Here is a 72,089-nt window from a genome sequence, read left to right as displayed (position 1 = left end):
CGTGCATCTTCGCTTGCTCGTCATCAACTGGCTCGTGAACAACACCGACCATTTCTATCCTGTAACATTACTGGTGACGAGAAATGGTGTCTCTATGCTAACTTAAGTTAAAGAAACGAGTGGTTGAGCCTAAAATAAGCAGAAACTCCACGTACAGAGACCTGCACGCGTGCACGAAAGATAATGTTATGCATCAGGTGGAAGGGAGTCGGTGTTCTGTACTAAGAATTATTTCCCAGAGGTGTAATCATTACTGCTGACATTAATTGTCAACAACTCAGACGCAGTCCAAGAACAACGAGCAGGACTGCTGTTCCGTGATAACGCCCGCCTGCAGTGTGCTAAACTGACAAGAAATACCATGTAGGAGTTATGTTGGGAAGTCATTCCGCACCCACCTTATTCACCTGATCTTGCGCCATTCACATTTTCCGCTCTCTATCGAACAGTCTTCAAGGAACTTCCTTTCCGGATGAAAATGTACTCCGAACATGGCTCGACGATTTCTTCGCCTCACAACCAAATGATTTCATAGCCGCAGAATCAAAAAGTTACCCCAGCGTTGGCGGACAATTGCAACCAGTGAATGAGACTATATTACTGATGACTAAGTTTCTGTTATGTGTATCTGTCGTGTTTGTTAAACATATAGAGAAACGCTACGAACTTACATACTAACCTAATACAACGGAAAAGGCACCGTAGGCAAGGAGACCCGGAAAATTTGGAAATTTGTGGTAAGGTCTTATGGCACCACACTGCTGAGGTCATCTGGCCCTAAGCTTACGCACAATTTATTCTAACTTACTTACGCTAAGGATGACACACACACCCATGCCTGAGGGAGGACTCGAACCTCCGACGGGGGGAGCCGCACGGACCGTGACAAGACGCCTCAGACCGCGTGGCTACCCCGCGCAGCAAGCAGACCAGGCAACAGTGTAGAGATAGGGGTAACAGGTGTCCGTTTTGGTGTGCTCCATAAGACGCCACAAACTTGTGCTAAAATGTGCAGATATTGCTGGCAGAATTCGTTTATTGTTGCTTCAGAGTCAAGAAATCATCTCTGGTAACTAGTAACCGTGGTTGTAAGACTTACCAGGCTAAATTATGTTTATACGACGATTTCATCAGCTTCCAGCTGGAGGGACATACGAAATCTTTGGCCTCTCATTTTATTCAGAGACGTGAAGAATTTGCAGAAGTGGTTTTTGACACAACGCCCGCAACTGCACTGCATCTGCAAGCTACAGATTGTTTGTCATTCGTTTAAAAGGAGAGCCGGATGTAATTCGACATACACTGTGAACAAGTGCGTTTTTTCGGTGAGTGTAGTGGCATTTAATCGTATATCTAAAGTTTGCTACCGTCTGATTTCCAGAACATATTTCATTTTACTTAGTTCCTGTCTTAAAATTGGTCATTGCTGTGTAACAGCAACAACGATAATTGAAATGTCATGTTCAGCTTAATGCGAAATTTTTGATGGGTCGCTTTGAAAAGAGCAGGAGGATTTGAGTAAAATTTGTTTTTGCATTAAACGTATTTTTATAAAATCATTTGCTAAGATCTTCAAGAGTAAAGTAACTTCATTCAGATACCAACTATTAACTTTAAAGGTTCATTGAAAGGTCTTAAAATAACGATAGGAATTCGATAAATACCTTGCCAGTTCCATTCTGGTTCTAAAAAGCAAGTTTCAGTTTCATTAAAAGGTAGTTTGAAAATTCTCATAAAAGTGGTGACCGAATAGCAAAAAGGAGAAATGTCACAAGCTGATTTTCTGTACTACTGATGCATGAAGTCACAATGTGTAGTGAAGAACAAAATTATCAAAGCTACAGTTCAAGGTAAAGACTAAAGTGTAATGAATACTTTGTTGCTACATGTAACGGCTCAATAGTTTGTCTACTAAATGCTTCGCAAGAAGTTCGATACCCAAATTAAAATTTAGTCTAGTAAACACGAGGTCATCTGTTAGTCAAAGAGTACAGGATAAATTTGCATAGTGTTCAAAGTATTAAGGTTGTTGCTTCGGTTCACGAAGTCCAGAATTAGGTCCTACGGAAACAACGAATTCGTATAAAGGTCACGATGCATCAGAGACGCAATCAGACTCTCGTGATTATGGAAGTAAAGACAAAACTATATTTGAGAATAGTAAAGAGAATGATAAGGCCGTTCTAAAGTGACTTCTATATGTATGGACCAGGGTGTGTCTCAATAACTTGTGCGCTTCTTTTGCTTTTCTACAGTGCGATAGGTCTTTGAGATGAGATGCCTCGCAGCTGCAACCCAATGAAAATCAGGAGGTGAAGTGTAATGGTGCACCATCTGCCTCCGATACGAATGAAATCACGAGACACAGTAGAATGAAGACGTCGGGCACGTCGTTGGGACACTGTAAGGTAGGATATACAGGGTGAGTCACTAACTATTGCCACCAAGAATAGCTCCGAAAGTATGATAGTAGCTGAGAAGTTTGTGGGACAAAATTTATATGGGACAACGGGGACCATATTATAACGTTGGTTTTTTGTTGCTAGGTGGGATCGCTTTAGAGCTATGAAGGTCAACTTCGTTTTTTTAAGTGGGATGCTATAGTTTGGTATTTATTTTCTAATAGCAGCTGTCTAGACGAATCCAATAATGTTTAACAGTAAGGTCTTTGAAGGTCAACGAAGGCCACAAAGGTGGCATGAACGTCAATTTACAGAAGGTGTTCGAAGTGATGACCATTGGGTATCAATGCAGTGCTGCAATCTTCTTATCATGGATTTAGTGGTATTCCTTATCATATCGACAGTTATCGAAGGACATGCTCTGACAATTCTCTCTCACGTATCTTCAGGTGTAGTTTGGAACGTCTTTATAAACAATGTCTTTAACGAATCCCCACAAGAAAAAATCCAGAGGCGTCAAGTTTGGCGAACGAGCTGGCCACGACGTATCTCCTCCGCGTCCAATCCAATGATTTGGGAATTGTCTATGCAACTCATTTCTAGCCATCAGCGAAAAACGTGTTGGACACCCATCATTTTCATATCACATTCCGTTCATTGTCCCTAAAGGTATTTCTTCCAATAACAGACCTAACGTTTTTTGCAGGAATGTAATGTGCTTCCTACCATTAAGATTTCCTTCGATGAAATAGGGGCCTATAATTCTGTCCTCCACACCAAACATTCACCGACCACTGCTTTTGGTGTGCGACTTGCCGCAGCCAACATGGATTTTCAGCTACCCAATAATGCATGTTATGCAAATTAACATTTCTATGGTTCGTGAATGTAGCTTCGTCAGTACATGAAATCAAATTAATAAATGTGTCATCCCTCTGACTCTGAAGTTGAGCCCATGGGCAGAATTCAAAGCGACGCATACGAACCGTACCAGTCAATTCTTGGTGGAGTCTGACATGGTAAGAATGATATTTATAGCGATGTAGAGGAGGAACGACACTACTCTGGCTCATTCCAGATTCCCTTGCGATTTCACCCGAACTAACACAAGGATCTCGAACCACAGTGGCAAGAGTACCAATTTCCGTTTCCTCCTTAGTAAGTTTCCTTTGCTAGATATGTTTCCGATGCGTTAAAGAGCCAGTTGTTCGCAATTTATCATACAGGTATTTAAATGTACGACGTTTAGGGTGAGTACATTGAGGATACCTTTCACGGTATAAGTTTCTAGCTCTCACTGTATTTCGTTGGCATTCTCCATTAAGGAGAAGCATATCGACTTGTTGTTCGGAGGAATACATCATTCACATTCGCTTGATTCGACGATACTAGTCTTACCGTTCCTATTAGTGTTGTATTGGGAAACCGTCGAATGGTGTTTACATGTCAGTGGCATGTTAGAGGGATACGCCGTATTCAGCGAATATTTACTATTTGCACCATATACGAGAGAGAATTGTCAGAGCATGTGCCTTGATAAGTGCCGAAGTGATATACCACTCAATCCACGACAAGAAAATTGTAGCACTGCATTGATACCAATGGTTATCACTTCGAACACCTTCTGTAAATGGACGTTCATGCCACCTTTGTGACCTTCATTGACCTTCAAAGACCTTACTGTTACACGTCACTGGATTCGTCCTGGTAGCTACTATCACAAAATAAGTACCCAACTATAGCATACCATTAAAAAAAAGTTGATCTTCATATCCCTGAAGTGACTCCACCTAGAAACAAAAAACCAACGTTACATTATGATCCCCGTTGTCCCATGCAACATTTGTTCCATAAACTTTTCAGCTCCTATCATGCTTTCGGAGTTATTCTAGGTGGCAATAGTTAGTGACTCACTCTGTATTACTCCAGATACTCATGGCCACCTATAGTGTACGTATTTAATTATGAGTCACAATCCTAGGAACCACAATACGGGCAAAGATTGTTGTGATTCTGTGGTCCACAGTACACAGTCTGCAAGTCTGACAGTGGGAAGAAGGCCGTACAACAAAGGAAGGAAGGAAGTTTAGCGTCTAACGGTCCGACGAGGCTATTAGTGATGGAGCACAGACTGGAATAGCAGAGTAGCTCAAAGAAACCATCTCGGGATTTTTTTCGTCCAGTTAGGGAACACTACAGAGAACATTTTGTAAAATTTTTGGGAAAACGGCTGTCTTGAAATCTATAGAAAATCAGCGAAAAATAGTTTTGATCACTATGGTTATTTTATTAAAATGACCGGTTTCGGCCTAGACTTGGGGCATTTTCAGTCAGCACCAACAGCTTCAGTTGACGATGTGTGGAACAGTCAGTTGACCTCAATCACTGAAACTGCTAACCATCGCAATCAAGACTGTTTTTATCACTAATTTTATTTAAACTACAAAGAACCCAAATCTGTTAGGCCAGATGTAAGTTTCAACTATAAAACTGCACTTTTGATTTTCTTCGTTTTATTTAAAACAAAAGGACCAAATGCTGGAGCTAGGGATAACAATAGACTCTTAAAAGACGTAGAAAAGGACGATAATGTCCAACAAAAAGGAGCAATGCGCTTCCTCTAAAAATCTGAAGGACTTGCAATGCGGAGAAAAAAGTTTAGAAGTTTTGGAGACAGAGGTAACTCTGCGTGCTAGGATATAAATTTAGAAGCCGTTGGATGGCATGTGTGGAAATGATGGTGGGTAATGGGAAGACGGAAAGACAGGAGGAGGAAAAAGGAAGGGAAAAGATGGTTAAAAAAATGCTTCAAATGGCTCTGAGCACTATGGGACTTAACATCTATGGTCATCAGTCCCATAGAACTTAGAACTACTTAAACCTAACCAACCTGAGGACATCACACAACACCCAGTCATCACGAGGCAGAGAAAAGGAAAAGATGGAGAGGGAATAACAGGCGCGGAGGAACCCTGACGTCGAGTAGCATAGTTGGGGAGGAATTATTGTGCTGTAGCTGACGAGATGGATCTGGATGGGTTTCATCGTCTGGGAGGAGGAGTCGATTAAGGGGCATAGCGACAGGGCATGGAGAATTTGCAGGTGGAAGGATGGGGGCATGTATTGGTAACGGCCGGTAGGATACCAGAATTTGTGATCAGTGGGGAACTATGGGATTATCTGAATCGAGTTTGTGGATAGTTTAAGATATGCGGAGGTGTGCACTACGGTTGAGAAGAAGTGAGAAATTAACGAGACGCAAGAGGATCCACGTGGGAGAAAATTAATGGATGTGGAAATCAAAACTAAGTGCACGGAGATCAAGAGCTTGGAGCGCGTGAGAGAACCTGGATGGAGTGTGTATCCAGGTCATACGACAGGACAGGGTCGCACCAGATTCGAGAAGAAAATGATCTGAAATACGATATGAGTTGAATTCAATTTGATCTGATCATTTTCAGTTTTCCTATTCATAGATACAATGCAATACGGGAAGATTCAATTTGTAATGAGAACGATTCGACGAGAACATGCTCCCCATGGTACGTACTTGCATTGAGGAGCGTTTGCTCATTTTTCTTTTGTGCTATTATGGGCGGGTCTGTGCCATCTAACGTAAGTCTGTTGGTTGGTATTCACTTCACGCTTTATCAGCGGAACAAATCGTATTTGCTGCCGAAAGACTGGCAGTGACAGGTGTTCCCCTGTTACTTGGATACTCTGTAGTTCTTTTATATTGTATTCACCAAACATTCGCACATCAAATGTTAGTATGTGATAGAAAGACAGTAGTATCCTACCAGCGAAAGTAGTTGCTGTTACTGAGATAGCTTGCTTCCACGCAGCAGTTAAACAGTCTCGTCACAAACAGGCTTCGGCAGACAACGGCAAAATGATGGCAACAGAGATTAGCCACAATTTATGACAATTTATTAAAAGAAACAAACACTAACACAGAAAACGGCGCACCAAAAAGGAATTAGCCGAATGGGAAGGAAATCGATAGATGTGATATACGTGTTCAGAGAAACAAACGATCGCAATTTCAGAAGAAAATGAATGATTTATTGAAGATTTAAAACTAAAAAGTAAACTCCTCCAGAACAGGCCATGAAGGTGAAGCAAAGCAAGCGCTGTATCATGTATAAGATACAGAGGCGAGCGAGTGCACGGGACTTACCCTAGTTCACTGCTAGTATCGTCACGTCATCGTAACGCGCCTGCATATAGTATTGCACCACATTTAACATAAAAGTAAAAATTAAGATTTGTGTGTAAAACTTTGTTAAAGTATAGTTCTATGTAATAATGTTTCAGGTAACAAATCTTAATGTTATAAAATTAGTAGTTTACGTAAAATTCACGTTTTGAAAGAAAAATAGGAGGCGCTAAATAATGACGCTAGGAAGCCAAAATTTGGTGAGAAGGTGCAGTAAGAAGTCATTAATGAGTGGTGCTGGTTTCCAAAACCATAAAACTAAAATTGACTCCAGAATCCGCGTTTTTCGGAAAAATCAGAGGCGCGAAATAATAGAGCTACAATATTGAAAATTGGTAGGATGCTTCAGTTCACCCTAATAATAATAATGGAAATACCACAATCAGTTACCTCTTCTAGTTTTTTAGTAATTTAGTAAAAACTACTTTTGTGAGTAAAATGTACATAAGCATTATAGATTAAGTACTTTAAATTTTAATGATAAAACAAATTCTTTAAGACCAATGATCAGATAGGACAATTAACAAAGCTACACCAAGTTTTAGTCTTGTAGCATAATTAACAGCTGATACAAGTCTTGATAAAGCTATGGTTCAGAGGTAACAATCTACCGTTAGTTCCATTATAAAAATTCTAGAGAGTAAAGTTTTAATTTTAGCGGGCTGAGATTTTCTACGTGCTTCTGTACTGCTCAGATGTATGTATACAAAAATTGAGAAGTTTGTAAAGCTATTATTAAATGTGATATTTAAGATTATGTGCCTGAGATAGCGATCATTTGGAGGCTGCAGGCATCTGCATAGGAACGGAAAGAACAGATGCTCTCTTGGCGGTACGCGCCGGAGCTATATAAAAAGAGCGGCAGAGGCAGTAGGAAGCTCACTCCGCATTAGACCAACGCCTAGTCCACGCGAGCTTAACGTCCGATCGCGCCTCGCCTCGGGTGACGTCATAGCGGGCTGTGACATGCGCGTACTTAGCAATGTAAACGGACATTGAAAATCGCGAGGACTGTACACCGTCCTGGATCGTTTAGACTTCGGTAACAAACTGTTATTGTGCCGTCCGTGTGAAGTATAATTCCGCGTGGCAAGTGGTGACTAACTCCACTTTTAAGGCGAGCATTAATCTTTTTTTTTAACATTATTGCGAACTATTAATAGAGCACCGTTAGTTAGAGTAATGAACTATTCGGGAGGAACTTGCTGTAGAAGTCGCCTCTGAACTATTAAACGATTGGCTGAATTAACAATATTTAATGTCTTTAGCATTTTCAGAAGTTTCGAGTAATTTGTGTGAGCCTTTAAGATAATAAAATCTTGTTTGGAACTTTAAATTTTATTGAAGCAGCCCTAATCCCGTGAAGAACTATGGATATTTTTCGTTTAGCTGGGCTGTACAGGAATGTGGCCGTGCAGACTGGGAACTAAGGTCAGTAAGTTTCCCTTCGCTTTCTGACTGGCCACCAAATTAGTTGCCAGGCTCGCGTGATTTAAGGTGGCAATGTTCAACTTTCATTCAACATTAAACAACGACTTCTTCGCCGTCCCACATATGTTGCATCGGCAATAGTCTGTTACGTGAAATGAACATTCAAACAACTCATTCGACGACTTCTTCGCCGCCCCACATATGGTGCTTATCGGCCGGGAAAACTGAATTAAAAGCAAATAAAAGTGCTCGATGTGTGAAAGCGATTGGTATAAATTAACGAACTCGGTAGGCAATAACAGGACACTGAATTGAACTAGTGTGGGAACAGTGTTACCAGTAAAGGCGGGTGTAGTGTATAAACAATAAGTGTCTACCGCTGTACGTTGGTTAGTGACGATGGTGAGGAAGGCGACGATGCTGGATCGCGGCTGCCGACGGCGCTGAGACTAAAGGAAGACGGTGCGTCATCGCGGAGCTGCGCTGATCTGCGAGACAGCTGCCGGCTGCGCCGAGCGGTCAACGGTGCCTTGCTGCCCCCCCCCCCCCCCCCCCCCTGGAGCTATTGCAGTAGGCGATTCCTGTGGCGGTACTCGACGCTACAGCTGCTGCTGCTGCCTTCAATACGTCGCGACGCGTCGCATCACGATTGCTGGTACACCGCGACGACATCATTCGTCGAAATCAAGCATTTAAGTTAAGTCAAAGACTTTTAAAATATTTATTAACTGCTGCTAACAAACTAAAAGATATGGAAAGTAGTGTACATTTCAGAAGGGAACCGGTCTCTGACCAAGAATCCTCAGGATCAGGAATTGAGTTTAATGAGGATGGTTCCATTAATCCCTCAAATATTGAACTAGAATGTAATTTGTCACCAGTAAATTATGACTTTAATTTAAATGAGAGTGCAGGGATGCAATCAATAAGTGAAATAGAAGTCAAAAGGGAGCCAGTAGAGTTGCTAACTTTGTCAGGTAGTGAAACTGAGCTCAATATATCTCCAGCTCAGTCAAGTCAAGAGATACAAAGTATCAAGGTAGAAGCTCCGGATTGGATGCAAATACTGTTTGCCAAACTCGAATCAAACCAAAATAAAATTGAGGCTAAAATTGAAAATAGTAATAAAGAGTTGGAGAATAAAATTGAGGTTAGTAATAAAGGGTTGGAAAATAAAATTGAGGCTAAAATTGAGGATAGTAATAAAGAACTAAAAGAAGAACTGCAATCAAAATGGAATAGTTTGAATTATAAGATAGATGCTATTCATCATGACGTTCAAGTAAAAGTAGGGCAACAGTTAACTAAAATGCATAGTACTTTCAAATGTGAAATAGATCAAATTCAAAAAAATTATCAAGAGGCAGATGAACTTTTGGAAGTGAGGTTGTCCGAAAGATTGAGCAACGAGTCCAAACTTTGCTCTGACAAAGTTAAAGAGGTACAAATTAAAGTAGATACTTGTCAGAAAAACATTGAGAAAGTAAAAGAAACCTGTACCGAAATTCGTGGTGCAGTGGAACAAAGATGTTCTGCCAGGATAGAAGCAGTAGAGTCACAAGTAGAGGAATTAAATACTAACATTGCTAACCTAGAAAATAGAGTAACCTCTGTTAATTCTAGTCATTCTACTGTACAGCATGTGACTTCAGTTGACGCCGCTTTTATAGGGTGTCGACAGTTTTTGCGCTTTGATCCTGATAAGTACATTCACCCTCTTGAATTTTGGAATGACTTTGAGGATGTTCTTCCCAACACTTGGTCAGAAAGAGAAAAAATTTCATTTATAAGAAGTCATTTGTCAGGTGATGCTTTGCGATGGTCAGCGGATGTAATGATCAAATGTAAAACTTTATCTGAATTTAAGTCTGCATTTCTCAACGAATACTGGTCACATAACAAACAAAATGATGTGTTAAGGGAATTCTGGAGTGGTAAGAAGTTTTTCCCAGGGCGTGAATCAGTAAAGGATTTCGCTAGGAAGTGGGTTTCAAGACTGTCACATTTGACAGAAAAGATGAAGCCAGATATGATCATTATGGGTTTAGAAGGTAAGCTGCCGTGGTACTGGCAGAAGAGGATCATTTCCGCCCCTAGAGATAATATAGACAAATTTATTGAATATCTGGAAAGAGTGGAAAGAGCAGCTGCTGCTGAGGAGCAGGTGCAGCAGAATAACAAATCTTCTAACAATCACGTACAAAATAATGGAAACGTGAACGTTAGAAATATGGAAGTTAGGCACACCAAAACAAACTATCGAAACCAAAGCCGTGGCAGAGGAAGAGGGGGTAGATACTCACCACGCTTTCGTAACAACTACTATGACGAAAGTGGAGAAGTAAATACTATGCCATTAAGACAGGAAGGGAGTCATGATGCTACTATATCTAGTGGTGTCACAGATGAACACAACAGGCCGCGTGTGGGAAACTAAATCCCGTCTATGAGGAAACTGGCGCTCACCAGGCGGTAACAGTAACACAGCCAGTAACGGAAACACAGACAATCAGCCAACATACACAGACAGACAACATGGATGACGAAATAAATACAGATAATACCAGTGATGTGTTAAGCCACTCTCACAAAATAGTGGATAGTATTTTGGATACACTAGAAAAATGGGTCAAGGAAGAACAGGAACTCAAGGTAGATAATGGGGAAGAAATAGAAAATGGGTTTGAGTCTGATGGGAATAGTGATGAAGTAAAAGCTTACATCTTCGATGAAAATGGCAATCTAAAAGCTGAAGTAGAAGTAGCAGAAGTAGAATCAGTACTACAAAACTTTAGAGAGGAGGAAATGATGAATGAAGGGGGTAGAAATAGTAACGAGGTGAAAGAATCTAGTAGCTGTGTAAACGTGCCACAAATGGTTGAAGGTGACGACATTCTTATGAACAGCAATATTGCGCAGGGACGCAGTTGCTCAGAGGTAGAGGATAGTTTGGCTGATGTGCAGCAAACAAAAGTAGAAAAAGTCGTCAGATGCTTCGATTTAAAGTTAGTGGACAGATTAGAGAAAGCAGCTAAGATTATAGAGCATGATGAGCCCCAGGATGTAAATGTAAATGTAATTGCAACTGATCAGAATTACTTTAGCTGGAAGAACATAGAACGAGATTTATTAGACGAGGTGTGTGAGCAACCTGTTCAATGTAAAATAACTCACCCTGTTATCAAAGTAAACATATCAGGAGTCACTGTGCGTTGTCTGCTTGACAGTGGCAGTGAAGCAAGTGCTTTATCACAAACATTTTTTGACACCATACCCAATAAAGAGAAGTTAACAGTTATGAAAGTAAGTGGCTTGAAGATTATAGGTGCTACTGGAAAAGTCTCTAGACCAGTTCAACACGAAGCTTTGATACCCATTGGTAATTAATTACTGTAGGGAGTCTGCCACTCTTTGGCGGATCACGGTTTGGCGTACCGTGCAGTCCCAGCTGGGTGAAACTTTATTTCCTTTTCAAGTTTCATTCCCTTCTTCTGGTCTATCATAACAGGTAAGAATCACATATGTCTTCATGTTGTATATATGCTATTAGGTTTTAAGTATTCTTAGTAAGGATCTACCTAGTGAATGGCAAAACAAAAGTCTGAGTACCAATAAGAGGCAAACATGGCTAAAATAAATAAATTAAAATATTTCATGTAATTGTAAAGGGTTAGAAACTACAACTAAGAGAGACACTTTGCAGTATACGAAGTACGGTATGAATATGAATAATCCATGAGATTATTCAGAAGGTAGTATGTTGCTAGAAATAAGGTTGTCTGAAGGAAAACAGCGTAAGAAGGTAATGCTCATAGAGGCAAGCAATGGCGTTTTAGAATTAAATAAATGGAGATGTGTGGAAGTGGTGTGAGGATCGCACCAAATATATAGAAACAGGACGTCAATAGGCTGACAAAAGGAAAAGGGAGAAAGAAGTGGAGAAATGAAGTATTTTGAATCTGGAAGAAAAGGGAGAAAATGAATGAGGTGAAGAAGTGAAGTAAGTAAATTGAAGTAAATGATGTAGGATTAAAGAATAATTCCCTCACGTCTCGTGAAATGGTGAAAAACGCTAAATCTTGCTTGAGGCAAATAAATAGTTAAACAGACAACAGAAACACACAAATATTGGAAAATGCAGAAATTTGGAATCGGTATACTGAAAATAACTAATTTCTTTAGTAATTCATACAATAAAGCAAAGTGCTGGTCAGCAAATGACTTCTTTGATGAACTAATCCATACGATAATTAAGCCAGAGTACATTAAAACTAAAAGGTTACTCAATTTTCTAAGTTGAAGCAAGATCTTAATATATTAATTTGCTAAAAGAATTTTCACTATTTAGGAACCTAAAAGATTATTTATGAAAGAAGAAAGTAGGAGCTATTGTATCAGATACGACTTAGTGCTAAATGTCTTTCTGACAACTTCACAATTAGTAAAATAGTGCCAGAATATAAACTATAAAATGTACTTTGTCCTACCTTAGATATAAGTTGAAAACAGAAACTTAGACTGTATTGTCTGTTTCTCAGGGACATGCAGGCTGCATGAATGACTGACAACAAGCGGTAGGGAGATTGGAAGTAGAGACGCAAACCACAGTGAATACAATTTCCTCCCACAATTTTGTCAATCAGTGAAATTAAATGAGTGTTACAATAGGACACCCACCACAGTGCCGAGTATTATAGTAAAAGAAAAATGTGAGTGCGTTGCAGTGATAAAAGTCGTGTGTATTTTCTTTTTCAGGAAGAGACTGATTTTAAAGAAAAAAAAATAACTATTTTGTAACCATTGAAAAATTTATATTTCCATGTAAATGTATGTAAATAATTTGTGAATGTCTTCTGTACTAGGTTTTCTATGTGTATATGAGTATGGTTATTTTGTGTATGTAGTAATAAGGAATTTCCTAAGAAGAAGCAACTTAAGTTGAAAGAGGTATACTAAAGTAATCCATCGCTTGTTTGTTCTTTTAGAAATTTAATTTTGTTCAAAAATAGATTTTCACGAAAATTAAAAAGGGGGTGATGAAGCAAAGCAAGCGCTGTATCATGTATAAGATACAGAGGCGAGCGAGTGCACGGGACTTACCCTAGTTCACTGCTAGTAGCGTCACGTCATCGTAACGCGCCTGCATATAGTATTGCACCACATTTAACATAAAAGTAAAAATTAAGATTTGTGTGTAAAACTTTGTTAAAGTATAGTTCTATGTAATAATGTTTCAGGTAACAAATCTTAATGTTATAAAATTAGTAGTTTACGTAAAATTCACGTTTTGAAAGAAAAATAGGAGGCGCTAAATAATGACGCTAGGAAGCCAAAATTTGGTGAGAAGGTGCAGTAAGAAGTCATTAATGAGTGGTGCTGGTTTCCAAAACCATAAAACTAAAATTGACTCCAGAATCCGCGTTTTTCGGAAAAATCAGAGGCGCGAAATAATAGAGCTACAATATTGAAAATTGGTAGGATGCTTCAGTTCACCCTAATAATAATAATGGAAATACCACAATCAGTTACCTCTTCTAGTTTTTTAGTAATTTAGTAAAAACTACTTTTGTGAGTAAAATGTACATAAGCATTATAGATTAAGTACTTTAAATTTTAATGATAAAACAAATTCTTTAAGACCAATGATCAGATAGGACAATTAACAAAGCTACACCAAGTTTTAGTCTTGTAGCATAATTAACAGCTGATACAAGTCTTGATAAAGCTATGGTTCAGAGGTAACAATCTACCGTTAGTTCCATTATAAAAATTCTAGAGAGTAAAGTTTTAATTTTAGCGGGCTGAGATTTTCTACGTGCTTCTGTACTGCTCAGATGTATGTATACAAAAATTGAGAAGTTTGTAAAGCTATTATTAAATGTGATATTTAAGATTATGTGCCTGAGATAGCGATCATTTGGAGGCTGCAGGCATCTGCATAGGAACGGAAAGAACAGATGCTCTCTTGGCGGTACGCGCCGGAGCTATATAAAAAGAGCGGCAGAGGCAGTAGGAAGCTCACTCCGCATTAGACCAACGCCTAGTCCACGCGAGCTTAACGTCCGATCGCGCCTCGCCTCGGGTGACGTCATAGCGGGCTGTGACATGCGCGTACTTAGCAATGTAAACGGACATTGAAAATCGCGAGGACTGTACACCGTCCTGGATCGTTTAGACTTCGGTAACAAACTGTTATTGTGCCGTCCGTGTGAAGTATAATTCCGCGTGGCAAGTGGTGACTAACTCCACTTTTAAGGCGAGCATTAATCTTTTTTTTTAACATTATTGCGAACTATTAATAGAGCACCGTTAGTTAGAGTAATGAACTATTCGGGAGGAACTTGCTGTAGAAGTCGCCTCTGAACTATTAAACGATTGGCTGAATTAACAATATTTAATGTCTTTAGCATTTTCAGAAGTTTCGAGTAATTTGTGTGAGCCTTTAAGATAATAAAATCTTGTTTGGAACTTTAAATTTTATTGAAGCAGCCCTAATCCCGTGAAGAACTATGGATATTTTTCGTTTAGCTGGGCTGTACAGGAATGTGGCCGTGCAGACTGGGAACTAAGGTCAGTAAGTTTCCCTTCGCTTTCTGACTGGCCACCAAATTAGTTGCCAGGCTCGCGTGATTTAAGGTGGCAATGTTCAACTTTCATTCAACATTAAACAACGACTTCTTCGCCGTCCCACATATGTTGCATCGGCAATAGTCTGTTACGTGAAATGAACATTCAAACAACTCATTCGACAACTTCTTCGCCGCCCCACAAAGGCCCAACGGTACCGACAGGCCGCCGTGTCAGCCCATAGCTGTCAATGGATGCTGATATGGAGGGGCATGCGGTCAGCACACTGCTCTCCCGGCCGTTTATCAATTTCCTATACCGGAGATTTATTCAAGAGATCTTCAATAGTTAAACAGGTCAATACCACTTTAATGCCAAGCACTTAAATGTGAATTGCAGAGTAGTCATGTAGATGTAGATGTAGATGCACCTCTGGCTCTTAAGCAAGTAATTATTCGGCTTCGAACTGATTGACAGATCTGTTGGATGTCCTCCTAACGGATATCGTGCCAAATTCTGTCCAACTGGCGCATTAAGTCGTCAAAATCCCGATCTGGTTGAAGGACCTAGCCCATAATGCTCTAAACGTTCTCAAGCGGGAGGGTTCCTGCGTCCTTCTGGCCAAGGTACAGTATGGCAACAACGAAGAAAAGTAGTAAAATCTCTCACCGTGCGCCTGGGATGTACATGTGCAGACGAAGAAATGATAACAATTCCGGAAAAACAATTATTTATTAGAGAGGAAGATCTTCAAGAGTTGAGTTTCTCAATAACGCGTTGCTCCGCTTTTGGGCTCTATACAAGCAACTGTTCGGTTGAACATTGAGTGATAGATTTGTTACATGATCTTCTGAGGTATATAGTGCCAAATTCTGCCCAATTGACGCGTCACATCATCAAAATCCCAAGCTGGTTGGAGAGCCTGGCCTATAATGCTTTAAAAGTTCTCAGTTGGGGAGATATCTGGCAGCCTTGCTAGCCAAGATAGGATTAGGCAAGCACGAAGACAAGCGAGTGGCCATTACCTTGCTTAAATGTACGGGAGGTTATCTTCCCATGAAGGGCAACAAAACGGAGTGCAGAATATCGTTGATGTACCACTGTGCTGTAAGGGTCCCGCGGATGACAACTAAACGGATCCTTCTATGAAATAAATACCATCCCAGACGATCACTCCTGGTTATCAGGCCGCCTGGTGGCCGACAGTCATGTTGGGATCCACTGCTGTCTGACGCCTCTCCAAACACGCCTCCGTCCTAGAATCTCATTAACTGGATTAGAATTATTTCCAGTGACGATCCTCGCTTCGAACTGAGCTCCGATGAGCAGCCAAGACGTGTCTGGAAACGTCCTGAACAGCAGTGGGGTACCAATCTGACTTTCGTCCCCCATGCGGCCCGACAGCCAGGAGTTGGGATGCCATTTAATTTCATAGCAGGACCCCTTTGGTAGTCACCCGCAGCACCCTTACAGCACAGGGGTAGGTCGATCATATTCTGCACTCGATTTTGTTGCCCTTCATGGCAAGCCATCCTCCCTTACATTTAAGCAAGGTAATGCCCACCCACTTGCCTTCATGCTTGCCAAATCCTATCTTGGTCAGCAAGGCTGCCAGATATCTCCCCAACTGAGAACGTTTAAAGCATTATAGCCCAGGCTCTCCAACCAGCTTGGGATTTTGACGATGTAACGCTTCAATTGGGCAGAATTTGGCACGATATATCTAAGGAGATCACGTAACAAATCTACCAATCAATGTTCAGCCGAACAGTTGCTTGCATACAGCCAAGAAGTGGACTAAAGAGTTATTGACAAACTCAACTATTGAAGATCTTTCTCTCTAATAAAATATTAAATTTCTCTGCAATTGTTATCTTTTCTTCTTCTGAACATGTACATCACATTTGCCGATTTCAGTACCATTCGGATTATTCCTTTGTAGTGTGTTTTTTTTTTTTCTTATCTTGGAGTGCATCGCAATAGATGACTTTAGTATGAAGCTGGAACTTGGCATTAGTTCCGAGTTCATTTACACTGAAATTTCTTGAACTCCTATCTACTCATCCTTCCGGTCAGCGGTGACTACGGTTACTTGTAGAATGTCCAGTTTGACGCTTCTTGTCGGCGACCGTAGACACAGTTCTGATGCCGTCCAAGGCATTGTTGAAACACCGGATACTGACAGTGATACTTTCATTACACTCTGTGTCCAAGAACCGCCATGCGTCGATTTATATACGTGCTTTGGGGAGTGGATGTTCTCTTGGGAACTATTTGCAGCTGCGCAGGATTAGCCGAGCGGTCTTAGGCGCCGCAGTAATGGACTGTGCGGCTGGTCCCGGCGAAGGTTCCAGTCCCCCCTCGGGCATGGGTGTGTGTGTTTGTCCTTAGGATAATTAAGGTTAAGTAGTGTGTAAGCTTGGGGACTGATGACCTTAGCAGTTAGGTCCCATAAGATTTCACACAATTTTGAACATTTTTTGAACTATTTGCCTGACCTAAAGCGGAAGCATATCGTACTCCGTGTTGTGTCCGTCTTCTACGGCGTCTGAAAGCTGAGCTGTACCAAAACTACGGTTCGTAAATGACGTATTAAGCGGTCGGATTGCCGGCAGTATTGCTATTAGTGGTAGGGAAACAAACAGAAATGAATGTGTAAGAGGGAAACGGTGAGTCGACGACTCCTCTTTGTTTTCTGATTGATTGGTTATTTGTTTTGCACATAATTAGATCAGCACGTCATTGATTGTTAGTCTATTGGGTATTTTATACCTTTCCAGAATACAAATTGCATTCTATAGGTAATAAAAGTTAGTTGGTTGTGTAGCTTCTGCGCTTTGTCTAACCAAAGCAGTTACTTACGATGCAAGTACAGTTTACATGACAAGCGTGACAGAACGACTGTTGTTATTTTGTACTCAACAGAACGTTCATCACGATCAAAGGCAAAAGTTTCCTGTTATTATTAATAAAAACAAAAGTTTTTTATGAAATACAGAAACATGTTTTATGTAAGTTCGTCGAAGTATTGAAGCGATGTTTCATACATTTTTGTTTTGCAGAATGTTTATTTCACTTTTTTGTTGAAGATATTGCGTTTTATAACCCTGTAAGACAAACCCGATTTTTTTTTGCTACTACATATCTCTGCTTGACTTTACAAATCAACCATTTTCGAATAAAAAATGAATTAAACATTGATAATTTCAGTTTACTTTTGAGTAACGACCAGGAGGCTAACTACGCAGGAGAAAAGTATCTCGTTATATGCCACTTCACATGTCCTGATTCAGTTTCTGGACGGCTCACTGCTTCCGGTTTCTAGGAGAATCTGGTAAGACACTGATCGCATACTACGCAAATAAAGCGATCGTTGTGAGGTACGTGCAATAAATATGTAACACTCCTAACATACAGGTAACGCGGGTACGGCCTTAACCGAACAAAGCTACTAGGAAAACTACCGTATTCTACGCTTACTTACTAAAGTTTACCGTACTCTGCGTTATCTTTGACCATAACTAGGATCTGCCTCTCTGAAGGCTGGTCTTGCCACATGGCTCCTTCTCTTTGTATGAAGGGGTCTCTTTCCTTCTGGAGGACACAATAGGTTCCTACCCTAAATTTTTTATTCAAGGGATGATCCATAATGTCTAGAGGTTCCTTGAGATATTTTTATTACAGACTGTACGGTTCATGCAAGTAAGTACTGGGCAACATGGCAGTAAAATTCTTTCAGAGGGTGATTTTCAAGGACAACTTTTCGTCTTGATACGTTGCTGAGTTTGGACTTTGTTTCTTCGGTATGCAGTTCCGCAAATTTCATCTAAAGCTGTCCGCTGTTTGGTTTGCGAATTTTTTCTGTTACGAAATAAATCTTCTCACGACAGACCCAACGCACGCGACTGACTCTGAGCTGTTTTACGAGTATCCGCGGGGGGGTTCAAACGACCAGACGTGGGTACGAAGAGCAAATTCCATGCAAGAGGATGTTTTTCAGAGTTGTCTGCGTGCAGAGCGAATTAGGAGCCCAGAGTTGGCGGCTGGTCGCTGCTCGTTAGAGAGCGGCCGGCTAACAGCGCCGTGTTTACCACTCACTGGTGGAACATGACAGGTGCAGCCGCGCTGCCAGGGAACCTTCCTCTAGCGTTCTCAGGACGTCTTAGCGGCTAAACTGTAATCGCCTGCTAATTAACGTTCTCTATTAGGCCTGTAGTAATCGGTAACACATGCGTACAACTGTGGAAATGCCTTCACCAGTATAATGTTGTTGCATTAATTTGTTCTGAAAGCGGAGCTGATATTCAAGACAATAAAAGCGGGTTAAAAGCCGTGAGCTATCGGGGGAAGTTAACCTTGCATTACTGAGCAACTGTTTCACCAGGTATCCAGTCTAGCTTACCAAATTCCCAACCAGACTAACTTTAATTATAATCTTTTAATAGTCATCTTACGACAACCGGTGATATATATATAAGACAATTTAAATAAGAAGAAATAAATCAGTTTATATTTGGACATGTATTTAAACATTGATCATTGTTCCGTTAAAATTTCAGCATATCAATCTTGATTCATAACTAAACTGGTGCCTTATTTGGGACTGTGAAAATGTCAGTTTGTAATCTTACGCAACACATCAAATATGGAGCCAATATTGGGAGACTGCATACAACACTGCATTCATAAAATAACACACGAAGAACGTTGAAACATATGCAAGACGAAATTAACCACAACCAACCGATTCAATTTTTACCCAAAGAAGTTACGTTCGTAGCGCAATTCTGTCCGTCATGTAATTACCACACACTGGTATACTAAATTCATATAAACTCTCTGTGAAATCGTCCCGAAAAGAATAGCTGAGGGCTACTTTGAAGATTACACTACATGCTTCACGTGGTCAACTTGGTTCACACAAAGAGTGTAACTCCACAATAAGTTTGATAATTAAAATAAATTACATCGAAACGCAATGTACAAAAGGAAAACCTCGAACTGATTACTATCGTCTTACTATTAACTTGATTGGTCAAACAATTGTATAAGCATGTGCTACTGGTCTCACAAAGTATACCCCACGTGGGTTGAACATAAAGAAAAGTTGCTATATTGAAAAATATTGTCAAGACGAGACATTATAATCTCACGCACATTCGCATTTAAGATTGATGATCTTAGTTAGAGTTACTGATCGACACGTGCTTCCACTTTACTCACAAAGTAGTGACAAAGCAACTACTGGAAGATATTCTGAACGCCACACTCGAATTACATTGCGTTGCAATTTAAGATAACATTAGATATTTTAGAGCTAAACCTGAAATAAAGGTGATTAAGTTATCAGTTACGCTGAACTTAAGAAATCCATTGTCCTACCGACTTAGCAGACACGCGCTTAGCCACCTTCACCTTGTATGGTACACTGGCAAGCTTTATTGCAAATTAGCTGAATACGCGGCGTTGCCCGGGTATGTATTTATTCTATTAGCGTAACTCCTCCTTTCCACATTGTTTGCCCGTAATTTCCGCCTTCCTCTAGGTACATCTTCCCCCTCGCCCTGGGAGGCATCCAGATACCTTGCTCATACTGTGGCATCAAGCAGTCAGGCCTGCAATATGAGTGGTCTGCCAAGCGAGTGGATTTATTCTTATTTATCGAGTAACATCAATGACTGATTATGAGCTCTAGTACTCACAATTAAGCTACTAATTATTCTCCTGTTTGAATATTACGCAACGGAAACGTATAACGTCGCACATCTGACTATTAGGAATTTACACTGCTCTGATTGTTCACTACGCACTGGCAATACCACATTTTCTTTCTTACCCAACGGCTTTGATCAACACGTGGCCATCGCACTGAATTTGAATGGCGCACACATTATAAATTCTGGATATCATGATTACACACTGTTCGAAGAACAAGGCCACCAACCCTTTTCTTTTCACTATCTTTTTTATTCCGATAAATTCTATTATGATTCAAAGATAACCTAAACACACCATAACATTTTATACAACAACTACAAATGAAAAACTCCGCCCAGTGGGCATGGCTTTACATTGGTGATTCTCTATCTTATGGTCTCGTAATTATCTAACACTACAGTGCACTTTCTGGATAGGATGGTGGATCTTTTGCTATATCTCACACTTTGATTCTCACACCCATCATCACGAAAATTTCCTCCAGATCGAGCGGTACAAAAAGGAACATGCATAATGAACGTATCTTGCTACTCTCCCATGCAAACCACACATACTTAAATTACAAAAAATACATCACACTGGCAACATAGAATACGTCACAAATAATAGTCACAACGTTAGAATCACATCACTTTCAGCTTTCCCACTTCAATCAGTATTCATCCCAGTTTCACACGACACTGCCCCACTTCGTAACTTTTCTTTCCTACTATGAACTCTAGAGGATATATACACGTCTTCCTGTGCAATGCAAGCCAAGTGGCGTTGCTGGATAGACGGCTGACTCACCTTGCTTCTCTCTCAGAGTATTAGAGTTTGAATCTAGCGTCACATGGAAACGTAACACACAAAGTAATATTAAGATCATATTCATCACACACGCGAGTCCTCAACTGATACCATGGACGAGTACTTCTCTTTATCCTTTGTCTCATACACAGATTGAGTCTCACACAGTACTCACCACGTGAAAGTACTCGTCTCTAATTTCAAGTCCTGCACACGCCATTACTTATAGTACACACGCTAGTAATTCAGCTTAACTTAAGCACTCGGAAGTATTTCAACTCAGTACTAGCACTCGCAAGTATTTCAACTTATTGCTACACGTGGTTTCATTGTGACCGTTGCTTACTTCGGAAGATTACTACGATCCCCTTAATATTACCTGCCTGTCATTTAATTCTCCCCCCAAAAGTTCCTGAAATAGACAAATTATTATTCCAAGCTACTCTTAAGTATTTCACATCCATACCATACTCTCCACTCTTTCGTCTTTACGGAGCACAACTAAGAAAGGTGTTACCAAAACAAGATCCACCGCCAGAGTGCTGAAACATGCCTGTTCTTCAGGTCGTCTCGCACCTCCCTGAGGTGGGGGAGCACCATGATACCGTATTGGTCAGCCACGTTTCAGACGCTCAAAGCTCAGGTAAATTCCATCTCTTTGGTTCCACCATAGGTGACTAAATGACCGTCTCAAAGATGATCATATATTGCACATTCACTAGCTGCAGTTTGCAGACGAGCATACATTCATTCATTTCACAGATCTCACCAACCTGGATGTAGGGATTTATTTTGTGGGAGTGCACATATCAATTAAAAAAATAAATTGTCCTTCTTTCCTACACTGGTATCCGGCCTCGGTGTATTAAATGAAATTGAGTTATTATTACAAAAAATATGTTGTTCTGACAAGAATAATGAAGTATGCTGTACCTATTTTCAATGTCGGGCGGTACTGTGCACTCTCCCCTCCCCCCCCCCCCCCCCCTACCCACTTTTCATGCACCTTCTCTACAGCCCACCCGCCAGCTCCTCCTGTTCCTCCCTGTATTCATCTGCTACTCCTACCCTCTTTCTGTCCATCTGCTCTTCCCAACTCTCTCCACCCATCTGCTCCTTCCCCCTCTTTCCATATCCTTCTCCCCCTCTGAGTCATCTCCTCCCGCCTATCTCCTCCTTGCTCCGTTTACACCCTTCTCCCCCCTCTCTTTCTGTCCAACTCCTCCTACCTTTCTGTCTGTCCGTCTGCTTTTCCTCTTCATCTCCCCAACTCTCACATAATTTCCTCCATCACCTCTCTCACAACCATCTCCTACACGTCCACTCTCTGTCCATTTCCTCCTCTTTACTTTCTCTGTCCATCTCCGTCTCCTTCGTCTGTTTTCACGCTATCACCAACATCGCAGCAGGGTGTTGCTTGTTCTTACCTCCATAGTATTTCTTTCGAAATATTAAACAATATGTGTGCTACGTTTAGTTGAAATTGATTCAAGGGTTTAGGAGGAGGTTACCTGCAGCTTTGCCCACGTAAGCACTTGTCACATATATTTAGCATATTTCACTCTTGTGGCATACACATTTCACTTGTATATCTGGCGGATTTCGCCATTCAGTTTCGTTTTCTCACAGTTAAATGTTTATGACGTCATATCTCCTGAACTCTGTATCGTACAGTGATATAATTTTGCAGCTATACTACCGCTCATTAATTTCTATACACCTGATAAATGACATCTCATTCTCTGGTAATAAGGTCTAATGCCGTGGGTACGATTGAGGAAGCAAAGGAATAGTTGTACACATGTCATGATTTTTTTCTTCCCTTTTTGCTCATCCGCCCACGGTAGCTGAGTGGTCAGCGCGAAAGACTCTCAATCATAAGGGCCTGGGTTCGATTTCCAGCTGGGTCGGAGATTTTCTCCGCTCGGGGACTGCGTGTTGGTTGTCCTAATCATCATCATTTCATCCTCATCGACGCGCAAGTCACCAAAGTGGCGTCATATCGAAAGACTTGCACCAGGCGAGCGGTCTACCCGACAGGAAGCCCTCGTCACACGACGTTCATTCATTCATCGATAGAACAGTATCCAACAAACAATGTTGTGTACATAAACGTTATGTACCTATCTGATACGTTTGTTTACGTACTTGCCGACGGACGCCACATTTGGTGCACCTGTGTTGCTCCCTGTAATGATGTGATGTCCTCACCGAACGGCAAGCATTGCTACGATACATGACATGTGTTTAATGCACGTCACTCCTTCGTGACACTGAAGTGTGCACATTGCTAGTATGGCTCCACGAGTGGAGGTATCCCTAAACAGTGCAGTGTGTCTATAGGGGGAGTGCAATACATCGTTCACCGCCAGAAGACAACAGGTAGCAATAAGGACGACCACGTAAAACAACTAAAATTGATGATAAATATATCAGAATTACCGGTAAAAGAAATAGATTCAAAACGGCGCAACTTATTCGTGCAAAATTGGTAGAAATGAACTCGATAACAATATCTGTTGCAACAGTAGAAAAGAGACTAACTGAAGCAGGCTTGAAAGGATGTGTTGCAGTAAGAAAACCACTTCTAAAGCCCACAAATACACAGAAGAGACTTGAATGGGCTAGAAAACATCGTAATTGGACATCGGAAGAGTGGGCGAAGATGTTATTGACCGACGAATCGAAGTTCGAGATTTTTGGAACCAGAAGGAGAATATTTGTTCATGTAGGGGAAAGGGTAACCCAGCAAAGTGTTCTACCTACAGTTAAACGCGCTGGAGGTTCTATTATGGTTTGGGGATATTTTGCCGGAGACAGAGTTTGCGACATTGTGAAAATAGGATGTATAGATCAGAAGCAGTACTACCGTGTACTTCAGTATCATGCCTAATAGGTAAAGGGTTCACATCACAACAGGATGATGACCCAAAACATAGGTCGGCGTACTGTGCGAACCACACTGCATCAAAGAAAAAACATAAATTACTGAATGATATGGTATGGTTATCCCAAAGCCCCGATTCTAATCCCATTTCAATGGGATGAAGTAGACAGACATAACGGGGAAGTTAATTCATCTCTGGAATATTGTTAAAGATGTGTGGGATCATGTAGATTCACGATACCTACAAAAACTGATTGACCGCGTGCCTCGAGTTTGTGAGGCAGTCATTAAATCTATAGGAGGAAACTTTGACGAAAGTAAAATTTAATGGTTGTGATTGTATTATATATGTGGAAGTTAAAATAAAATTTGATTTGTGTTGTAAATCTGAAATAGCAGGGTTTATTGAAATTAATGAGAGGTGGTGTACATCGAGTGGCATATTTAGATACTGTTTGCGTAATGTTTTTGGAACAGAGTTAGTAGTAAGAAAGTAATAAGTTAAAACGTCAAGTCTGATGCTGCAGATTTACTGCGTGAACAGCCAAGAGCTACTAAGCGATTCACTTTTTTTTGTGATTATTTTGTTGGGAGGTGTCAGCGAGAAACATTTTCGTAATGGTTTGAAATTATACATAAAGTTTGCTGTAAGTCACTTTGTGCTCTAATTCTAAAATACCGCATGAATAAAATCTACTAATTTGGGCGTCGTGACTTTTTCATCCCCACCCCTGTCCCTTTCATAGGTACGCGGTTCTTACCCCACATCGATTCTCTCCAGTCACCAAGCGATATGTGTAACAAACTTTGTTGAAAATGGTTCAGTGATTTAAGAGGAGATGTTGAATGTGGATCACACACATACAAACATACTTGCATATACGCGTACATTAATTTTTATAATATGGGTGGATCACGATGGTCACGGAAACCTACGAATGCACAAGCCATTAAAATTATAGTCATAAAGGACAGCAAAAATAACGAAAATTTACTTATTATTTTTATACAGCAGTAATGACACGATATTAAGTTTACAGGTGATTTGAAAATATGCATACGAGGGCTGAAATTTTGTACACAGAGCTGCCGGCTCCGTCAGCAGAAATGATTCAAACCTAGCTGCACATCGAGTCCAACTGAAATTCGATAGTAGTTACAGGCATATCATTCCGTGCTACTACGACTCTGCGCCGGAGTTCATCAGGCGCAGCAACTGGCGACATATTACGACCAGATGTTTGCAGTTGCTAAGAGACCTGGAGTAAGTGCTCACCGGGGGAACAGTCGAACACTCTCTGTATCGAGGTAGGGCAGTACAGCACGGGAAACGTGTGGTCTTGCGTTATCTTGCTGAAAGACATCATCACATACTTCGAAGATACGGTACAACCACCGACCTTAACGCGCAGCAGAAATGTAGTAGTTGCTGTCCAAATTACGGCTATACTAACTGGAGGTGACGTTACTGTGCACCCAAAGCACCCCATACTATCACACTAGTTGCTTGGCCCGTATGACGAGGAAGAACGCAATCTTACAACGTTTGTGCTCCTCAGGACATCCACACATGAATATATAAGCCGTGACGCTGTACGCACCAACGAGACTCGTCTAAAAAGACGACGTGTCGCCACTATGTGACCAGCACGTATGTTGCTATGCTGTATCAGAGAAACGCCAACAATTGTCGTCTTTTTGACAATCTGTAGTGACCTATACATCGTTGCCCTCTCCGTTTGGATTGTTTTCTTGCTGCGAAAAAGGTCATTTTCTGATTCAGGACACTGGACGTGGCTGTACCTGTCGTCCAATACTCAGACAATTCTTTACTAAGCGAATACCCTTCCTCTCTTACTCAAATACGTTCATATTACCCCTGGGCACAGAAATGACAGTTAGGCATTTTAAAGTACTATCTCTGTGGAAAACATGGTGCAGTTAAATTATGGAAGATTGTACTGATACTGAAGACTGAAACAAAACGGCACAAAAGTCTCTTCTCCCGTACAATTAATGCTCGAAGTACAAAAACAAGCGTCTATCTGTGGTTCAAAGAAATTGAGAAATTTAAAAACTGGTGAGACAGAAGAAATGTTCCCTCTGGCGAGTCGAAATGATGAACACGTTTTCGTGCAAAAGCTAAAGGAATGCCTCTATAATTTAGTCAGATATGACGAATTCGTCACAAACGGTACTCAGGAATAATATCGCAGCAAAACCGTGAGAACTTCTCTCAGGCATGAAATTGCAGGCACTGATACTGCAGAGTAGTTAATGTTTTGTTGCCGTCTGTGATAATAAGGAGCCAGGTGGCAGCTTGCGGCGACATTCCAGAGGAAAAAGCAAGTTGTTCCTCCACGCAGATGTCTCGTCACAGATGGATTATAATTATAGATGGTAGCACTGTATACAACAGGCGCTTCGTTATTTAAATAAAAGGAAACAGGAGAATAATCGGCTTTTTTTCCCTCCTGTCTCGTGGAAAACTGTCACGCTAAAGTCCCTTTTCCTATTTGGAGACGCTTTGTAGTTCCCATCAACACTACACCACAATTAACTGTGCCGCCTTATTATTAAAGGGACCCACCGCTTATAAAATTTTACAACCTCAGTTCGTAAAGACATCAGTCTGCCTTGACTTCTAGTGTCCCCTGACATCGATGACGATGATGATCCGAAGACTGATAGTAAAACAACGGTATCAGACGAACCGGAAACACTTGTGTATCTTTTGATAACATTTGCTTGGGCCTCAAATGTAATTATGGCGATCAGTCATGGAACTTTTAAGGCAAAAACCGTTCAAATATAAGGCTTTCACAGCCAGAAATACAAAGATACCCGCTGAGAGTTATAAAGAGAAGAATGGAAACGAACAAATGGATCCAGCGTAGTGTTGCGTTCTAGTTTACTATCAGGCGTGTCCCGCGACAATGAACTAGCAACAATAATGCAATGGGAGTGAACGTAAACCTTCGTTGTCATGTTCACTACATTCTTTCGAAGTGGTCATTATTTATAGTTTTTCTTCATCACATTTCGCCCATCGTTCTCTTAAGCTATCGCAGAATTAAGGTAATGAGACTAAAAAACTTCATATAGTTAAAAATTTTCTTTGTGTCACATTGAGTTTTTTGTAGCTATGGAAACGTACAACGATTATCTGGCTTTGCTGCTCCAAAGCTATTCCATATCATACTTGTGACACCACAAAATTTTGCCTTGTACAGCTCTGGGCCTCTATCCTCTGCATCACATATAGGTGTTGATTTGCGTGTCTTCGTCTTTCATGCTACGATACCCGGAAGGCTTTGGCTACCGATATGTTATTTACTAACAATTAATTATTAGAAATTGTGTCAAGAACGATAAGTTTTTGGGACATTATCAATGCATCACTGGCTTGGCGTAGCCTACTTCCATAACATACACTCCTCAAAATGGAAAAAAGAACACATTGACACCGGTGTGTCAGACTCACCATACTTGCTCCGGACACTGCGAGAGGGCTGTACAAGCAATGATCACACGCACGGCACAGCGGACACACCAGGAACCGCGGTGTTGGCCGTCGAATGGCGCTAGCTGCGCAGCATTTGTGCACCGCCGCCGTCAGTGTCAGCCAGTTTGCCGTGGCATACGGAGCTCCATCGCAGTCTTTAAAACTGGTAGCATGCCGCGACAGCGTGGACGTGAACCGTATGTGCAGTTGACGGACTTTGAGCGAGGGCGTATAGTGGGCATGCGGGAGGCCGGGTGGACGTATCGCCGAATTGCTCAACATGTGGGGCGTGAAGTCTCCACAGTACATCATGTTGTCGCCAGTGGTCGGCGGAAGGTGCACGTGCCCGTCGACCTGGGACCGGACCGCAGCAACGCACGAATGCACGTCAAGACCGTAGGATCCTACGCAGTGCCGTAGGGGACCGCACCGACACTTCCCAGCAAATTAGGGACACTTTTGCTCTTGGGGTATCGGCGAGAACCATTCGCAACCGTCTCCATGAAGCTGGGCTACGGTCCCGCACACCGTTAGGCCGTCTTCCGCTCACGCCCCAACATCGTGCAGCCCGCCTCCAGTGGTGTCGCGACAGGCGTGAATGGAGGGACGAATGGAGACGTGTCGTCTTCAGCGATGAGAGTCGCTTCTACCTTGGTGCCAATGATGGTCATATGCGTGTTTGGCACCGTGCAGGTGAGCGCCACAATCAGGACTGCATACGACCGAGGCACACAGAGCCAACACCCGGCATCATGGTGTGGGGAGCGATCTCCTACACTGGCCGTACACCTCTGGTGATCGTCGAGGGGACACTGAATAGTGCACGGTACATCCAAACCGTCATCGAACCCATCGTTCTATCATTCCTAGACCGGCAATGGAACTTGCTGTTCCAACAGGACAATGCACGTCCGCATGTATCCCGTGCCACCCAACGTGCTCTAGAAGGTGTAAATCAACTACCCTGGCCAGCAAGATCTCCAGATCTGTCCCCCATTGAGCATGTTTTGGACTGGATGAAGCGTCGTCTCACGCGGTCTGCACGTCCAGCACGAACGCTGGTCCAACTGAGGCGCCAGGTGGAAATGGCATGGCAAGCCGTTCCACAGGACTACATCCAGAATCTCTACGATCGTCTCCATGGGAGAATAGCAGCCTGCATTGCTGCGAAAGGTGGATATACACTGTATTAGTGCCGACATTGTGCATGCTCTGTTGCCTGTGTCTATGTGCCTGTGGTTCTGTCAGTGTGATCATGTGATGTATCTGACCCCAGGAATGTGTCAATAAAGTTTCCCCTTCCTGGGACAATGAATTCACGGTGTTCTTATTTCAATTTCCAGGAGTGTACAAGTTGTAATACAAAAACAAACAAATCTTTAACCACCAATATGAGGTTTGTGTTATTTTATTACAATAAATCGTACAAGAAACGACCCATTTTCCAGTGACCATCAGTGTGCTGGGGTTATGAGGGAAGGAAAGGAGGAGCATTAGGTTTAACGTTTGGTCGACATCGAGGTCATTAGAGACGGAGCACAAGCTCGGGTTGTGTCAAGGATGGGGAAGGAAATCGGCCGTGCCCTTTCAAAGGAACTATCCCGGAACTTGCCTGGAGCGATTTAGGGAAATCATGGGAAACCTAAATGTGGATGACCGGACGCGGGTTTGAATCGTCGTCCTCCCGAATACGAATCCAAAGTGCGAACCATTCCGCCACCTCGCTCGGCGCTGGTGCTTTGAAGCGGCCTATACTTATACAACGTAAACTGTAATATAAACCCCAACAAATATGGGTTTCTTGTGAAACATCGTAAACATATGTGGTGTCTCCCAAGTGCTGCCTGTGATGTAGAAAACTATCTTGCATCTCATTGGCTACGTTCCCCTCCATTAAGTAAAGATCCGACGTGCCTCACTCAGTCTTCCATGCTTCGGAATGCTGTGCATCATGAATTCACACACTGTGATACGATACGTAATCCATGTTAGTGCTGCGTAAAATCTCATCTATCGTGGCAGAAATGACAACAAAAATGTTAAAGGTAAGAAAGTACTTATAGGGCGTTCGCTTGCTAACCACAAAACTTCTATCACGTAAGCACTTTGAGGTGAGATTATCGGCTTTTGCACCACTCACCATTACACTATTAGTTCTCAGTATCAACCATCTTGTTTTACTGTAGTAGCTTGGAGTATCGTACAATATCAAACTATCAAGGTAAATTTAGTAATTTAACTTAATTAACGATGTTCATACTCACTTGTTTGAAAAATCTGTAAGTCATGGGAAACAATAGATAATTTCTCTGTTGTAGCGCAGAAGCCGATGGAAACCATTTGAGGTAGCGACTAAGCAGAACTGTGGTGTGCTGTCTTCCGAGTTTCTCTCTGGTCAAAGTATAGCGTTTAGACTACAGGACTGGTAGACGAGTGGAATGACTGTACTCACTTGTATAAGACTCTACAGAAAGATTTTTATAAGGCACGAGTGGAATCTACAGGACGATGTTGGACAAACGTATGAGCATTGGGCTGGAAGAAAGACAGGTGAAAAATGTGCTGTGTTTTGCCCAAAGCGAGCAATCTGGAATTTGCCTCAGCTAATTTGGGGAAAACTCGGGGAAACTAAATATGGAGGGTCTAGAACACAGCTGCTGCAAGCCGGCTCCAGTGACACGAAGCCGTGACTGGCAGCCATACTGTCACAAAACCGGTTTTTCATCTCCACTGTAGGGTCATCATTCATGAACGTGGCGATGTTGTCCTGAGCAAAGGTTGGGAATTTGTACGGGCGCTGATAACCGCGCAGTTGAGTGCCCCACAAATCGACATCATCATCATCATCACTGCAGGCTCAAGAGTCTCATGTCGAGGCCGACTATTTAATTTACTGTACGTTAAATTTTAACATTCTACGACACTCATTTTAAAAACTAAAGCGTCTAGCACCAAAATGAAGCCAACTCCTTCCATCGTCGGGCAAAACAAGTTTCCATTATGGTCTTCAGTTCGAAGACTGCGTTGAGCAGTTCTCCAGTCTATGCTGCTGGAGCCTCTTAATCTCCTTATAACTACTGCAACGCACACTCATTTCAGACTTCTTCGTGTATTCATCCCTTGATCTCCCTCTACAATTTTGACATCTGCTCTTCCCTCCATTACCAAACTGACGTTCCCTTGGCGATTCAGGAAGCGTTTTATCAAATGATCTCTTCTTTTAGTTGGAGGGGAGCCGCCAGCAGTGGTGGATGTGGGAAGAGAGATGGCGGAGTTTTGAAATTTGTAAGACTGGATGTCATGAACTGCTATATACATAATAAATTTCTGTTTTCCCCAGTTCTATCCTCTATCTCCTCATTACTTACTCGATGAACCCATTCAGCGTTCAACATTCTTATGAGCACCACATTTAAAAAGCTTTGTCTTTTTCTTGTTTCGAGTGTCCACGCTTCTACACTTCAGATTAATACCTTCACAAAAGTTTTCCTAGCACTTACATTTATGTTCAGTGTTAAAAAATTTCTCCTTTACAGAAATGCTTTACATGCTTTAGCCAGTCTGCATTTTATGTCTTCTCTACTTTGGTCATCACAATTTATTTTGTTGCTCGAATAGCAAAACTCATCTACTACTTTCAGTGTCTCGTTTTCTAATCTAACTCCTCCAGCGTCACTCGATTTAATTCGAGGGCATCAGGTGATACTAAGGGAATTATGAAGTACTACATGAGCTTTAGTTGGGCAGTAAAAATAACTAATGGTGACCGAAGAAGAGAATATATAAAATGCAGCCTTACTGTTGCATGAAAAGCATACTTTGTAAGTAGGCTGTTTAGGATTTTTATTTGGTAACGCCACATAGCGCTCCATATGAAAAATCACTGGCTGTGCTGTGTGCAGTCAGTGGCTGGTTGGCATTGTTGTAATACTCGCCATTGTAGTGTTGGGCGGTTGGATGTTAACAGCGCGTAGCGTTGGGCAGTTGGAGGTGAGCCGCCAGCAGTGGTGGATGTGGGGAGAGAGATGGCGGAGTTTTGAAATTTGTAAGAATTGGTGTCATGAACTGATATATATATTATGACTATTAAGGTAAATACATTGTTCGTTCTGTATTAAAATCTTTCATTTGCTAACTATGCCTATCAGTAGTTAGTGCCTTCAGTAGTTTAAATCCTTTATTTAGTTGGCAGTAGTGGCGCTCGCTGTATTGCAGTAGTTGGAGTAACCAAGATTTTTGTGAGGTAAGTGATTTGTGAAACGTATAGGTTAATGTTAGTCAGGGCCATTCTTTGTAGGGATATTTGAAAGTCAGATTGCGTTGCGCTAAAATTATTGTGTGTCAGTTTAAGCAGTCATGTACAATTTCTCTAAAGGGACGTTTCAACTTCAACTTAAAAAAAGGTAGGACAATGTCAAAACCGAAATTACTATTTTAAACGCACTGTGCAGGAAGAACGGTGACAACAAGTTCATGTCAGGAAAGGGGGCGTCGAAGCGAACCTTGAAATGGAAAGCAATCAACAGCTCATGCACACGTACTGTATATCATCAGCCTCGGAAAACTGGTTCCGAGAATTTGTGACGCAGCCTCAGTCATTTGTAAGACGCCTGGAGTGAACCAGTCCTTTCTTCTAGGTTGTCAACTTTGTAGTAATGCTGGGAGCAGAAAATTCGGATAAATAGTGATATATCAGAGAAAATAAAAGAGTTTAATTTCTGTTTCTCTTTTGTCAGTGTCTAAAGCAAACAGTTACTCATCCACTTACTAGCACAGTTGTTCATTAGTGTTTTCTATACATTAGCAACACCTTCAGATTTCTGTATACTGCGTCTTACAGTACCATATGTCGACTACAATACTGCAGCGCATCTTATTATATTAGCAGATTAATAGAATTCTATCGTAGCTGATTTAAGTCACGTTAGTAGATATCATAGGAAAGTCATGCATGTAGAAACCACCCATGGAAAGTAGTTTAAAGTTTATGAAGAGCGATTGTTCAGCTTAAACAACTAACATGTGCTAACGTAACTAGTGAATTCGTTCTTTACTTCTCGTGTACTAGGTATTAGCTGTCGATATAACGTTAAAATGTACACATTTACATATTGTCGTCGTGATTGGCTGTCGTTTTGTGGCTCCACAACGGTGTATTTCTGATGCGCAGTTAATCGCCAAGTTTCGCTATGTTTGATACCTCATGCTCTGCTCTGATCATCAGTTTATTTTTATTTATTTATTCATTTATGTAGTTTCTATGAAATGTGTGTCTACTGTCGATGATGCATAACGTGGACAAATAATATGCATTTACATATTTTTATTGTTAAATTTCCATAGTAGGAGCTGTATGTACACTCCTGGAAATTGAAATAAGAACACCGTGAATTCATTGTCCCAGGAAGGGGAAACTTTATTGACACGTTCCTGGGGTCAGATAAATCACATGATTACACTGACAGAACCACAGGCACATAGACACAGGCAACAGAGCATGCACAATGTCGGCACTAGTACAGTGTATATCCACCTTTCGCAGCAATGCAGGCTGCTATTCTCCCATGGAGACGATCGTAGAGATGCTGGATGTAGTCCTCTTGAACGGCTTGCCATGCCATTTCCACCTGGCGCCTCAGTTGGACCAGCGTTCGTGCTGGACGTGCAGACCGCGTGAGACGACGCTTCATCCAGTCCAAAACATGCTCAATGGGGGACAGATCCGGAGATCTTGCTGGCCAGGGTAGTTGACTTACACCTTCTAGAGCGCGTTGTGTGGCACGGGATACATGCGGACGTGCATTGTCCTGTTGGAACAGCAAGTTCCCTTGCCGGTCTAGGAATGGTAGAACGATGGGTTCGATGACGGTTTGGATGTACCGTGCACTATTCAGTGTCCCCTCGACGATCACCAGAGGTGTACGGCCAGTGTAGGAGATCGCTCCCCACACCATGATACCGGGTGTTGGCCCTGTGTGCCTCGGTCGTATGCAATCCTGATTGTGGCGCTCACCTGCACGGCGCCAAACACGCATACGACCATCATTGGCACCAAGGCAGAAGCGACTCTCATCGCTGAAGACAACACGTCTCCATTCGTCCCTCCATTCACGCCTGTCGCGACACCACTGGAGGCGGGCTGCACGATGTTGGGGCGTGAGCGGAAGACCGCCAAACGGTGAGCGGGACCATAGCCCAGCTTCATGGAGACGGTTGCGAATGGTCCTCGCCGATACCCCAGGAGCAACAGTGTCCCTAATTTGCTGGGAAGTGTCGGTGCGGTCCCCTACGGCACTGCGTAGGATCCTACGGTCTTGGCGTGCATCCGTGCGTCGCTGCGGTCCGGTCCCAGGTCGACGGGCACGTGCACCTTCCGCCGACCACTGGCGACAACATCGATGTACTGTGGAGACCTCACGCCCCACGTGTTGAGCAATTCGGCGGTACGTCCACCCGGCCTCCCGCATGCCCACTATACGCCCTCGGTCAAAGTCCGTCAACTGCACATACGGTTCACGTCCACGCTGTCGCGGCATGCTACCAGTGTTAAAGACTGCGATGGAGCTCCTTATGCCACGGCAAACTGGCTGACACTGACGGCAGCGGTGCACAAATGCTGCGCAGCTAGCGCCATTCGACGGCCAACACCGCGGTTCCTGGTGTGTCCGCTGTGCCGTGCGTGTGTTCATTGCTTGTACAGCCCTCTCGCAGTGTCCGGAGCAAGTATGGTGGGTCTGACACACCGGTGTCAATGTGTTCTTTTTTCCATTTCCAGGAGTGTACAATGAGGATACGATTTCCTAAGAATGAGGGTGTTTCTCACTTATAAGAAATATGTATGGTTTTATATAAAAATAATTAAAAAATACATAAGAATATGAAAAATAAAGAATAAAGGATACAACTAGACAAATTTTATTCTTATGTGCTTCTGATTTTGTATACAGTGTATTTTTTTGTTTTTCCGCAATGTTTGGCGTGTTCTGTTACAACTCTGTGATGTCAAAATAGTTTCGATGCTAACCAGAATGTGTATGTATTCTGCTTTGTTGCGCTTTTTGTGCACAGACACTCTTCTTAATGCCTCATATTGGATTTTGTAGGTTTTTAAATTACTGGGTTTCATTTTTTGTAATGTCAACTGTGGTATACCTTGACACACACTACATGGAGCTCGTTTTTAACATGCAGGGTCCTGAAGACGGCACTAATGAGATGCCGAAACTGGTCGTCGGAGTAAAATACAAACTTCTGATAACATACGCCTGTTTGATGATTTTTCTTAGGTAAATGTCACCTGTGTGGTGGCAAGCCTTTCGGTACACTACCTACTTTCCTGGAGATCGTGATGAGGTTATGTATTCCGCTTTTGGGTATTAATTTTTTGTTGAAATATTACTGTGTACAATAATCTGTAAAGATATTAATGAACTTCATGAAAGAAATAGCGTCGTTTTGTGGCTACCAACGGCATGAGACGCTCGAGGAGGCAGCCGAGCCACGTTGCTGCCCTGGAAAACAAGCACGCGTGTGTCTGCAACGTGTCTTACACTGATGAGCCAAGACATTATGACCACTGCCCATTGCCGGCCATAGTGACCGAGCGGTTCTAGGCGCTACAGTCCGGAACCGCGCGACCGCTACGGTCGCAGTTTCGAATCTTGCCTCGGGCATGGATGTGTGTGTGTCCTTAGGTTAGTAAGGTTTAAGTAGTTCTAAGGTCTAGGGGACTGATGACCTCAGAAGTTAAGTACTGTAGTGCTTTTTTTGAACCAGTGCCCATCGTGAGGTTGAACGTCTCCTCGTGGTACTGAGGGCACACGTCGCAGTAACGAAAGAGTGTAAGTGGAAGAGAGACGAAGGGGCAGTCGTTATAGCGAAGACAAGAGCCGCAAATGCGGAAATCCACTGACGTAATCGGGCACGTTGTTGTGGCGCTGAGGCTGGAAACGAGAATCTCTGAAACGGCGAAGCTGTTGCTGCTTACTATTGTAGTGAACATCTCTGGAAAGTGGTTGAAGGCTAGTGGAATAATTCGTAGGCCGTGTGGTACTGGACGTCCACTTCTCATCGCCAAAACCTACAGGTCAGGGAATCCCCCACCGTGTAATCCAGGACAGATGAGGCGTAGCGCCGTACACCGATCCTGCCTTAGAGGCGGTTAAGTGGGAGATGTGTCTCAGAGCTGGAGAGTGACGTAAGGCTGGACGCGCACGTAGTTCATGTATCAGCCGATAGAGGACAGTATTGGATAGGGGACTGTGATTTAGTTTCGATTGTGCCCACTCCAGTGCACTAAAGCAATAGAATGTTTTTCATAAACCTGGTATTTTCATAAAGTGTTGATATGTCTTTTTGTGCAGGTAAAATGTTATAAATTTGTTTTAGCAGAATGAATGATGCGTGAGTGTGGTTTAAGGTTAATATGAAGCCAATTGTTTAACGAGTTATGTAGTGGGATTTAGTGTAGGAACATTTCAAAGAAGTATGGAAGATTTTTGTAGAAGAGATCTGTAAAGTAAGTTTATGGTAAAGGGAAAGTTAATTCAGGTATAAATAACAATAGTAAATAACTTTAAGCATAAACAAAACTTCAGCATATTAAATAATTACGTCGGTAAAAGTGCAGTCGTTAGGTTTACTACACTCCTGGAAATTGAAATAAGAACACCGTGAATTCATTGTCCCAGGAAGGGGAAACTTTATTGACACGTTCCTGGGGTCAGATACATCACATGATCACACTAACAGAACCACAGGCACATAGGCACAGGCAACAGAGCATGCACAATGTCGGCACTAGTACAGTGTAAATCCACCTTTCGCAGCAATGCAGGCTGCTATTCTCCCATGAAGACGATCGTAGATATGCTGCATGTAGTCCTGTTGAACGGCTTGCCATGCCATTTCCACCTGGCGCCTCAGTTGGACCAGCGTTCGTGCTGGACGTGCAGACCGCGTGAGACGACGCTTCATCGAGTCCCAAACACGCTCAATGGGGGAAAGATCCGGAGATCTTGCTGGCCAGGGTAGTTGACTTACACCTTCTAGAGCACGTTCAGTGGCACGGGATACATGCGGACGTGCATTGTCCTGTTGGAACAGCAAGTTCCCTTGCCGGTCTAGGAATGGTAGAACGATGGGTTCGATGACGGTTTGGATGTACCGTGCACTATTCAGTGTCCCCTCGACGATCACCAGAGGTGTACGGCCAGTGTAAGAGATCGCTCCCCACACCATGATGCCAGGTGTTGGCCCTGTGTGCCTCGGTCGTATGCAGTCCTGATTGTGGCGCTCACCTGCACGGCGCCAAACACGCATACGACCATCATTGGCACCAAGGCAGAAGCGACTCTCATCGCTGAAGACGACACGTCTCCATTCGTCCCTCCGTTCACGCCTGTCGCGACACCACTGGAGGCGGGCTGCACGATGTTGGGGCGTGAGCGGAAGACGGCCTAACGGTGTGCGGGACCGTAGCCCAGCTTCATGGAGACGGTTGCGAATGGTCCTCGCCGATGCCCCAGGAGCAACAGTGTCCCTAATTTGCTGGGAAGTGTCGGTGCGGTCCCCTACGGCACTGCGTAGGATCCTACGGTCTTGGCGTGCATCTGTGCGTCGCTGCGGTCCGGTCCCAGGTCGGCGGGCACGTGCACCTCCCGCCGACCACTGGCGACAACATCGATGTACTGTGGAGACCTCACGCCCCACGTATTGAGCAATTCGGCGGTACGTCCACCCGGTCTCTCGCATTCCCATATACGCCCTCGCTCAAAGTCCGTCAACTACACATACAGTTCACGTCCACGCTGTCGCGGCATGCTACCAGTGTTAAAGTCTGCGATGGAGCTCCGTATGCCACGGTAAACTGGCTGACACTGACGGCGGCGGTGCACAAATGCTGCGCAGGTAGCGCCATTCGACGGCCTGGTGTGTCCGCTGTGCCGTGCGTGTGATCATTGCTTGTACAGCCCTCTCGCAGTGTCCGGAGCAAGTATGGTGGGTCTGACACACCGGTGTCAATGTGTTCTTTTTTCCATTTCCAGGAGTGTATTTTGTGATTGGTTGCTGATGAAAAGCGCGGACTGACGCGGGAGAATGTTTTGCTATTGGCTGTTGAGTAAACTGACCAATGGTAAAGCAATATTCTTCGCGCGCCTTTCTCTGCTAGTAAAGAAGACAGAGTATTCTAGGGAAGAGTCGGAGCCTAGACATGAAACAGTTCGGACGTGTACAGCAGTAGTTCCAATAGAAATGATAAGTTGCCGGATCTAGCAGTGTTTCATACATCAAAAGTGTTGTAAAGTGACGGCATAATTATTCCGTTGGGTGTGTAGAAATTTCGGAATTTTTAAGTGAATTTTGTGACGAGTAAAGACATAAATTCCGCGTGGCGTATTGAGCAGGTCGGTGGCTAAAAACTGTGACTGCATTAGGTACCGACAGGCTTAACATTTGGCGAGCGTTCTGAACCAAGAACAATACGTATTTTTGTAGATATTATGTTTTTGGGAAATGCAACACCATAAACTTGGCAACGTGAGTGAAAGGGATAGTGAGTGACTGTGTTAAGACTAGCACGGGCTTGGCAGTGATACTTGGTCACCTAAGTTTCAGAATATATTAAGGACAACATTTCTAACCTTTCATTTCGTGTAAAAACTTTCCCCAAAACGTAGATTTAGTTACTTTAATTGCAGCCTGGTTCACGTCGAAGTACAGTAGGTTTCGCTCGGCTTTCCTACTAATGATCTGCTGAGACAATGTTTTCAGGTAGGTGCAGGTTCGTCGCAAAGGGACGGAAAGTACGGCGACGCCGCACAGGCAGCGATCTGTGGCAGATCTGACGTCAGAGTACAATGCTGGTGCAGGCGCAAGTGTTTCGGAGCTCACGGTTCAAAGGCCATTATTTAACAAGGAGCTCCACATCACACGGCCCCCACGTGTTCCTGTGTTGAACCAACGAATCGTGAGTTACTGCGCACAACATCACTGACTTTTCACCGTGGATCAATAGAAATGTGTCGCCTGTCGAATGAATCGTGTTTTTGTTACAGCAGGGTCCTTACACGCCGCCATCGAGGCGAATGGCTGCTTGAAACGTGAACAACACCAAAGGTGGAGGCCGGTGAGAGCAAAATTATGCCATGGGACACATTGAGCTGGACTTCTATGTGACACTACGGGAGGTAGTTTAATATGTAACACCAAGGCTTAGACACTACATACCTTTTGTTGATTGATTTAGCTTTCTATTTTGTTCAACATTCCATCGTTGAACTTCTGTAATTAGTGTACGATTAATTCGATACTGTAATGAAGTGTAATCTCTGTAATATGCACAGTATGAGCAAATGATTTTTTGCCTTTCTCATATAATCTCTTTGGTTATCTTTAAAATTAAATAAATTTATTTAATCGTTTTGTTTAGAACTACCTATATGTGTAAATGATATGTTTTGTTTAAAATGATTGTTTGCTGTTATGTAAACCGCTGATCTTCACTTAGGATTCTTAGTTATTCTGTATGGAAAAGGTAGTGTGGTTCCCCTCGGAAACGGAACTTAGTAGCGCGCGCAAGTTGTGATTGGCCTAGGTAGAAAAGGTGGAACAAGAGTCAGTCGGGGACGAGCTACCAAACTGTGAACTGCCCATGTAAAAGTTGTATATTGTGCTGGTTCCGAGAGAGGCTTTTCCTGACGCTTTCCAATGCCTCGGATGGATGCATGAAGAGCTGGAAATATTTTGGAATTACCATCGCCACCAAGAAATGACAGAGTCCAGCAATTATACCTGCAAATCCACCTACTAACATGCAATCGCCACCACATTGCGCAATCACTGTAACGGAACACTGTAATAACGTACAGTGAAGGATCAGCTTATTGGATGTGTTAGTATGCTCAAATATAAGGTAATTTATAAGTTAGTTTATGTACCTACCTTGATTTTTTCCCCTCATCATAACACCTCTCAGGTTCCTCTCCGTTTCAACTAAAGTGATTACCGAGTGTCCTTACTGAAAGAACATTAAAGCCCAGTGTTTTGCTAATTAATGCCTCTTGAACATAGTAAAAAGAAAGTTAAAGTAAATGATGCTTGCTGAAAATAATTTTCCTATTAAAACTGCTTATTAATATGTTGTTGCCAACTTCAAAATAAAAATTTCTTAAGACCGAGACTTATAAGGTTTTGCTTAGTAAATGATCACATTTCTGTCTGTTGTAAATCGCAGAAGGTGAGTCAGTATCTTACAAATATGTTAATTTTGTGTCTCACTGCAGTAAAAGTGGAAAACTACAGTTGTCGGAAGTTATACATTCATGCTTGCCAAGCACTTGTTTCTTTTGGGTATTGAATGTGTATTGATAGTTTAATAGGATCCACAGGTTATCCTTTATACTCATGGTAAATAACAATTAATAGAAAGACCACTGTTTATGAAAACAATGATTTCTTTATGCAAAGAACAGTGAGAAGTAAACTGTTAGTGAATTCCATTTAACTTTCATTCTAAATAGAAAAGTATTTAGCTGAGAGAGACTTAACCTGTGGCCAGTTCATATTTTGCAATGAACTACATTTACAATTTTATGCCAGCTAGAAAAATGTTTGAAAAGTAATACTGAACCTATGTCCAACTTATGATTCTACAGTGAGTATTAATAGTAATGTTATAAAGACCATTCAGTTTGAATAATCCATGAAAGTAATAGTGTGTATTGTTATCTGTTATATTTATGCCAGTGGTTTGTTTAGGTCTGTTAACTCCAACCTTAACCTGAACACACTGTATTCAGGTGACAGAGTTCATTGCACTCGCGTGTGGCAAAGTATAGGTCGTGTTTGTCCGTTGAAGTTACTAATACCTATTTTCTTAAACAAGAATGTTAATCATTCTCTTGCCTAATTAGGCTGGCGACCGTTTTCTTTATTCTTTAAACAGTGTGGCTAGGTAAAATATTATTTGTTATTGTTTGAATATTTACGTAATTCTAACTTTCGCTTCCGATAAGCCAACTCTGTTAGGTACGACACGGTCAACATAATAAAATTCCTCTCAGAGGATAACACTGCTCTGCTTTAATCAGGGAATTCATTTGTATTTATAGTACTCTAAGACACCGTGACGGCAGTGAACTACGTGAAAATTATTATGGACCACCTGCATCAATTCATAGCTGAAGTCTTCTCTGATGGCGATGACATTTTCCGGCACGGTAACTCTCCACAATACAAGGGCAAAATCGTGCTGCAGTGGGTTGAGGATCATGAACTTTATCGGGCGCCCCGTGTGTACCCACAAACCACCACCCCGTAATTTTCGGGAATTTAGTGACCTGTCAGTAGACATCTGGTGCCAGATACTTCCGGAAACCTGTCAGGCAATTGTGGAATCCATGCCAGGCAGAATCACTGCTGCACTGTGTTTGAGGAGTGGACCAACACGCTGTTAAACAGGTGGTCATTATGTTTTGGCTTCACCGATGTATACCTAACTGGTGCTATCGTTTCGCTTTGCTTAACTAGAAGTCTTGTTCTTAGTATATTTCGTTTTTGGTTTATTCACTTTTATTTCATAAGAAACCATGGTCAAGGTGACGATTTATGGAAGCCCATCACTTGAAGTGTTACGGAGGAAGGAAAACTTGCTGCACAGTCTTGCGAATTCGTGCGTACTGAGAGGCAATACTATGAGGAAGAAAAGAAAATAGCTGAACCATTATTTCCTGTGACTTAGTTTGTGAAAATGTCTACAATAGCATTTGAAAGTAATCCAGAACACTGTTACAACGATAGCGAAAAAAAACTATACAATATAGCACTGAGGAGGAGACTAGTGTTTAAAGTCCCGGCGATAACGAGGTCATTAGAGACGAATTAGGGAAGGATGGGGAAGGAAATCGGTAGTGCCCTTTCAAAGGAAACATCCCGGAATTTGCCTGAAGCGATTTAGGGAAATCACGGAAAACCTAAATCAGGATGGCCGGTAACGGGTTTCAACCGTCGTCCTCCCGAATGCGTGTCCAGCTTGCTAACGGCTGCGCCACCTAGCTTGGTACACAGCACTTTTTGTGATGAGACTGGCAGTGCCAGACTGTAGCCAGCAGGAATAGAGCTGCAAAAGAAAAATTTTGGACGATTCTCAGAAAGACATCCACTTGTTGCACAAGCGCCTGTGGGTATTTGCGACGCTGTGGGTTACCGGAGAACAAAATCGCAATGAGAGCCTCTCTGCTTGGAATTCGCCTCCGCTACAGACGGCAATTTGAAGACTACATACAGCACCGCCATCTGTCGGAACGTCATGAAGCTATAGTGGCAGAGGCCGGATAATTCTACGATGTCCCATAGCTAATTTCGGTTTTTTTTTTCAATCGAAATTGGCTGAGAAGATTTTAAGGAAGATGAATTGATCAAAAATGTGGTGCAAAGGAAGCCATAGTTTTCAGAATTTATCAATGATGAAACTGCCAAAAGACACTGGCACGAAGTCGTTGGGCTTCCTGCATACCATTGTCTTTCAGTGGTACTGAAGGTGTAAAGGCGCAAATAAAAAGGTACGTAGCTGCAAACAACAAAAAGTTCACTATGTTTGGGGCTGGGAATATTCTAGAGGAAGCTGCCAATCGAATGACTAGCGGGACCTAGAAGAAAACACTGTACAGCCTTCAGAGGGACAGCGAGAAATAAAGGCATAGTGAAAGCCTACGCTGAAAATTTGATTATATATCTGGGAGGGAGCAGGAAACGCTCAAGAAGTGCGGAAGAAAGCAATTCTGAGAATGGTAGTTCTCCGCTACGGTAACTGCAACCCGCTTAGGAACTGAAGAGAGGAGCATGTCATCGACGAATCGTTGTTCTTTGAGTACCGTAATTTTCCATGACTGTGGTCCGGGCACATATCTTTGCCCTAGCTGACAGTCTCGTATTATATTTTTATTTAGAAATGGACAGTCAGTTGTATTTATTTTGTTCTGCATTTGGAAGTCCGACACGTGCTGCACTCTGTGAAACCGCCAAATTACTATATCACCATACTCGGAAAGCGGTAGCTGCTGCGGAACTTTGAGTAGTGAACCTCATTTTGATTTTGTTGCGAACTTTTGTCTGTAACCATAAATAGGTATGGAAATTTAGATACTACTAAATACAGTTCTTATTTTTCATCATTTAGCAATGATCTGTCACACATATTTTTCATAAATTTGCATCATACGCCATTTTATAAGAAATTTAAACATGGGACTTTCCTATGGTCTAACATTACCATCTACAAGGTGTCCATGTTAAATTATTTTACACTGCTAGTACGTTGTTTACCTACCTGAAATTAAAATAGCTCTTTTTAATATACATTGCGGGTTATACTATAATAAATAATGGACAGTAAACATCAGCAGGAAGTCAGGTGGGTGGCCATATCCCCCTTATGCCCTAGATGTAATGGATTTATGTTTAAGGGAAGTACTTGAAAGACGCCGAGTCAGAGGGGAGAATCTGAAATTAAATTACTGTAACTGTCAAAAATGAGGGCGAAGTCTGTACCAATGAAGTCATTAAAGTTTGCAGATCCGTCGCAGACGCGTTTTGTGGGGTAAGAAGCAGGACATTTTAGATTTGTGCTAAAGAAAGGTACGTTATTATATTCAACGAATCCGGTATGTTTTGCAAAATTCGACCTCCGGTTAAGGTGCCCAACATAAAAGATATTTGAACTGTATTCTGGCAAAGAGCTCGAAGGTGTATGAGACAAATGAACAATATTATCAATTATTTTTCTTACGTATTGGTATTTAACTTTCATAAATTGCAAAATGAATGTGTTAAATTGCGTTTTCCTTCTACTCTAATAAATGGCCGTAATTCCAGTTAACACACACAGAGGGAGAGAGAGGGGGAGGGGGTTGGGGGAGAGAGAGAGAGAGGTACCACAACTACACATTCCAAACATTCGAAGGTTGACAATAAAATGGCTCTGAGCATTATGGGACTTAACATCTGAGGTCATCAGTCCTCTAGACTTTGAACTACTTAAACCTAACTAACCTAAGGACATCACACACATCCATGCCCGAGGCAGGATTCGAACCTGCGACCGTAGCGGTCACGCGGTTCCAGACTGAAGCGTCTAGAACCGCACGGCCACACCGGTTTTTTTTTTTGGGAAATAATTAAAAGCAATTATGTATTTTACATAAATAAATAAAAAATGTATTAAAAATAACAATGTTTAGAGTACTAAATGTTCTGGAAGTTAAATGAACGTAAATTTTAATTGAAAAAAAAAAAGATTGCTTGCACGGCGGTGCAATAGCAATGTCGATCTCGGAATGTTAAAATCACGAGCGACAGCTCTTAAAGTCATTCCCATTTGCATTGCAGCAGCTGCTCGGCCAATATCGTTTTGATATCGTTTTGTCGTTTTTCGTTTGTAATTTGGTACCATTTTCATAAAAATAAACAAAAATTCAATTTAACATAAATAAATAATTCCATACACGTAAACGATAAAAAATATGCGGGTCGGATTTACCCCACCATTTAGCGGTCGGATTTACCCCCCCACACCATGTTTCATTTAACATACATAGAAAGAATTTACACGACATTTCCAACAAAAACGATACATACACTGAACAGGTCACTAAATGCACTACAAAAATCACTTACCGTTTGTTTTGCGATCGTTTCATTTAACAAGGTAAATCCAGTGATGCAATTTGAACAAAAATTAAATTGAAACAATCGAAAACACACTTGTTGTCTTCTGGGTGTCTACATGTCAAATACGGCAAAGCTGTCTAGATGACATTTTCGTTATTTCGGATGTTCTATATGGTAACACTAACCCGAAATCGCTCCGCTTTGCCTCTTCTCACAAATAGAGGGCGGTCGGGTTTACTCATCTGGTCGTATTTACCCCACCTTACCCTTTTTTTTGTAATTGCAGTGTATTTCAAATGACGCACTCGTTAGTGACATTAGAAGGCAGCACCTATGGGCTATTGAAATGTTCATTGCAGTTACAATGTTAAGTATTTCCACACAACAGTGTCGAATATTGCTACCGTTTCGTCTCACTTCATCGCAGCGCAGTGCAGATCTCGTTACCAGACAAGGCATCATACATAGAATACAAGAGAGTACGTAGGTGTCTTGTTTTCCCCTTATCAAACCATATTGGAAGCAAAATCGTTAATCAAACCTTAATCATTATCATATTTTTTTCATTTCACTTGTTTGTAAGTCACCAACAGACCATGAAGATACGAAGGAAAAGATCCGTGGCAAATATAACATTGTCTTGCTTCTTTTTCTTGCCAAATGGATCTCATTGAAACGATTTGGTTCCGACTGATACAATATACCAAATTATTTTTCCCCAAAAGCATCATTATTTTAGTTATGAAGTGCTTATTAGTTTCATGGTTTCACGCGTTTGTCTCATAGGTGCTCAGTGTGTGTTTACTCTTAAGCTGTGTACCAAAGAGGTTTTAAATCGGACAATCGAATCTTTTTATTAAACTTAACGTTCAGTAACGTTGGTATCCATTGTGGTTTCTCTCATTATGTCTGCACCTGGCAGCAAAGAGAAAAATATTCTTGAGGCTCCGGCAGCAATTGTACAAATTCTCTTTGGTTCCAAGAAAGACATTTCCGTTCTTTTTCGGTGGGGTAAGGCCCTATGGCAGCGGCGCAGTTTGCAGGGTACAAAGCGACCCGCCGCCTATTGTGCGCGCGGCTCAGACCTCGTACAATACAGGTGTGGCCAAGCGGTTCAGCGCTGCCATCAAAAGCCCGGCGTGCTTTACTCTGACTCTGTCCCTTTGAAACGCCGACTCTGGCGTTTTTCACAGACGCTTACATCGCGTTCAGTTTTCGCCGTCACGAACCGCTGCCCCGCAACACGTCACGCCGCGCTTCCTGATTGCGCGTGGGGAAGCTGTCGAAGCAATAGGCCTAAAGTGCGAAACCTGTCCGTCTGTATTCGGGAAAGATGGCCTGGTGCGGCTCCGATACTGCAGAAGTCAGCGCAGTGGTTCATATCTCGCCGACATCACGGACTCCAGGGACGATGAAGATGTGTGTCAGGCACAGTGTTGCAAAGATAATTTCATTGTTCGCTGAAGTGATACCAAGAATAAAACTTGCCAAGAAGCATTTGGAAGAAGGAGGATGAGGAGTCCAGACTTGGGCTAACCAGCTTGCTGAATGGCTTATAACTTTTGAAAGCTCTGAAGCTAAGGAAAGAGGGAAAGTAAAACAGATCCATTTGGTGAACGAGTTTGGTAGTGGACTGAAGTATGATGGATAAAACTAGTTACGAGAGAAAAAGTCAAACAATGGAAAATCCAGGATGAAATGTAACAATACGAGAGAAGGAATATTGTACTCACCATATAGCGGAGATTCTGAGTTGCGATAGGCACAAAAAAAGATTCACACAATCACTGCTTTCGGCCATTAAGGCCTTTGTCAGCAGAAGACACACATACACACATGCACACACAGACACACACACTCACGCAAGCGCAACTTGAAGTTGCGCTTGCGTGAGTGCCGGCCGGGGTGGCCGAGCGGTTCTAGGCGTACAGTCTACGGTCGCAGGTTCGAATCCTGCCTCGGGCATGGATGTGTGTGTTGTCCTTAGGTTAGTTAGGTTTAAGTAGTTCTAAGTTCTTATGACCTCAGTTGGGTCCCATAGTGCTCAGAGCCATTTCAACCATCTTCGAACCTTGCGTGAGTGTGTGTTTGTGTGTGTGTATGTGTGTCTACTGTTGACAAAGTCCTTAATGGCCGGAAGCTATAATTGTGTGAATCTTTTGTTGTGCCCATCACGACTCAGCATCTCCGCTATATGGTGAGTAGCAACTTTCCATCTCTCGCATTGTTGAGAGAGAAAAAGGCTTGATTACAATTAGCAGTTTCAAAAGGCTGTACGTTTCAGAAGTTACGTATGTACGAAGAGGCTTGCATTGGATAGACTGGCTTGAAGAGCTACATCAAACCAGTCTCCTGAACTCAACAATGACGTCTCGTTCTCGTCTGTGACGACACATCATATATTTGAAACCTTGACAACTGCCGTACATGAATGGTCAAGGAGATAGAATTTATAGGAGAAATGTGAGCTTTATAGGGGTACTACAATTTGCTACATGATAGCAAATACACATGATTATCCCTGGCATGTGATACATTTCTAAAATGCAACTAATTGATCATTAAAAGAGTATTTTTGTGCAGAATAAGCAACCATGTTTCATTTCATTGAACTTCCTCCTCCTTTCTGATAAGCTAAGTGGTTTCTCGTGATTTACAACAGGGAAGCCAGGAATTCCGCACGTGAGTAGTGGTCTTGCACGTGTGCATAGCTCTCTCACCTGCCTCCACAATACCCCTACCACCACAAAACGCTGGAGGAGGGGGAAGAAGGGAAGAACTAGAATGTACTGTATTAAATGGCAATGCTGTCAAACGGTATACGACTTGATTTCATATTTCATGTTTCTCATCAACATAGAACACAAATAAACAATTTTCCGTATTATTTATTTATTTTTGGCATGCTGAAGATATAATATGATGTTTATGTGGTGCAGACTGTTGGCCTATGGACAGACACAATTTTCACACTCTAGTTTTCAGGTAATCGAGACTTATTTAGCTTCAAAATTGAAAAAAGTCTTTCACAGACATACATATCTCATGTTTGATACCTCATGATGGAGACCTGGAAAGTCTTCCCGAGGAAAACAACTTAGATCTACTAGACAGTTTTAACGTAAAAGAATGTGACTTTTAAAAGTCAGTAACATTTAAGTTCGATCAGTTGAAACGTCCCCTTACAAAAATTATAAATGACTGTGCTTAAACTGACACACAATATTCGTTTTTTTTTTTTTTAGCGCAACGCAATCTGACTTTCAGTATCCCTACAAAAGAATGGCCCGGACTAACATTAACCTATACCTTTCATGAATCACTTACCTCACAAAAATCTTAATTACTCGAACTACTGCAATACAGCGAGCGCCACTACTGCCATAAAAGATTCTAGCTACTGAAGGCACTAAGTACTGATAGGCATAGTTAGCAAATGAAAGATTTTGCCCGCATCTCGTGGTCGTGCGGTAGCGTTCCCGCTTCCCACGCCCGGGTTCCCGGGTTCGATTCCCAGCGGGGTCAGGGATTTTCTCTGCCTCGTGATGGCTGGGTGTTGTGTGATGTCCTTAGGTTAGTTAGGTTTAAGTAGTTCTAAGTTCTAGGGGACTGATAACCTAAGATGTTAAGTCCCATAGTGCTCGACCCATTTTTTTTTTTAAAGATTTTGATAGATAACAAACAATGTATTTACCTTAATAGTGTTCAAAAGTCATAATATATATAGCAGTTCATGACACCCAGTCTTACAAATGTACTGTTTCTGATGGACACACGTCCAGACCATCCGCTCTCAAAAATCCGCCATCTCACTTCCCCACATCCACCACTGCTGGCGGCTCACCTCCAACTGCGCAACGCTACGCGCTGTTAACATCCATCTGCCCAACGCTACAATGGCAGACAACAATGCAAACTATCCACAGACGGCACACAGCACAGCCAGTAATTTTTATACAGAGCGCTAGGTGGCGTTCCCACTAAGAAAACCTAAACAGCCTACTTACACAGTTACATCTGCAGATGCTCAGAGGCGATTTCAGCTGAAAAGCCAAATGGTTCCAGAAACAGATCGAAAACGGATGTAAGATTGGCAGTGTCTTCGAGACGTTTAGAAACAATTATTTCAAGGACACAATGAATTCTTCAAAACTCGTGTTTTCTTTAACGGCAGTAACCTTAGCGAAATGGACGGTGTTATTCGCAAGAAGTTATTCCTTCCGCTGTGCGATTTTCTTTTTAAATGCTTCCCCATCAGATCAGAAATAAGTTGTTTTTCACCGTGCAATGTCTTAACTGTGTGCACTCAAGTTCACCTAAAACATGAGGGCTGAAAACCATTCCGGATGTTTCAATTTTCGTTCCTGCTTACTTTTTCCCTCCATAAATTCAACAATAGAGGATTTTAAATCGCAAAATCGTTGAAGGCAACGTCGTTCACTTGACCAACGTACGTTACAGTAATATACGCATAAAACTTCCATACTTTGCGTTCAGTCGCAACGAAAACTGTTTCAGCTGACAGTGTAATAATGCGTGCGATTTCCTAAGAGTTTCTGTTCATTCCACCAGTTTCCGTGCTCCGTGCTTGTCAATTTACCGCAAAGTGCTTCCTGACGCTGCTACGGTCGCAGTTTCGAATCCTGCCTCGGCCATGGATGTGTGTGATGTCCTTAGGTTAGTTAGGCTTAAGTAGTTCTAAGTTCTAGGCAACTGATGACCATAGATGTTAAGTCCCATAGTGCTCAGAGACATTTGAACCATTTGAGCTTCCTAATGTGCAGAAAAATGAGTCCCGTCTGCCGATGGTTGTAATTCTTTGCTCTTTCCTCGTCAACTAAATCTTTCAAACTCGTTCTGCTTGGTGTTGTAACGACATTTCTTAGTAAATTTGCGGTACCTGTCAATTATGCGACTGCATATTGCGAATTGTCATTCTTTCCTTCCGTCATTCCCACTGTTTTTGAAAGCCTCGTGACGATAAACCACTTCATCACTTGACTGCCTCTTTTTGTGCAGACAGCCACTGGAACTATCAACTTCTTTCATATCACGAAAAAATATCGAAGGGTAAACGGGGGTGACACCACGATTCTGCCGAACTGAAAATAGTTGTGGCGACCGAAAAATGTCACACCGCACTGTTAAATGAAATTATACGAAATAGATTCTCATTTTGCGAATCTGCATTGACATTATCTGTTTGTTAAACATAAAAATTTGTGACGAATCGTTACACCAACCGGGAATTCGTGTTTATTGCGAGCCGTCGGCTTAACCACTACGGCCAACCGAACACACCTACAGAACCGATCCTAACTTCCACGCGTCACTGAGTCCACAACTCTTCCGTTGGCGTATTTCCTGATTCCCGCGCATGGAATTCTTGATCTGCCTGACCTTTCATGAGCTACTTCTAACTACTCGCATCCTAAATCTTCAGGTCTAATGAAGAAATACAGCCGGCCGCTGTGCCCGAGAGGTTCTAGGCGCTCAATCCGGAACCGCCCTGCTGCCACGGTCGCAGGTTCGAATTCTCCCTCGGGCATGGATGTGTGCGATGTCCTTAGGTTAATGATGTTTGAATACTTCTAAGTCTAGGAGACTCATGCCTCAGATGTGAAGTCCCGTAGTGCTTAGAGCCATTTCAACCATTTGAAGAAATACAGCTGCCAATGTGAAGAGTTTTCCTCCCTTTTACGCACAAAGCTACTGACAGCAATGGAAATGTTTTGGTGAAAGATAGAGTTAAATCGGTTTCCAAGCCCATCTGGAAAATAGACAATTTCGTTAGACGTGTGACGCTTGTTCGCCATTCATTGGTGACAGCTGGTGTGATTAAAAGTCCGTACACTTAAGTGAGTGTAACTCGGAACCACGAAAAGAAAACTATTTCAGCCGAACGCAGGAGAGGAACTGTCACACTGAACAAACTGGCAATTCGGCCATTGAGGAACACTCTTTGCAGTGTGACTCCATGAACTGAAATTTCATGAGACTAGCGTTTTAGCCAAGGCGACGAATTTTCATGTGTGTTACTATAATGTGGCAGCAAATCCTTATAAACACCATTCTACCAATCAACCAAACTCTGTCTGGTTTTCGTTCTACTGAACCTACGTGATCGTTCCATTTCATATCACTGCAAAGTGATATATGCCCGATTTTTATAATTTTAGGTCATGCTGTAGTTCAGCAGCAGCAGTAGAATATTTGGACAAAGATGAAAAATCACTCGTCATCTGCGCAAGAAAACCTTTATTGGGTTCCCTTCACCGGTTTCGACAGTTTACATTGTTATCTTCAGGAGTGAAATAGACTCAAATCATTGGTAATTCAACGTCATTATAAGAATCGGACGGTGCTGTCCTTTGTTACAGAGTCAATAAAACAGAGGGACATCGCTAAAATTATATGATATGTGCGATGAGTGGCGAATAATTAACTGTCAAATTTTGCCACTCACCGCACATGTCACATAGTTTTAGCCTACTATACAGTTGGAGTAACATGGGACAAGGCTACAACCATGTTATCATTCGGTTTTCAATATGTGTGATGTAAACCACTGTATCATAGTTACATCAGTCCGAAGCAGAAATGCAAGGCTAAGGAAGGTAATGTGTCCCCCTACGTTCAGTGAACAATTGTACCACCAGTCTCATGTACGAGCAAATAACCTCCCCTGCCTTTCGTTTTCCCAAACATGTCCATATAACATGTCATAATGCGGCTTGCGGCAGGGGAGGAGTGAAAAGTGCTTGGGAAAGGGGTCTCATTTGAGGGCCGTTAATTCGGAGAGACGTGAGTTGTTAGTAAGTGTACAGTGGGATCAGCAACACAGTGAAGGGACATACCATGCATTTGGATTGGACCAGGGGCTAATACTAAGGACGAGAAGAACGATTTCATTTCCCAATTCTCTGAACAATAGGTACCAAACACCTCGAAAGCAGTGCGTGTTGGAGCGCCACTTCTTCGACGGCGATGTTCGCCAGTCCCGGATCGAATCCGCCATGCGGGTAAACGGCGGAGGTCGATAGGCCACCCAGCCTGGGTGTAGTATTTATGTGGGTTTCCACGTTCCACTAGGTGAATACTGGGCTGGTACCCAAGCCCCACCTCAGTTGCACTATTCGCAAACATTCAGCGAATTTCTGCTCACTTTCACAAGAATAACACTACACACAGGGAGTTGCAGACACACATACTCCATCCTGTAGGAAGCAGGAAGACAGGGGAGATAGGAAGGGTATTTGGCCATCCCTTACATTAACAAAGTAAATCCCTTAATAACAACGCTGACCATGTGCCGAAGCGGTGCAAAGCACAAGGGGAAGAAAAGATAAAACTATGGGCAGCCCACCATATGCATAAACCACATTCTCACTGGTAAATATAATATACGAAATCTTAAGCAATATGTTATCTCATAAAATGTTGTTGTTTTGGTGACTTTAATTCCGAAGAACGATTTGATGGAACTCTCCACACTAGTTGGTCCTAAGCAAGCATCTGCATAACTACTGTAATCTACACCCACTTGAACCTTCTTAGCTGTGGTCTCTCTACACAATTTTTACACCTGCACACTTCCATTCGTTACCAAACAGTCGAGTCTTCGATGCATCACGATGTATCCTAGCACATCCACATGAATCACATATTTACGCTAAAAATCGTTTGAGAAAAAAGTGTGACTGTAATCAAAAAGCATATTCACTGTTTGATAACTTTAAAATGTCATTGACAGAGTTAATAGAAATTGTTTGTGGAAGACTATGGGAGTGCTTGGAATTTCCTAAAAAAGGAATCTGACAAAAGATGAACAGAAAATGTCACTTTCAGGAGCAAAATTAAAAGTTAAATAACAGATGGCTTTCCCATACACTACTGTGTCAAAGGGGAGACTGGCACCAGCTGTGTTCAGGTTAGAAATGTAAAAACCAATCCGTTACATTAGCAATCTAAATGAGGGTACAAAATTAAAACAATGAAATTCCAATATTGTCTTACTTCGAAGACATGGTTCTTTTAGGAGACAGTAAGAGAGGAATTAGAGGTCTCATACAAGATTTAATCGAATGCATTACAGGTAATGGTTTTCAATTAAATGTCAACCAAGTAACATATTTTGTGCTTGCCTGTACTCCCAAACACAATGATAACTTGAAAATCTGAACTGAAACATTCCAACAAATGAACGAATCAATATAACTGACAGTTTTCTTCTGTACAGCACATAACTGAAAGATGAAATTTAAATTAGAATTCAGAACGAAAGTCTATAGAACAACTGAAGTGTGCATCCATAAACCACTAGTTTAAGCAGTTATTAATATGAAACTTCCTGGCAGATTAAAACTGTGTGCCCAACCGAGACTCGAACTCGGGACGTTTGCCTTTCGCGGGCAAGTGCTCTACCATCTGAGCTACCGAAGCACGACTCACGCACGTTCCTCACAGCTTTACTTCTGCCAGTATCTCGTCTCCTACCTTCCAAACTTTACAGAAGCTCTCCTGCGAACCTTGCAGAACTAGCACTCCTGAAAGAAAGGATACAGTTCTAAATATGTTTGGGAAGACTGGACATTGGTACAAGCAGTTAGGATGCCCTCAGGCTACCCGAGAGGAAATACTATGAAAAATGTTTTCAGTATTGATGGCCAGCGGGGATTGGCGAATCCGAAAATTCGAAGCACTAGTTATCCTGTTTAAAGAATCTGGCATTACTGTAAAAATAATGGCTGCAAGAATTGAGAGTATTGATCATGCAAGATCCCAGACGACGACTCTTCAAGATTGTGGGAGAAAATCCCTACGAGATAGGGGAACATTATGTCAGCAGGAAGTAAGTTGCATAGATTGTAACTGGTTTATAAATATTTACAGTAGTAGTAACAACGTTACGAATCGAATTAAGCATTCGTTTCCTTTAAAACTACAGAAATACATGTTGTCTTGTCACATAACATAGTGTGTTCCACGTTTTCAGTGAAATGTTTCATCTGGACATACTCCTTCAGTCTGCTGTCCCAGTATTTCAGGGGGCACAGATGTCTGTATGACCTTGAAACTCTCGCCTGCCGTCAGTCGAGAGAATTGAATCTGGCGAGGTGGGGGCATTACGCAAACTGGTTTCCAATTTTCCGCCCATTTATTCTCTGGTGATCGTCTCGCCCGATTAGAAAACAAATTACAGAGAAATGAGAAAAGTTTTATCAACGTCTGCAGCGCGGGCTAACAGAAGCCTTCAAAGAGCTCACCGTTGTGTATCTCTGACGTGAAATCAAACCCCATTAGACGGCAGTTTGAAAAAAATTAAAGGGAGTTGTCCATTTTGCCGAAGCACGAGGTAAGAAGGGAAACAAAAAAAAGACAAACGATTTTCAACCCTGCTCCTCTTGACATATCAGTCCAAAGCAATTAGAGCAACTCATTACAACAACCTCTGTCCGTTTAATCGCCTACATCACTGGAAAGTCTTAATATCGCCTACATCACTGGAAAGTCTTAATATAAAGAAGTCATAGTTTGTCTAAAGGTACAACACAAACTTAGAACTAATTTCATCAATATAATAGTCGTTGAACGGTTTCTATAACTCCACTACTTGAAACGTGAATGTATTCAGGTGAAATATAGTCATAATTACATATGATTTTACGCTCGTCGTACTCCATGGGTTCCACGGAGATTGATGTTTGGCATATGAACATATGCCAAGATAATTCAAGTTTAATACAATGAAATAACTGAACATAACGAAATTTTATTGTATTACGTCAAATGTGTATTTTAAGTGTATCTATGAAGCTGTTCTTCATTTGAGTAGAAAAACCTGCCTGACAGAAAATTATATAGTTCAGTCTAAAACTCCAGCACATATACAATAACAGAAGTGCAGGAATATTTTGCAAGCCACAGTGGAGTATAGAGCAGTAAAAGGTGCCCTGGCACACTGTTGGATTCATACCTTCCTGTTAAGCCCGTGAAGTTTTTCAACAGATGGGTTTTGATCGTAGTATTATTTTCATTCTTAGTATTATCTTTTGGGATAGGAGAAATATTGATAAAAACAAATTATGTTCATGTTTTGTGAAGCATTTGTCAAAATATCAAGTTTCAGAAGGTCTCTACTGTATGTTCAAGAATATCACGAGATGTAACTGTTACAACACGGTTCCGTATTCTGCAAATATCATTTTCTCCGAAAACGATTTGTAACTCGTTAGAGAAAAAGAAATATATTAAATTAACTAGTTTCTGCATTTTTGAATTGCCTACAACAGTAACCACGCAAAATGCAAATGCAATTGAACTAAGGTGACTCTCTCTGCTGCCCTACAAGCTATTGCTATCTCTCTATAGTGTCAGTTTTCTTATAAAGTTTGTGGTCTATCTGTAGTCTCGGGGACAAAACAATCTTTCCCGTATTTCATTGTTAAAGTCTAGTGTTATTTAACTTTAAGGACTAGATGTAGCACAGATGTACAAAAACTCCTATGAGTAGTACTGCATTGAATGTTCTGAATCTTATCAATTTCTTTTTAGTCACCAATCATTTGACTGGTTTTATGTGGCCACATATTCTCCTGCGCCAACCTCTTCGCTTTCCAGCTCAAGAGTAGAATTTACACCCGACGCCCTCACTTACTTCTTGTATGTACTCGTATTTCAGTCTCCGCCTTCTCATGCGTGTTTGCCCATTATGACTCTATTACACTACGAGAAATTCGTATCATTTCTAGATATATGCATTACGTTCTATCATTGAGCCCCATTTCATATTCTTTTCCTTGGCGATCCTGCAGGAAAAGTACTCATTTCTTATATTACACCGAGCGAGGTGGTGCAGTGGTTAGCACACTGGACTCGCATTCAGGAGGACGACGGTTCAATCCCGCGTCCGGCCATCCTCATTTAGGATTTCCGTGATTTCCCTAAATCGCTCCAGGCAAATGCCGGGATGGTTCCTTTGAAAGGGCACGGCCGACTTGCCGACTTCCTTCCCCGTCCTACTCTAATCCGATGAGACCGATGACCTCGCTGTTTGGTCTCTTACCCCCCCCCCCCCCCCCCCCAAACAATCCAATCCAATCTTATTTTACCATTCGATTTAACTTTCAGCATTCTTCTGTAAACGTTTAGATTTTCTTTTTTTTTCGTTTTCCCTTAGCCGATGATTCACTTCCATATAAAACTATGATCCAGAAATATTTTCGCATCATTTTATTTTTCTGACATTAATATCTATGTTTGGCAGTGGTAAACATCACTTGCCGAGCAGTGCTCTCTTTGTACCTGCTTTCTGTGTCCTCCTTGTGTCGTTCGCGTTCCATCTTTTTGTTAGGCTAGTGTGTTCTCTTGTCCTCAGCTTTATTAGCTGGAGTCACTACATATTATCCTTTAGAATGAAAGGAATCGGCTCCTAGATGTGAGTCATTGGGCAAAGGGGGTCAGGAGCTGTTGCCTCTATCGCGACGTGTAACGCAGGAATGCGCTGAACCTGACAGAATAGCAATTCGATTCTACACAAAGTATGCGAAAGAACTTGCCTTTCTTCTAGCAGCAGTGTATCGTAGCTCAGCATAGGAGAGAGACGTTAGTAATAATCAAAAACCGCAGCACAGATCATTCCTGTTTACAAGAAGGGTCAACGAACAGATGCACGAAACTATACGCCTACATCCCTGATGTTGGTCTGTTGCAGAATTTTGGAACATGTTTTATGCTCGCGTATCATCACATTTCTGAAGACTTAAGATCTCCTTTGTAGGAATCAACACGGATTCCGAAAACAATGTTCCTGTGAAGCCCAGGTCGGTTTGTTCGTCCACGAGACCCAGAAAGTTATCGATACATACGTCCAGACAGATGCCGCATTCCTGGAATTCCGGAAGGCGTTCGGTGTAGTCACGCTCTGTCGAGCATGCACAATATCAGACCAACTGTGAGGCCGGATTAAAGAATTCGTATCAAGCAGAACGCAGCAAGCCACTCTCAACGGAGAGAAGTCTTCGGACGTAAAAGTAGCTTCGGGCCTGCCCCCAGGTGTGTTATAGGGCCATTAGTTATCAGAATGATTTAGAGGACAACGTTGGAACTGCCGTGAGACTTTTCGCGCATGACGATATTGTTATACCGGAAATTCGCAACGCTAGAAATTTGTAGCGAAACACAGGAAGACCTGCAAGAGATAAATGCTTGGGACAAGAAGTGGCAATCCATCCTCAACGTAAATACGACGCCTGTTCAGAAATTTCGGGAACTTTGCCCACAAAATTTTTCTACATTTACCTTTTACTTATTGTGTACGGTTGAAACGTCCCCTTAGAAAAATTATACATGACTGTGCTTAAACTGACACACAATATTTTTAGCGCAACGCAATCTGACTTCCAAAAATCCCTAAGAAAGAATGGCCCTGACTAACATTAACCTATACGTTTCACAAATCACTTACCTCACAAAAATCTTCATTACTCAAGCTACTGCAATACAGCGAGCGCCAGTGCTGCCAACTAAATAAAAGATTCAAACTACTGAAGGCACTAACTACTGATAGGCATAGTTAGCAAATGAAAGATTTTGATAGAGAACAAACAATGTATTTACCGTAATAGTCGTAATATATATAGCAGTTCATGAGATCCAGTCGTACAAATTTCAGAACTCCGCCATCTCTCTCCCCACATCCACCACCGCTGGTGGCTCACCTCCAACTGCCCAACGGTACGCGCTGTTAACATCCAGCCGCCCAACACTACAATGGCGAGTATTACAATAATACCAACCAGCCACTGACTGCACACAGCACTGCCAGTGATTTTCCATACAGAGCGCTATGTGGCGTTACCAATAAAAAAAAAACTAAACAACCTGCTTACAAGGTCTTCTTCGAAACACTATCCTCAAAAATTGATACAGGGCTCCCAACGCCGTTTCCACTTCCGGAAGCAGTCTTGGTAGGCATTTTGATGGATCGTGCGAAGCGCCGGGAATTTTCTTTTATCTCGCCTATCGTTGCAAATCTTCGTCATTCATCATAACCATAGACCCACATCTCACCACCATTTACGATTCTCTTAAGGAACACCTCGTTCACATTTGCGCGATCCAAAAGCTCTTCAGAGACTGCAAGGTGAATGTCTTCGTAGTCTTGAGAAGAAATAAAAATTTTGAGGTTCGCCGATGACATTGTAATTCTGTCAGAGACAGCAAAGGACTTAGAAGAGCAGTTGAATGGAATGGACAGTGTCTTGAGAGGAGTATATAAGATGAACATCAACAAGAGCAAAACGAGGATAATGGAATGTAGTCGAGTTAAGTCGGGTGATGTTGAGGGAATTAGATTAGGAAATGAGTCACTTAAAGTAGTAAATGAGTTTTCCTATTTGGGGAGAAAAATAACTGATGATGGTCGAAGTAGAGAGGATATAAAATGTAGACTGGCAATGGCAAGGAAGGTGTTTCTGAAGAAGAGAAATTTGTTAACATCGAGTATAGATTTAAGTGTCAGGAAGTCGTTTCTGAAAGTATTTGTATGGAGTGTAGCTATGTATGGAAGTGAAACATGGACGATAAATAGTTTGGACAAGAAGAGAATAGAAGCTTTCGAAATGTGGTGCTACAGAAGAATGCTGAAGATTAGATGGGTAGATCGTATAACTAATGAGGAAGTATTGAATAGGATTGGGGAGAAGATTGTGGCACAACTTGACCAGAAGAAGGGATCGGTTGGTAGGACATGTCGTTAGGACGACCTTGGCGGCAACACGATGCATTCCGAGATACCGTGATTTAGTCACGTGATCCAAGTGAAATGTTACACTCTTGTAACGTCTCTCCGACAGTCTTCGACTGGCAAGAGCAATTTCGTTGAAGTCCTTGGTAGTCTTCGAAGAGCGTCCTGAAAGAGGGCCGTATTAACTTCAGTTTGATGATTTTTAAACGAAATTAGAATTATATTAATACCTTCAGCTGTTAACGGGCGTTGATATGTTGATATATATCAACGGGGACAGGTGAAAATGTGTGCACCAACCGGGACTCGAACCCAGGAGCTCCTGGCTACCTGGCAGAAGCTCTATCCATCTTTTTTTTTTAATCTTCTTTTGTTCGCTTTTGTTTGTTGCATCTGCTCGGGGCGGACGTCGTAAGACATCCATTGAAGTTCGTTGTTGATCGATGAGCTCAGTTTTTTTTATTACAAATGGCACGTAACCCTCTGACCGAACACGCTGAGCTACCGTGCCAGCTACATCCATCTGAGCCACCGAGGGCACAGAGGATAACACGACTGCAGGGACTATCTCTCGCACGCCTTCTGCGAGAACCGCATTCTCAATACTTACGTAGTGTCCCACTCCAACACACTCATTACTCGCGCAAGACATCCTTACCAAGTCCCGTAAGAGTTAGGGGAATATTTGTGCGTCCGCACATAAGAAGAAGGTCATGGCCGGTATTGCCAGAACTATATTCTTATATGGATATCTTGTCTGTTCTTTCGGCCATGTCTGTTCTTTCGGACATGTCCGAAAGAACGGACAAGATATCCATATAAGTATATATTTTTATACGGTGTGAACCGTTCGTAGCACCGAATACTGCTTAAGCACTGATTACCGTGGGCTTCCTGCATCATTTGGTGTGGCTCTGTAAAGGTTTTCTTGAGTTTCAAGCAAAATTTAATGCCGACCCTTTGCTTCTGTACCTCTGCCATCTCGAAATTTGCAAACTGCGCGTCGCAACGTTCTATTCAATACGGCACTGAACAATAACTAACAGACATGCAACAATGAAACTTCCAGCAGTTACACATCAAACACAGGCGTGTGCAGGGATGCGAACCAAATTTCGCTCCAAAGAACCATATAAATTAAAAAAATCTCATTGTACAAATAATCTATAATAATTTCTTAAGTAACGAATACCAAAAAATATACACCATTGGCTTGAAATTACGAATTTTCCGGAATTTTCTGAACAGACCTCGTAAGTGTAACCTATTGCGAATATATTGACAGAAAGATCCTTTATTGTGTGATTACACGATTGTTGAGCAATAAATCTTAATATCTAGGAGTAAGCGTATGGAGCGATATGAAGTCGAACGACACATAAAATTACACTACTGGCCATTAAAATTGCTACACCAAGAAGAAATGCAGATGATAATCGGGTATTGATTGGACAAATATATTATATTAGAACGGACATATGATTACATTTTAACGCAATTTGGGTGCATAGATCCTGAGAAATCAGTACCCAGAACAACCACCTCTGGCCGTAATAACGGCCTTGATACTCCCGGGCATTGAGTCAAACAGAGCTTGGATGTCACGTACAGGTACAGCTGCCCACGCAGCTTCAACACGATACCACAGTTCATCAAGAGCAGTGACTGGTGTATTGTGACGAGCCAGTTGCTCGGCCACCATTGACCAGACGTTTTCAACTGGTGAGAGGTCTGGAGAATGTGCTGGCCAGGGCAGCAGTCGAACATTTTCTGTATCCAGAAAGGCCCGTACAAGATCGGTAATATGCAGTCGTGCATTATCCTGCTGAAATGTAGGGTTTCGCAGGGATCGAATGAAGGGTAGAGCCACGGGTCGTAACACATCTCAAATTTAACGTCCTCTGTTCATAGTGTCGTCAATGCGAACAAGAGGTGACCGAGACGTGTAACCAATGGCACCCCATACCTTCACGCCGGGTGATACGCCAGTATGGCGATGACGAATACACGCTTCCAATGTGCGTTCACCGCCATGTCGCCAAACACGGATGCCACCATCATGATGCTGTAAACAGAACCTGGATTCATCCGAAAAAATGACGTTTTGCCATTCGTACACCCAGGTTCGTCGTTGAGCACACCATCTCAGACGCTCCTGTCTGTGATGCAGTGTCAAGGGTAACCGCAGCCATGGTCTCCGAGTTGACAGTCCATGCTGCTGCTAAACGTCGTCGAACTGTTCGTGCAGATGGATGTTGTCTTGCAAACCTCCCCATCTGTTGACTCAAGGATCGAGAATTGACTGCACGATCCGTTACAGCCATGCGGATAAGATGCTTGTCATCTCGACAGCTGGTGATACGAGGCCATTGGGATCCAGCACGGCGTTCCGTATTACCGTCCTGAACCCACGGATTCCATAGTCTGCTAACAGTCATTGGATCTTGACCAAAGCGAGCACCAGTTTCGCGATATGATAATCCGCAATCGCGATAGGCTACAATTCGACCTTTATCAAAGTCGGAAACGTGATGGTACGCTTTTCTCCTCCTTACACGATGCATCACAACAACAGTTCACCAACCGACGCCGTTCACCTGCTGTTTGTGTATGAGGAATCTTTTGGAAACTTTCCTCATGTCAGCACGTTGTAGGTGTCGCCACCGGCGCCAACCTTGTGTGAATGCTCTGAAAAGCAAACAATTTGCACATCATAGCATCTTCTTCCTGTCGGTTAAATTTCGCGTCTGTAGCACGTCATCTTCGTGGTGTAGCAATTTTAATGGCCAAAAAGTGAGTAATGCAGATGCCAGACTAAATTTCATTGGAAGTATCCTCAGGAAATGTTGTCCATCCACAAAGGAGCTATCTTACAAAGCACTCGTTCGACCAATACTTGAATATTGCTCTTCAGTCTGGGATCTGCACCAGATACATAGATTTGATGGAGGAAATAGAGAAGATCAGAAGAAGAGCAGCACGTGTCGTTGCAAGTTGATTCAGCAGGAGCGAAAGAGGTGCCGAAAGAGAGGTATTCTGCATGACGGTATGGCCTATTGTTCAAATTCCGAGAGTGGACAGTCCTAGAAGATCACTGTGCGTATCTCACGAAAAGTCCGTGAAGGTAAAATTAAATAAAGGGTGGCGCACGAAATGTGTTACCATTTTGTTTTTCAATATAAGCTTTATTGTCAATACAATCTGAAAGGAACTTATACTACAATTAAGAGCCGTCCGTGGAGATTTGTTATAACTCAGCATATGCTCAGTATGTCCACCATTTCGTTTCCTAACTTCCTTCAAACGAACACTGAAGTTAGTGATTACCGTACGGTACATGTCTTCCGTAATTTCACTGCAAGCTTGAAGAATAAGTCTTCTGAGTTCCATTAAAATTTCGTGGTGCCCCCAAAGAAAAAAGTCACATGGATTGAGCTCTGGACTATTGGGGGGCCAATTTTGTCCGTCACTAAAGCCACCTGGAAACCTGAGTGAAATGATCTGCATGTCGAAATGCTCGTATAAAAACTCCAACACAATGTTTGCAGTATGTGGCCTTGCTGCATCTTGCATGAGCCACTGTGTGTTGAAGGGCAAGGCAGTAGCAAGATGCTGTGGAATTAAACTATCGCGAAGCATGCTCAAATAACGCTCGCTGTTCACAGTTTCTTCAAAGAAAAAGGGTGCAATAAGTCCGTGACTGGAAATTGCTGCCCACGCTGTAATCCTCGGAGCATAATGTTGTCGTTCATGAAGCACTTGCGGATTTTCAGTGGCCCAAAAGCGTACATTTTGTTTGTTAATCATACTGTCTAAATGAAAATGCTTCTCGTCTGAAAACCAAACGTTGTTGAGAGTTTCTTCCCTATCCTCCACTCACTGAACAAACAGTAGTCTCTGCTGCTTGTGTTTTTCAGTGAGCTTCTGTGCACATGTCATCTTGTCTGGGTACATATGGAGGTCACTTTTAAGAATGCGTTGAACGGAGTGTCAGGATATTCCCAGTTGCACTGCTGCCTTTCTGCACGATTTCCCGAGACTTCTCTGTACAGCAACTCGTACCGCTTCAATATTCTCCGGCGAAGAAAAGGTTTCGACCGAGGTCGCTTCGCTTCCAATACTGTTCCTTCCTGTCCAAATTTATCGTGCAACCTGTGGATGGTCTTCTTGCAAGGGACCCATCGCGTTAAACTATTGTCGAAACGCCTCTGAGTCACAAGGCTTTTCATTTAATGAAAAAGTAACACAACTGCTGATCGTTGCTGTGGCGTCAGTCTTCCATTGTCAGCCATTGCTGCTTACTAGTCTCCTAGCGGCAGTATCGTGAATTACACGTCATTTTGTAACTCATTTGTTTTTCCAAGCTCTGCTGCTGGATGTCTAATGTGCGTCGTAAATTGTGAAAGAAACAGTTGGTAACACATTTCGTGCGCCACCCTGTAGATTCGGTCCCACACGAAGGCTTAGCAGCACTCTTCTTTTCCGCGAACTGTACGCTACTGGAACAGGAAAAGGGGAAGTGACCGTGACACACAAAGCACCCTCCGCCACACACCGTAAGGTGGCTTGCGGAGTATAGATATAGACGGACACGAAGCAGCGAAGTAAAATGGCTTCGCGAACTTTATGCTACAGGAACAGGAAAAGGGGGAAGTGACCATGACACACAAAGCACCCTCCGCCACACACCGTAAGGTGGCTTGCGGAGTGAGGCCCCCACAACCGCACGAGTGGTCCACTGTGAAGAGCGGACAAATCGAATAGCTGGGCGGCGGCCATAGAGTGGTAAACTGACGCGCGGAGTTCGAAAGTTTATACATCGCTTTTGGTTATAAAATGCCTTCCCTTGAGTTAGGTCGCAAACATAATGCCTCATTTAAATACGTTACTACAATATACTTCTTAATTTATGAACAAACAGCAACTAGTCACTGTTTATGAATTTATTTTACGTTCTACTTGGAATCTGCCGTAGCCAAAAGTTATGTACCGGACCCCTAGCATTTTTCGTAGTTCATTTACGATAGATATACGCAAAATGCATCAAAATACTCAAAGATTTTACCACTATATTAATAGGTATTTTCTGACTACACTGCTTTAGATTTTATGACGAGATGTTCGTTATATTATGGCACAGTGCTTTGGCAAATCACGAGCAAATTACCAAGTTTCAACCTAATCTTGACCATGAAAACACTACCGATCAGCCAACTTTCTTCAAAATGATCAGAGCATATAAAATGGTATTCTGTCGATCAGAAATCTTGCCTCCCGACAGCGTGTAACCATTTTTGTAACAGCTGTGGTTTGGAGAAAGGAAACCTGCAAATAGATGCACAGACGTTATGCTAATACCGTGTTACAAAAACATTTATTAAGCAAGTCACTGACATACAAAACAACTTAAAATATTCACTTACGTGTGAAACGTAATATTCGTTCCTTTCTCGAATTTATTTGCACAATTAATCACTGCACAACTCTTCAGCATTGTACTTCTTTTGATTGGAACGTACAGACAGTAGAATTACGAGTAACAAATACTGTTTGTATGCGCCAACAAATATACAATGTTGAATCAGGGTCTTTATAAACAACAATACTACACAACACATCAGACTACAACCACTATAAGAGGTGCATTCAAGTTCTAAGGCTTCAGATTTTTTTTCTCCGGACTGGAAAGAGATAGAAACATGCGCATTGTTGTAAAATGAGGCCGCGTTCATTGTCAATACGTCCCAGAGATGGCAGCACCGTACGACAGACGGAATTTTACCGCCAGCGGCGAGACTGAGAACTGTTTTAAATACTTAAAATTGCGACGTTTTCCTTACTTGAATAGCGTGCAATCATTCGTTTTCTGAAATTGCGTGGTGTGATCTCAATTGAAATTCATCGACAGTTGAAGGAGACATGTGGTGATGGAGTTATGGATGTGTCGAAAGTGCGTTCGTAGGTGCGACAGTTTAATGAAGGCAGGACATCGTGTGACAACAAACCGAAAGAACCTCAGGCTGACGACATGATCGAGAAAGTGGAGAGAACTGTTTTGGGGGACTGTTGAACAGATCACCTCCAGAGTTGGCATTTCCGTAGGTTCTGTGCACACAATCCTGCATGACGACCTGAAAATGCGAAAAGTGTCATCCAGGTGGGTGCCACGAATGCTGACGGATGACCACATGGCTTCTGGTATGGCATGTTGCGAAGCAATTTTGACGCGCAACGACAGCACAAATGGGACTTTCTTTTCGTCGGTTGTGACAATGGATGAGACGTGGATGCCATTTTTCAATCCAGAAACAAAGCGCCAGTCAGCTCAATGGAAGCACACAGGTTCACCGCCACCAAAAAAATTTAGGGTAACCGCCAGTGCTGAAAAAATGATGGTGTCCATGTTCTGTGACAGCGAGGGCGTAATCCTTACCCATTGCATTCCAAAGGGCGCTACGGTAACAGGTGCATCCTATGAAAATGTTTTGAAGAACAAATTCCTTCCTGCACTGCAACAAAAACTTCCGGGAAGGGCTACGCGTGTGCTGTTTCACCAAGACAACGCCCCCGCACATCGAGCTAACGTTACGCAACCGTTTCTTCGCGATAACAACTTCGAAGTGGTTCTTCATGCTCCCTACTCACCTGACCTGGCTCCTAGTGACTTTTGGCTTTTTCCAACAATGAAAGACACTCTCCGTGGCCGCACATTTCACCAGCCGTGCTGCTATTGCCTCAGTGATTCTCCAGCGGTCAAAACAGACTCGTAAAGAAGCCTTCGCTGCTGCCATGGAATCATGGCGTCAGCGTTGTGAAAAATGTGTACGTCTGGATGGCGATTACGTCGAGAAGGCACGCCAGTTTGATCGATTTCAGGCGAGTAGTTAATTAGAAAAAAATTCGGGGGCCTTAGAACTTGAATGCACCTCGTAATGGCGTCCAGCCGAAGGTTCAAATTATCCCACAACTGCAGCGCCATCAGTGAGTCTAGTTATTTTTTACAAGGTCTTTGTGCGGAGTACAGATACAGACGGAGACGAAGCAGCGAAGTAGAATGGCTTCCGAACGCCCCGCGGCTGATGTCTCTCGCTGTGACACACGCCTTTGAAGGAGTGTGTTCTCGCCCGGCCTCACATCCGTCGTACGAAGGACCGGGGAGAAAGTAACGACCAGCTAGAGCCAACATGCGGGGACCCGGCCCTGTTTGACTTGTCATTGTTTACCGGCGAGGTGTACCGCCGGCAGGTATCCAAACGAAGGCGACTCGGTCGTAACACACGGAGGTGGAGCGCGCGTCGCTAGAGTGCATGCGTGAGTGTGTGTACACGTGTGTACTCAGGCGCAGCGCTGTCCCACGTTCGGCAAACATCCACCTGGCGCGGCCACTCGCTTTTTTTTTACGCCTCGGGTCGCCTTCGCCCTCGCATTCCGTCGTGAAAGGACGTCTGTGGGCGAGCCGGCGAGAGAGGGGATTATAACGAAGGCCGGAGGCTCGGCAGCCAGAATGCCGCCCCCGCGGGGTGTCTCGAGGTGCCCCCTCTCGGGGGCGGACTTTGTACGTGGCAGCGCCCTCCAAAGGCTTCACGCGGCCTTAACGTTGAATAGACCGGCGCGAGGTGTGCTGAAAACGCTGGCAATAAGGATGAATACCCTACCCTGTCCCCTCGTCCAGCTATATCGTTAACGGATCTGTAGTGGGCCAAAGAATTCTCCGCCTTGTGCGCTCCTTTTCTGTATTTAACTCTCTCTTTGCAATTGGAGTTTATTCATGCGGCAGTCATAAATTTCGTCACTGAGACACCGCTTACAGCACCTGAGGCGGGTCTCATTTCCGTGACTAGTCAGCGGAAACTTGAGCCAGGCCAACGGCATTCGCAGCACACAAGACTCTGTGTCGAGTGTAATGTGTCGTACACTCGTAATGACGCTTTAATGCAAATGCGGCATCTCACGAGCAAGGTACCTGGTGCGTATGCACATAGGCCTCAACGGGCGATAGCAAAAGACTCGTACTGAGGAGAAAACTTTGTAGAAATATATACTACTATATCAGTCGTTTCTGGGATACATTCGCTTTTTATGAATGACGTCGCAGGTAAGGTGTATAATTATTATAAAGCTTTTAGTTGGGTGCAGGTACACCACACTTTTAGGCAGCTGTTGCGGAAGACTGGCAGCTACCTCTAACGCAAAACAAACGTAATATAATGCCCGTAAAAAGAACCGGTTTCCTTTGATTACTGTTCCCAGTGAGAGGTTGGAGCCGGCCGTGGTGGCCGAGCGGTTCTAGGCGCTTCAGTCCGGAACTGTACGACTCCTACGGTCGCAGGTTCGAATCCTGCCTCGGGCATGGGTGTGTGTGATGTCCTTAGGTTAGTTAGGTTTAAGTAGTTCTAAGTTCTAGGGGACTGATGACCTCACATGTTAAGTCCCATAGTGCTCAGAGCCAGTATTTACAAATTTGAAAAACAGTTTTGTGTATATAGCTTGTTACCACATGCTGTGGTTTTTCAAGATTTTTATGTTTATTTTATATTTTTTTTTTGAAGTTGTCTTTTTTTCGGAGGTTGTCATCTGCAACCATATGGAATTTAATGTATAGCATTTCTTTACTTAGAAATTTTACCATTGGGAATCTTTTGGTTTTGTTTTACATTAACTATTTTTATGTGGAAGATTGTTTGTTTCTTTGTGTGTGTGTGTGTGTGTGTGTGTGTGTGTGTGTGTATTTCGAAATGGGGTAGGGGCTGGTGTTGGCTTATAGATCTCTGAAGGTGGGGAAGAGAGTTCCATAGCAGAGAACTGCGTACTCATTTATAATTTGGTTTTCTTCAACTATGGCACAGAACACACACACATACAAAAGCACAGATGAACGAGAATCACCCGTAATAAGAGTACAGGTACACACAATATAAACACACAGAACACACTCACTTAACAACAACAAAGGAGGCTATAGAATAGGCAACATACTGAAAATACAAAGGCTAGAAATAGCCTACAGGACAGAGAACTCAATACAGAAAAAACTACAGGCAAACAGTACAAGCACAGACGAACACAACACATCTGGTAATTACCATCTACCAAGCTAGGACTGCAAATCAATTTGTATAGGAGAGACAAGCAGAAACTTTAATACAGATACACAGAACACAGAAGTCCTTTCACAGTGGAGATAATGGGGAAACCAGAAAAAGTAAGTGAAACATATTGTATACACTCCCCCCCCCCCCCCCCCTCCTCACACACATGCACACCCCTCTCGCTCTCTCAGACACACACACACACACACACACACACACACACACACACACACACACAAACACACAAAGTCTTCCATATATAATTAGTTAACATTCGTAGTTATAAAATTTCGATGAAAATAATTGTTCTGCATTAAGTTTTTGTGGTTACAGATGGAAAACTCGGGAAGAAGACAGCTGCAACGACAAGCATGTGGTAACTGTAAACGTTTGTATGTTTTTGAAATTTGTGACTACTGTCTTAAAAAGTTAAATTTACACGTGTACAAGTAGTTAAGAGCGTGTAAGGGTTTTTTAAATTATCGCTACCAGTCACAAACTTAGTTAACTAATTTATTATTTATTTATTGAGCGACATGTTTCGAGGGAAATACCTCCTCTTCAGGCTAAACGGCATTACACAAACAATTTCAGGATAAGATCATACTTTTCATAAATGCTATGGTTATCCTGTGGAAGAAAAGAGAAAACCTAGTAAGAGTCGATGTCAGTTTGTGGGCTGGACTGATGTTGCATGAAAATGTTTTGTAACGGTCACTCGCTTTGTTCTTCTGGCGTGGCAGTATCGTTGTGATGAGCTAAGGTGCTTCCATTTTCGTGGCTCTCTTGGATTTCTTGTGTGCAGGTGACACGTATGTAAGCATCCTGTCTGATGACCTGCATCCATTCATGTCCATTGTGCATTCCGATGTACTTGGGAAATTCCACCAGGACAATGCAACACCCCAAACGTGCAGTATTGCTGGAGTGGCTCCAGGGACACTTATCTGAGCTTCAAACCCTTCCGCTCGCCACCTAACTCCCCAGAAATGCTGCGGAGTGTGCGCTGATGTGAAACTTCCTGGCAGATTAAAACTGTGTGCCGGACCGAGACTCGAACTCGGGACCTTTGCCTTTCGCGGGCAAGTGCTCTACCATCTGAGCTACCTATGCACTTGCCCGAGAAAGGCAAAGGTCCCAAGTTCAGGTCTCTGGCCGGCACACAGTTTTAACCTGCCAGAAAGTTTCATATCAGCGCACACTCCGCTGCAGAGTGAAAATTTCATTCTGCAAACATCCCCCAGGCTGTGGCTAAGTCATGTCTCCACAATATCCTTTCTTCCTGGAATGCTAGTTCTGCAAAGTGTGGAGGAGAGTTTCTGCGAAGTTTGGAAGGTTGGAGACGAGGTACTGGGTATCTCAGTTGGTAGAGCACTTGATTACGAAAGGCAAAGGTCCCAAGTTCGAGTCTCGGTCCGGCAACAGTTTTAATCTGCCAGGAAGTTTCATTACTGAGCATATCTAGTATGCCATGCAACGTGATCTTCACAATAGATCTCCATACCGTCGTACTGTTATGGAATTATGGACAGCGCTTCAGGATTCATGATGCCAGTTCCCTCCATCACTACTTCAGACGTTAGTCGAGTCCAAGACTGTCGTGCTGCGGCACTTCTGCATGCCCGCGGGGGCCCTATACGACACTAGGCTGGCGTACCAGTTCCTTTGGCTCTACAGTGTAAATAGTGTCATGTAGACGTAGATTTAGATGCTGATGATGATAATGAAGTTTTCAGTGTGGAGTGTATTTCCTTAGATGGCAACATCAACATACGAGCAGTGGCTAAATGCACTATTGAGAGAATTTACAAAATACCATAAAAGGTAAGTCGGCGTTTTTGAGTCAGGACGAAGCGTATCACGCGCACAGGAATTATTCTACACTCCTGGAAATGGAAAAAAGAACACATTGACACCGGTGTGTCAGACCCACCATACTTCCTCCGGACATTGCGAGAGGGCTGTACAAGCAATGATCACACGCACGGCACAGCGGACACATCCGGAAACGCGGTGTTGGCCGTCGAATGGCGCTAGCTGTGCAGCATTTGTGCACCGCCGCCGTCAGTGTCAGCCAGTTTGCCGTGGCATACGGAGCTCCATCGCAGTCTGCAACACTGGTAGCATGCCACGACAGCGTGGACGTGAACCGTACGTGCAGTTGACGGACTTTGAGCGAGGGCGTATAGTGCGCATGCGGGAGGCCGGGTGGACGTACCGCCGAATTGCTCAACACGTGGGGCGTGAGGTCTCCACAGTACATCGATTTTGTCGCCAGTGGTCGGCGGAAGGCGCACGTGCCCGTCGACCTGGGACCGGACCGCAGCGACGTACGGATGCACGCCAAGACCGTAGGATCCTACGCAGTGCCGTAGGGGACCGCACCGCCACTTCCCAGCAAATTAGGCACACTGTTGCTCCTGGGGTATCGGCGAGGACCATTCGCAACCGTCTCCATGAAGCTGGGCTACGGTCCCGCACACCGTTAGGCCGTCTTCCGCTCACGCCCCAACATCGTGCAACCCGCCTCCAGTGGTGTCGCGACAGGCGTGAATGGACGGACGAATGGAGACGTGTCGTCTTCAGCAATGAGAGTCGCTTCTGCCTTGGTGCCAATGATGGTCGTATGCGTGTTTGGCGCCGTGCAGGTGAGCGCCACAATCAGGACTGCATACGACCGAGGCACACAGGCCCAACACCCGGCATCATGGTGTGGGGAGCGATCTCCTACACTGGCCGTACACCTCTGGTGATCGTCGAGGGGACACTGAATAGTGCACGGTACATCCAAACCGTCATCGAACCCATCGTTCTACCATTCCTAGACCGGCAAGGGAACTTGCTGTTCCAACAGGACAATGCACGTCCGCATGTATCCCGTGCCACCCAACGTGCTCTAGAAGGTGTAAGTCAACTACCCTGGCCAGCAAGATCTCCGGATCTGTCCCCCATTGAGCATGTTTGGGACTGAATGAAGCGTCGTCTCACGCGGTCTGCACGTCCAGCACGAACGCTGGTCCAACTGAGGCGCCAGGTGGAAATGGCATGGCAAGCCGTTCCACAGGACTACATCCAGCATCTCTACGATCGTCTCCATGGGAGAATAGCAGCCTGCATTGCTGCGAAAGGTGGATATACACTGTACTAGTGCCGACATTGTGCATGCTCTGTTGCCTGTGTCTATGTGCCTGTGGTTCTGTCAGTGTGATCATGTGATGTATCTGACCCCAGGAATGTGTCAATAAAGTTTCCCCTTCCTGGGACAATGAATTCACGGTGTTCTTATTTCAATTTCCAGGAGTGTTTGAAATGTTCTACTTCGGATGTAATTCCCCCGTTACACACATAGTGTGATTTGTCGATATCGACGACATACGGTAGGGATGGGCCTCTATGACCGCAGGAGCACCCAGTTTGACGACTGGTCACAATTTATAGCATCCCAGCGTTCGGAACTTAAGTCTTTCCCCACGAGTTATGGCTACAAGCTCGCATGCCGTCGGGCTCTTTTTTTTATGCTAACGTGCATCTGTGAACCGCTTATGACGGCAACTATTAATTACATCGAATTAGAGCCCTTGGACCGCCACACCCAGTTCTGGTTTCGACACCAGGGGAAACGCGGCACGCATAATAGATTCGTCGTCAGCCAAACGACCACGAAAGTTGAAATAATCCTGCTCTCTTGACAGGCGACATATGTCATGCGTGGCTGCGGGTGCCCTTATCTAATCATAACGTTACAAGTTATTGAACGGATATGGTCATCAGTAACTGGTTTAGTCCGCTTTTCGGATTAAAAAAGAAGAATGGCGTCTCGAGGCAGTTAAAATTATAACAGCCAGACTGGAAACTTGCTTCTTCTTTATATATGCGAGAAACCTGTCGATAGAATAACTTTTAAGATTTTATGTCTTGCTTGGGAGAAGATGCACAGCAAATTGAAGAATCCTACACGGAGAAATGGTCGCTGTATAAACCGAGGCGAAAAACGTAAGTGTCAATGGCCGGATGGAAATTTTCGATGTCTTGTTGACAAACATCAAATATTTAAACAGTATTTGGCAGTGTAGTGGATATTTGCTGAGGCGTAAATAATAGCTAGAGCGTGCGAACTTCCCGTACACCATGTTTTTTCTTTGCCTTTGTTTGCATGTAGGAATAAGAATTTATTTATGAATAAGAATTTATTACGGAACACATAAATCATTACACGTGCAACAGTTGGCAACGATACACTCCAATTTCTTCCAACGGTGAACACATGCTATAAACTGTGGATAAATCATTTCCTCGTTTTGTACAGTAATATCCAAAACCAATTGTTACAAGCACAGCGAGTTACGTGTTATCACTAAGCAAAGTACGTCCCTTCCTCTAGGTACAGATTATCCCTAAACGTCCGCCAAAACAATCTACTAACAACGCATCTGAAATGGTAACGCATCTAATCAGTGCTTCCATTTCTAAGGTATCAAGGAGTGTTAGTACGTGATAAATATATCACGGTTTTCATCCGTACTGGGTGTACTATAAACTGTAATAACAACTCTTGTTGTAATGATGGCTGTAAGCAGTACTTAATGAGCACCTTACGGAATCAGCATATACCACATAATGATGTTGTTGTGGCCTTCATACCAGAGACTGGTTTGATGCAGCTCTCCATACTACTCTATCCTGTGCAAGCTTCTTGATTTCCCAGTACCTACTGCAACCTACATCCTTCTGAATCTGCTTAGTGTATTCATCTCTTGGTCTCCCTCTACGACTTTTACCCTCCACGCTGCCCTCCAATACTAAATTGATGATCCCTTGATCCCCCAGGATATGCCCTACCAACCGACCCCTTCTTCTAGTCAAGTTGTGCAACAAATTTCTCTTCTCTCCAATATTTCTCTTTTCAATACCTCCTCATTAGTTATGTGATCTACCCATCTAATCTTCAGCATTCTTCTGTAGCATCACATCTCGAAAACTTCTATTCTCTTCTCGGTTAAACTATTTATCGTCCATGTTTCACTTCCATACATGGCTACACTCCATACAAACACTTTCAGAAACGAC

Source organism: Schistocerca gregaria, chromosome 5 (genome assembly GCF_023897955.1).
Source record: "Schistocerca gregaria isolate iqSchGreg1 chromosome 5, iqSchGreg1.2, whole genome shotgun sequence".
In the NCBI taxonomy this organism is placed as follows: domain Eukaryota; kingdom Metazoa; phylum Arthropoda; class Insecta; order Orthoptera; family Acrididae; genus Schistocerca; species Schistocerca gregaria.
The sequence above is the reverse complement of the archived record's forward strand: the minus strand, read 5'-3'. Positions refer to the sequence as shown.